Source organism: Bos indicus, chromosome 3 (assembly GCF_029378745.1).
Source record: "Bos indicus isolate NIAB-ARS_2022 breed Sahiwal x Tharparkar chromosome 3, NIAB-ARS_B.indTharparkar_mat_pri_1.0, whole genome shotgun sequence".
NCBI classification, from domain to species: Eukaryota; Metazoa; Chordata; class Mammalia; order Artiodactyla; family Bovidae; genus Bos; species Bos indicus.
The window spans coordinates 27259661-27330824 of record NC_091762.1 but is presented as its reverse complement, the minus strand read 5'-3'; the positions used below and the strand labels follow the sequence as shown (position 1 = coordinate 27330824).

The 71164-nt window shown below is 45.6% G+C and overlaps 1 protein-coding gene and 1 long non-coding RNA gene across 2 annotated transcripts; both read left to right on the top strand.

Annotated features, from left to right (window-relative positions):
- The first annotated feature begins 24730 nt into the window (after window positions 1-24730).
- Window positions 24731-57134, top strand: ATP1A1 (ATPase Na+/K+ transporting subunit alpha 1). Its single transcript, XM_070785856.1, has 23 exons — window positions 24731-25017; window positions 36215-36319; window positions 36940-36999; window positions 39079-39282; window positions 39954-40067; window positions 40448-40582; window positions 40692-40809; window positions 41261-41529; window positions 42061-42259; window positions 42511-42620; window positions 44549-44683; window positions 45344-45536; window positions 47751-47926; window positions 48918-49054; window positions 50303-50453; window positions 51049-51217; window positions 51332-51486; window positions 51858-51981; window positions 53127-53272; window positions 53398-53528; window positions 54018-54119; window positions 56193-56284; window positions 56771-57134. The coding sequence occupies exons 1-23, from the start codon at window positions 25006-25008 to the stop codon at window positions 56797-56799; spliced, it is 3066 nt and encodes a 1021-aa protein (XP_070641957.1). The 5' UTR covers window positions 24731-25005; the 3' UTR covers window positions 56800-57134.
- Window positions 25663-33027, top strand: LOC139182158 (uncharacterized). Its single transcript, XR_011565730.1, has 2 exons — window positions 25663-25797; window positions 32802-33027. It is a non-coding gene; the product is annotated as an uncharacterized lncRNA (long non-coding RNA).
- Window positions 57135-71164: the final 14030 nt, after the last annotated feature.

Sequence of the window (71164 nt, the reverse complement as noted above, 5' to 3'; positions counted from 1 at the left end):
CCCATGAATCGAAGCACTCCAGGCCTCCCTGTCCATCACTAACTCCCGGAGTTCACTCAGACTCACGTCCATGGAGTCGGTGATGCCATCCAGCCATCTCATCCTCTGTCCTCCCCTTCTCCTCCTGCCCCCAATCCCTCCCAGCATCAAAGTCTTTTCCGATGAGTCAACTCTTCTCAGGAGGTGGCCAAAGTACTGGAGTTTCAGCTTCAGCATCATTCTTTCCAAAGAAATCCCAGAGCTGATCTCCTTCAGAATGGACTGGTTGGATCTCCTTGCAGTCCAAGGGACACTCAAGAGTCTTCTCCAACACCACAGTTCAAAAGCATCAATTCTTTGGCACTCAGCCTTCTTCACAGTCCAACTCTCACATCCATATCTGACCACAGGAAAAACCATAGCCTTGACTAGACAGACCTTTGTTGGCAAAGTAATGTCTCTGCTTTTGAATATGCTATTTAGGTTGGTCATAACTTTCCTTCCAAGGAGTAAGCGTCTTTTAATTTCATGGCTGCAGTCACCATCTGCAGTGATTTCGGAGCCCCAAAAAATAAAGTCTGACACTGTTTCCACTGTTTCCCCATCTATTTCCCATGAAGTGATGGGACTGGATGCCATGATCTTCGTTTGCTGAATGTTGAGCTTTAAGCCAACTTTCTCACTCTCCACTTTGACTTTCATCAAGAGGCTTTTTAGTTCCTCTTCACTTTCTGCCATAAGGGTGGTGTCATCTGCATATCTGAGGTGATTGATATTTCTCCTGGCAATCTTGATTCCAGCTTGTGTTTCTTCCAGCCCAGCGTTTCTCATGATGTACTCTGCATAGAAGTTAAATAAGCAGGGTGACAGTATACAGCCTTGACATACTCCTTTTCCTATTTGGAACTAGTCTGTTGTTCCGTGTCCAGTTCTAACTGTTGCTTCCTGACCTGCATACAGATTTCTCAAGAGGCAGGTCAGGTGGTCTGGCATTCCCATCTCTTTCAGAATTTTCCACAGTTTATTGTGATCCACACAGTCAAACGCTTTGCCATAGTTAAGAAAGCAGAAATATATGTTTTTCTGGAACTCTTTTGCTTTTTCCATGATCCAGTGGATGTTGGCAATTTGATCTCTGGTTCCTCTGCCTTTTCTAAAACCAGCTTGAACATCAGGAAGTTCACGGTTCACGTATTGCTGAAGCCTGGCTTGGAGAATTTTGAGCATTACTTTACTAGTGTGTGAGGTGAGTGCAATTGTGCGGTAGTTTGAGCATTCTTTGGCATTGCCTTTCTTTGGGATTGGAATGAAAAGTGACCTTTTCCAGTCCTGTGGCCACTGCTGAGTTTTCCAAATTTGCTGTCATATTGACTGCAGCACTTTCACCACATCATCTTTCAGGATTTGAAATAGCTCATCAGTACTCCCTAATCCTTCCAGCCCACCCCTAGTCCTAAACAACCACTAATCTATTTTCAGTCTCTATCTTGTTGTTGTTCAGTGGCTAAATGTGTCTGACTCTTTGCAACCCATGGACTGCAGCATGCCAGGCTTCCCCGTCTTTCACTATCTCCCAGTGTTTACTCAAACTCATGTCCATTGAGTCAGTGATGCCATCCAACCATCTCATCTTCTGTTGCCCCCTTCTCCTCCTGCCCTCTACTTTTGCCATCATCAGAGTCTTTTCCAATGAGTCAGCTCTTTGCATCGGGTAGCCAAAATATTGGAGCTTCAGCTTCAGCATCAGTCCTTCCAGTGAATATTCAGGGTTTATTTCCTTTAGGATTGACTAGTTTGATCTCCTTGCTGTCCAAGGGACTCTCAAGAGTCTTCTCCAACACCACAGTTCAGTTTTTCAGTGCTCAGCATTCTTTATAGTCCAACTCTCACATCTGTACATGACTACTGGAAAAACTACAGATTTGCCTCTTCTAGACTTTTCACATAAATCATCTCATATAAAATGTGTTCTTTTCTGAATGGCTTCTTTCACTTAGCGTAATGTTCTCAAGCTTTATCCACGTTGTCAGCATGTATTCGTGCTGCATTTCTTTTTACTGCCAAATAATATTCCGTGATCACATGTCTAATTTATTCATTCATCAATCTATGAACATTTGGGCTGTTTCTACTTTTGGATATTCTGAATAAAGAAGTTTTGAACATCTGTGTACAAGTTTTTGTGTGGCTATGTTTTGATTTGGGGAGAGAATATATCTAGGAGTGAAATTTCTGGGGTAGTCACATGGTAACTCTGTGTTTATCTTTTCGAGAAACTGACCAGCTGTTTTCCAAAGTTATATTCCAATCAGCAGTGTGTGAGGATTCTGCTTTCTCCCCATTCTCACCAGGGATTATTTTTTTATGACCTTTTTATTACAGGAATCAATAGTGGGTATGAAATGATATCTTGTGGCTTTGATTTGCATTTCCCTAATGACTAGTGATGTTGAGAATCTTTCCATATACTTATTGACCATTTGTATATCTATTTGAAGAATTGTCTATCCAAATCCTTTGCACATGTTTAATTGGAACATATGTCTTTGTTATTGAATTTTAAGACTTCTTTATATATTCTAGATACAGATCCATTATCAAGTAAGTGACTTACAAGTATTTTTTTCCTCTATGAATTATCCCTTCACTTTGTTGATTGCACCCTTTGAAGCAACAAAGTGCTTAATTTTGGTGAAATTCAATTTATTTTTTTCATTTGTTGTTTATTATTTTGAAATTGTAAAGAGAGATGATTGTCTAATTCAAGGCTATAAAAATCTACATATACTTCTCACATTTAGATCTATAACCCATTTTGAGTTACTTTTTGTGTATGGTATAAGATAATGGCCTAACTTTATATATATATATATATATATATATATATATATATATAGCATATTGATAATCAGTTGTCCTAGTATCATTTCTCGGAGAAGGTGATGGCACCCCACTCCAGTACCCTTGCCTGGAAAATCCATGGACGGAGGAGCCTGGTAGGCTGCAGTCCATGGGGTCGCTAAAAGTCAGATACAACTGAGCAACCTCACTTTTACTTTTCACTTTCATGCATTGGAGAAGGAAATGGCAACCCACTCCAGTGTTCTTGCCTAGAGTATCCCAGGGATGGCGGAGCCTGGTGGGCTGCCGTCTATGGAGTCGCACAGAGTCGGACACGACTGAAGCGACTCAGCAGCAGTAGCAGCAGTATCATTTCTTAAAAAGACTAACGTTTCCCCCACTGAATTGTCCTGGCGCTCATGATGAAAATCAATGGACCAGAAATGTGGAGACTAGACTTTCAGTTCTATTCCACTGGTCTATTCATCTGTTCTTTTGCCAGTATCACGTTGTGTTAATTACTGTAGCTCTGTAAGAAGTTTGGAAATGGAGAAGTGTAAGTGCTACAACTCTGTTCTTTTTCAAGATCACCTTGGCCATTCTCATTGACTGGCCCTTGTATTTCCATATGAAGTTTAGAATTCATTTGTTCATATCTTTTAAAAAGTTTTATTGATTTAGTTATTTTTGGCTGTGCTGGGGCCTTGTTGCTGTGCAGGCTTTTCTCTAGTTGCAGTAAGTGAGGGTTACTCTCACTTACTGCAGTGAGTGAGGTTGGCGGGCTTCTCGTTGCAGTGGCTTCTCTTGCCGTGGAGCATGGGCTCTCGGGCTTGGGGCTTCCGTAGTTGTGGCACGTGGGCTCAGTAGCTGTGGCTCCCGAGCTCTGAAGCACAGTCTCGGTAGCTGTGGCCCACAGGCTTATTTGCTCCACCACATGTGGGATCTTCCAGACCAGGGATCGAATCTGTGTCTCCTGTATTGGCAGGTGGATTCTTTACTACTGAGCCACCAGGGAAGCTCTGTTCATATCTTCAAAAATGAAAATCAAAACAAAACAAAAAAACCACAAGGGCATCTGAGATCTTAGGATTGTGATGAATCTGTAGATCAATTTTGGGAGTATTGCCATCTTAAAAGTAAAAAATCTTCCAATCAATGAACCCAGGATGTCTTTCTATCTATTTAAATCTATACTCCTTTTGTTAAATTTATTCCTAAGTATTTTATCCTTCTTAATGCTATAATAAGTGGAATTATTTTCTTAATTTTATTTTTTACATTGATCATTGTTACTGTAGAGAAATACAATTCAATATAGACATACAATTTGTATATGTATATATATATTAGAGTTATACCTGCAATGTCATTTATTAGTTCTATAGTATTTTTGTGGGTTCCTTGGGTTTTCTATATACAATATTACAACATTGGTAAATAGAGTATTATTTCTTCCTTCCAATCTGAATACTTTTTATTTCCTTTTCTTGCCTAACTACCCTCGCTTAAAACTTCATGTTGAAGAGAAGTGATAAGAATAAACATCTTTGTCTTGCTCTTGATCTTAGAGAAAGTTTTCTCTTTTTTTTGCCATTAAGTATAATGTTAGCTCTGAGTGTTGCATAGATATCTTTTTCAGGTTGAAATACTAAATACTGCTTCTACCCTCGTATGTTGACCGTTTTTGCCATGGAATGTGTTGGATTTTGTCAAATGCTTTTTCAGCATCTATTGAGATGATCATGTAGCTTATGTCCTTTATCCTATTCATGTAGTCTATGAATTAATTTGTTTTCAAGTGTTAAATCAAGCTTACATTCCTGGGATAGATCACACTTGGGAATGATCCCTTTTAAGTTGTTGGATTTGGTTTGCTAATATTTTATTGATGACTTTTATAAGATATACTGATCTGCTATTTCCTCCCTTTTTTCTTTCTTTCTCGTATTGTCTTTGGTTTCCACATCAGTGAAATACTGACCCTCATAGAATGAGTTGAAAATGTTACTTTCTCCTCTACTTTTAGAAAGACTGTATAAATGATTCATGTTAAGTATTCTTTAAACCCTTGGTGTAATTTGCCGTTGAAGCTAATTTAGGCCAGGGTTTTCCTTTGTAAGTAATTATTGGGGTGTTTTAGTTGTGTTGTAGGGTTTTTTTGTTTTGTTTGTTTTTTAACTAATTCAATCTCTTGCTATAGGTCTATTCAGCTTTTCTAATTCTTTATGAGTTAGTTTTGGTAATTTGTGTCTTTCTGGAAATTTGTGCATCTCATTTAGACTATCTAACTATTTGACATACAATTGTTCATTGTACTTCTTTCTAATCCTTTATACTTCTGTAAGGTTGGTAATGATTTTCCCTCTTTCACTTTCATTTTAGTAATTTAAGTGTTCTCTCTTTTCCCTGCCTTGAACAGTCTAACTAAACTTTCCTAATTTTCTTGCTCTTTAAAAAAAAATTTTGTTTTATTTTATTTTCTGTAATCCTTTTCTATTTTATTATTGTCCACTCTGTCTTTCTATTTCTTTTCTCTATTTCCTTTTTTCCCCCCCTCCTTTTGTTTCCTTTGGGTTTAGTTTTCTCTTCTTTTTGAAGTTTCCAAAGTGAAAAGATAGAGCTTCCCTTGTGGCTCAGTGGTAAGAAAATTGCCTGCCAATGCAGGAAACATGGGTTTGATTCCTGGATCCAGAAGATCCCCTAGAGAGGGAAATAGCAACCCACTCCAGTATTCTTGCCTGGGAAATCCCATGGACAGAGGAGCCTGGAGGGCTACAGTCTGAGGTTGCAGAGAGTTGGACATGACTTAGCAACTGAACAGCAGCAGCAAATAGGGTATTGATTTGAGATCTTCATTTTTACATTTATTAATTTCCCTCTAAATACTACTGTAGTTGCATCCTTAGCTATTGGTATGTTGTATTTTTATTTTCATTCACCTCAAAGTATTTTTAAATTCCTTGGTAAGTTTTTTTTTTAAATTAGTTAATTTATTTTAAGTGGAGGAAAATTACTTTACAATATTGTGATGGTTTTTGCCATACATCAACATGAATCGGCCATGGATATACATGTGTCCCCCTCATCCTGAACCCCCATCCCACCTCCCTCCCCACCTTTGACCTAGTGTTTATTTAGGAGTTTGTTGTTTAATTTCCACGTGTTTAAGAATTTCCCAAATTGCTGTTTACTGCTTTCTAATTTCATTCGATTGTGGATAGAGCACATATTTTGTATAATGTCAGTCCTTCTAAATTTATTGTGGCTTGTCTTATGGCTTAGCATATGGTTATCATGGAAAATATTCCATGTGCACTTGGGAAGAATATGTATTCTGTGTTTTGCTGGATGGTGTGCTTTTTAGAAATCTGTTAAATTTGTTTCAAGCCATGCTTATCACCACTTGGTACTGTCAGACTTTAGAGTTTTTGCCAGTCTGATGATGTGAAGTAACATCTCAGTGATGCTTTAAATATCTGATTCTTCTCTGATTGATGGTCAGGTTGAACATTTCTCTCCTCATATTGTTATTAGTGTCTCAGGATTCCTCTCATAGGACACATGCATATCCATTGCCCTTTTTTTCTATCTTTTTATTTGTAACTTGCACTAATTCCATAAAATTCAAACAATATCCTACTTCAGTTCAGTTCAGTTCAGTCACTCAGTCGTGTCTGACTCTTTGAAACCCCATGAATCACAGCACTCCAGGCCTCCCTGTCCATCACCAACTCCTGGAGTTCAATCAAACTCGTGTCCATTGAGTTGGTGATGCCATCCAGCCATCTCATCCTCTGTCCTCCCCTTCTCCTCCTGCCCCTAATCTCTCCCAGCATCAGGGTCTTTTGCAATGAGTCAGCTCTTCCCATGAGGTGGCCAAAGTACTGGAGTTTCAGCTTCAGCATCAGTCCTTCCAATGAACACCCAGGACTGATCTCCTTTATGATGGACTGGTTGGATCTCCTTGCAGTCCAAGGGACTCTCAAGAGTCTTCTCCAACACCACAGTTCAAAAGCATCAATTCTTTGGTAATCAGCCTTCTTCACAGTCCAACTCTCACATCCATACATGACTACTGGAAAAACCATAGCCTTGACTATACGGACCTTTGTTGGCAAAGTAATGTCTCTGCTTTTGAATATGCTATCTAGGTTGGTCATAACTTTCCTTCCAAGGAGTAAGCGTCTTTTAATTTCATGGCTGCAGTCACCATCTGCAGTGATTTTGGAGCCCAGAAAAATAAAGTCTCACACTGTTTCCCCATCTATTTCCCATGAAGTGATGGGACCGGATGCCATGATCTTCGTTTTCTGAATGTTGAGCTTTAAGCCAACTTTTTCACTCTCCTCTTTCACTTTCATCAAGAGGCTTTTGAGTTCCTCTTCACTTTCTGCCATAAGGGTGGTGTCATCTACATATCTGAGGTGATTGATATTTCTCCCGGCAATCTTGATTCCAGCTTGTGCTTCTTCCAGCCCAGCGTTTCTCATGATGTACTCTGCATAGAAGTTAAATAAGCAGGGTGATAATATACAGCCTTGATGTACTCCTTTCCCTATTTGGAACCAGTCTGTTGTTCCATGTCCAGTTCTAACTGTTGCTTCCTGACCTGCATATAGGTTTCTCAAGAGGCAGGTCAGGTGGTCTGGTATTCCCAACTCTTTCAGAATTTTCCACAGTTTATTGTGATCCACACAGTCAAAAGCTTTGGCATAGTCAAGAAAGCAGAAATAGATGTTTTTCTGGAACTCTCTTGCTTTTTCCATGATCCAGCAGATGCTGGCAATTTGATCTCTGGTTCCTCTGTCTTTTCTAAAACCAGCTTGAACATCTGGAAGTTCACGGTTCACGTATTGCTGAAGCCTGGCTTGGATAATTTTGAGCATTACTTTACTAGCGTGTGAGATGAGTGCAAAATATCCTACTTAAATTTAGCCAAAAAAATTTTATGGTGCCATGTGCAAAATTATTTTTCTCCCATTGCCTAACACTCTCTTCCTCTAGTTGTCAATGTGCATTAGATATTTAGAATGATATTCCCCAAGTGTTGATCATGGTTATTCTAGATGATGGAATCTGGGAGATTTTTGTCTATGTTTTATTTGTTATTGTTTTTTATTTTATTATTTTAATGTTTTGTGTTCCTAGAGTTTGTATGTTTTTTGTCTTTTTCGGTGAACTTGCTGCTGCTGCTGCTGCTAAGTCGCTTCAGTCATGTCCAACTCCCTGCGACCCCATAGACGGCAGCCCACCAGGCTCTGCCATCCCTGGGATTCTCCAGGCAAGAACATGGAGTGGGTTGCCATTTCCTTCTCCAATGAATGAAAGGGAAAAGTGAAAGTGAAGTCGCTCAGTTGTGTCTGACTCTTAGGGACCCCACGGACTGCAGCCTACCAGGCTTCTCCATCCATGGGATTTTCCAAGCAAGAATACTGGAGTGGGGTGCCATTGCCTTCTCCCTAAAAACTTTACCAATGATTAAAAATTCCTACCACATTTATGCCAGACAAGGACATCAAAGACATGATTTATAATCATGTCTCCAGAAACCAAATGCTTTCATCAAAGGTTTTAAAATCTGTGGCCAAAAGGAGAAGCTCCCACCGCATGAAGACCACCACTGGCCTTGGGCTTTCAAAAGCAGTCCAGGAAACATTAACTCTGAACATCTGGTCTTCAGAGTCTAGGAGGAAGCTGCTGTGGGTGATGAGATACTCTTCTGCAAAGAGATAGTTTGAGCAGAATCCCAAATACCTGTAGTTGTGCTGTGTGTGCTGTGCTTAGTCACTCAGTCATGTCCAGTTCTTTGCGACCCCATGGACTGTAGCCCTCCAGGCTCCTCTGTCCATGGGGATTCTCCAAGTAAGAATATTGGAGTGGGTTGCCGTGCCCTCCTCCAGAGAATCTTCCCAACCCAGGGATCGAACCCAGGTCTTCCACATTTCAGGCAGATTCTTTACCATCTGAGCCACCAGAGAAGCCCATGAATACTGGGGTGGGTAGCCTATCCCTTCTCCAGGGGATCTTCCCAACCCAGGAATTGAACTGGGGTCTCTTGCATTGTAGGCAGATTCTTTACTGCCTGAGCTACCAGGGAGATGTTACATGTGTTTAAAGCATAGTTGAATAGGCATCCCTCTTTTGCTTTGCTATTGTTCATCTTTTCCATTAGGCTAGAAACTGCACAACAGCTGGGACTTGATCTATCTCGTTTGTGTGCATAGACCAGTGCTATGCGCAGAGTGGACTCTCAATGAACACTTTTTGAGTGAATGAAGGGAGCCCAGATCTATCAGAAAAGGAGTGACAGATCCTTTTGTTTCCTCACATCACACTTGGGCATCAGCTGACCTTTGTGGCGGAAGTGGACTTGCTAGATGGAACTTGCTATAATAAGCAACTACTCAGTTAAGTGCTATCTCAAAGAGCACTTTGAATTGATCTGCCTGGAATTCCAGTGTTAAGAAGGATGAACACAATTGTTGGGCCTGACCTGACTTAACCCCTTAGTTCCAGTGAATCCACACATTCCTGAGTTTATCTTTCAGATAAACTAAGTAATCTGAGACATAGAGCCCATGGCAATGATCTTGAATAAATGAATAATGCAACAAATTACAAAGTTCCTAAAAGAAAGTTTGAGGATATTTCCGTATTCTTTTGGGCTTTTCCAGCTTCTATTCATTGCATATGGTGGGTAACAGGGGAGGGAGGAGGGTTAATATAAAATAATAATCATTTGTTCTGTTTTTCCTTTGCTCCTACCCTTCTCACTTTATTTTTCAAGAGAAAGAATGAAGAGGATAGGACTGGAGAGGTGGCAGATTTCTAATTAAATCACAATTTTTTTTTTTCTAAAAGGAAATGGTAACACTGAAACCTTAAGTCAAACGAGTAGGGGGTATTAAAGATAAAATTACCACTCAGAAGTCAATGGAAATGTAGTTAGAGGCAATTATTGCATGTTCTCTTTGTTCTTTGTGAGCGAGGTGACCTTTAAAAATAAAATTGTTCTCGACTGTATTTTTTAAATCTTGTTTTCCATGATTCTGAGATTGCTTACAATTGTTATCTGTATATTTTTTATTTTTTAAAGTGAAAGTATTAGTTGCTTGGTCATGTCCTACTCTTTGCAACTCCATGGACTGTAGCCTGCCAGGCTCCTCTGTCCATGGGATTTCCCAGGCAAGAATATAAGAGTGAGTTGCCATTTCCTTCCCCATGTATATTTTTTACATCTTGAAATATACTGCTATAAATAATAATAACCAAAATTTCTTGGATTATTAACTTTTTCTTATATTTTAAAAATATTCATATTGTATATCTCACCATGAATAACAAATCATGAAATTGCCATAAAATGGAATACTATATAGCCATTAAATAGTATTTTTTAAGGAAACTTTAAGATAAAATGGTAATGTGCATTATGAAATCTATTAAAAAAAGGATAGAAAACTGCATACAGAGAATGTTCTTGATTTGTGTTTTGTTTAAAATGATTGTGAGGTTATAAGTGATATTATGGTTGAGTTTTATTTTCTTTATTATATAACTATCTCTCTGTAATTTCCATATTCAGTTCAATAAATGTCACTCTTATAATCAGAAAAAATATTAAAATGCTCAGATATCTTTTCAATGGAATTTAATTTGTCTTAAAGTATCTTTAGAGGTATATAGGGAATAGATATAATTTTTCTATTTTAAAATGGATAAAATGGACATGCGAAGTGTCATGAAGTGCCTGCTTCTAATCTCATAACTCATGACAGAGAATTGGAATTTAAAAGAGAAGCCAACCTCTTGGAGCTGTATAAACTCCAGGGCTGGTCTCTCCTTGGAGCCTTTTGGTGGCTGTACTCTCAGGGACCAGCTTCCTCACTGCACCTGGAGGAGACCCTGAGGCCAAGGCAAGGCTTCACCTCCCTGAGTCACAGCCCTCACCAGCCTTTTGCCAAGGGAAGGGAAAAACCCTTAAATGTATCTCTGGATTAAATGTATCCTTAAATGTATCTCTGGATTACCACAATTTCCAAATAACTGGATCTTCTCGTTGAGATCACCTTAGATACAAATGCTAGCATCAGCAAAGGCCCCATATTCCATGTTTTAAATTACTGGATGTCTAATTTTAGAATCATTGTGCTCTTTTTACCTTGAACACCTCTTAAGAACAGGTACTGTGTAAATTCTTTTCCAGAGGCTCCAAGGCAAATTCCTCATACAGAGATATAGTACTCATTAACTCATCAATCATCTGCCTTAGGACATTGTACCTTGAAGGCACTAGTTCATATTCAGACTTTGTGGACAGTAGATGCAGTATGCATTGTCTTATTACCATGTGAGATGACTCATTCATCCCTGTAGGATCTCTGAATTTCCACTTGGAGATGCAATAAATCTTATGATTTGCTTTTCAAGTGGTTCTTGGTTCTTTTAATTTTTTTTTTTTTAAGTCTCAAATGACAGCTATTTCTTTCTTTTTGTCATAGTTCTTGATTAAAAAATAGTAATGATAATTACCTGAGTTCACCTATGAAGACTTGGCTTTGGACTTACCTGGTAGTCCAATGGTTAAGAATCCACCTGCCAATGCAGGGGAAACAGGTTCTATCCCCGGTCAGGGAAGATTCCACATCCCAAGGGGCAACTAAGCCTATGAGCCACAACTACTGAGCCTGCGCTCTAGAGTCCTTGGGCCACAACTACTGAGCCCACTCACCGTAAGGAATGAAGCCCCACGTACTCTAGAGCCTGAGTGCTGCAACTACTGAAGCCCAAGCCCTAGAGCCCATGCTCTGCAACAAGCAAAGCCACTGCAATGAGAAGCCTGCATCCACAACTAGAGAAAGCCCAATAATGAAGACCCAGTACAGCCATGAATGCATTTATTTTTTAAAATGTAAAAATGCCATATATATATATATATATACACATATACATTTTAAAAAATAAATGCATTCATGGCTGTACTGGGTCTTCATTATTGGGCTTTCTCTAGTTGTGGATGCAGGCTTCTCATTGCAGTGGCTTTGCTTGTTGCAGAGCATGGGCTCTAGGTCAGGAAGCAACAGTTAGAACTGGACATGGAACAACAGACTGGTTCCAAAGAGGAAAAGGAGTTCGTCAAGGCTGTATATTGTCACCCTGTTTATTTAACTTCTATGCAGAGTACATCATGAGAAACACTGGACTGGAAGAAACACAAGCTGGAATCAAGATTGCCGGGAGAAATATCAATAACTTCAGATATGCAGATGACACCACCCTTATGGCAGAAAGTGAAGAGGAACTCAAAAGCCTCTTGATGAAAGTGAAAGTGGAGAGTGAAAAAGTTGGCTTAAAGCTCAACATTCAGAAAACGAAGATCATGGCATCCGGTCCCATCACTTCATGGGAAATAGCTGAGGAAACAGTCTCAGACTTTATTTTTCTGGGCTCCAAAATCACTACAGATGGTGACTGCAGCCATGAAATTAAAAGATGCTTACTCCTTGGAAGGAAAGTTATGACCAACCTAGATAGCATATTCAAACGCAGAGACATTACTTTGCCAACAAAGGTTCGTCTAGTCAAGGCTATGGTTTTTCCTGTGGTCATGTATGGATGTGAGAGTTGGACTGTGAAGAAAGCTGAGCGCCAAAGAATTGATGCTTTTGAACTGTGGTGTTGGAGAAGACTCTTGAGAGTCCCTTGGACTGCAAGGAGATCCAACCAGTCCATTCTGAAGGAGATCAGCCCTGGGATATCTTTGGAAGGAATGATGCTAAAGCTGAAACTCCAGTACTTTGGCCACCTCATGCGAAGAGTTGATTCATTGGAAAAGACCCTGATGCTGGGAGGGATTGGGGACAGGAGGAGAAGGGGAGGACAGAGGATGAGATGGCTGGATGGCATCACTGACTCGATGGAGGTGAGTCTGAGTGAACTCCGGGAGTTGGTGATGGACAGGGAGGCCTGGCGTGCTGCGATTCATGGGGTCGCAAACAGTCGGACACGACTGAGCGACTGATCTGATCTCATCTGATGGCTTTAACTGGTTACCAGTGAGACCCGGGCACTGATTTGCTTATTTTTCTTTAAATCTTGTTTGCTAATTCTAATGCTCAGCCAGGATTGACAGCAACTGATTTAACCTCTGAATCTTTGCTTCTATGACATATTTAGCATCTCTGATTTATCTGAGGTCAAGTCTTTGGTCAAGAATGTAACATGCGGGACTTCCTTGGTGGTCCAGTTGTTGAGACTCTGTTTCCATTTCAGGGGGGATGGGTTTGATCCCTGGTTGGAGAACTAAGATCCCTCAGGCACACTGTGTGGCTAATAAAAAAATAAAACTAAATAAAAATACTTTAAAAAAAGGCAACCTCCAATTAAAACACAGATCCCATGGGTAAAATTAGATTTAGGATTTTCCACATGGTTTCCAGAAACATACTGCAGCAACAATCAACTATTTTTGGATATTTTATAGTTGTCTAATGCCAATTAGGAGAGGCCTGTTTTCTTAAATCTATAGCTCAGTTTAGAGAGAATGACTTCTTTGCAATAGTGAGTCTTCCCAGTCCATGAACATTATTTATTCTTGCATTTATTTAGTTCTGGTATCAGTCAGGGTTCAATGGAGAGATAAAAACCAGACCAGACTTTGAATGGAAAAATTCTAATATAAAATTATTTTTACAACGAGTAAAAAGGTGACTATTCAGAATCTTGGATATGCCTCTAAGGGGTACAGAAGGAGCCACTGTAGAAAGGACCTATGACCTCTGGGGCAGAGGAATAGTAAATGTGAAGGTACTTGGAAACTTTTTATTTTTTATTTTATTTATGTGTTTATTTTTGGCTGGGCTGGGTCTTTGTTGCTGCGTGCAAGCTTTCTCTAGTCGCGGAGAGTGGTGGCTCACTCTCTAGCTGTGGTATGTGGGCTTCTCACTGCAGTGGCTTCTCTTGTTGAAGAGCATATGCTCCAGGGTGCATAGGCTTCAGTAATTGTGGCACATGGGCTCAGCAGTTGTGCACAGGTTTAGTTGCCCTGTGTCATCCTGGACCGGAGATTGAGCTTGAGTCTCCTGCATTGGCAGGCTGATTCTTAACCACTGGACCACAGAGGGAAGCCCAGATGCATGGAAACTTTAAAGAACCCACTGAAAGGGAATGGAGATTCAGACTTCTTTGGAGGTGTGGCTGCCATAGAAACATGCAGTCCACTAGTGATGGAGAAACAGGAGGGTGTGGACCACTGTTGAGTTGTAGGAAGGAGGAGGAAGCTGCTAGAGGCATGGGCTGAACAGCTGGTCTCGGGACTTCTGTTATGGTGTAGAAGTGGTGGTAATGGGTAACAATCACTCATTTCCAACTTTAGGGTGAAAATGATCAATATTTCACCAGATTTGTTTTCTTCATGTTTTTGGAGGCTGCAAGCAACACCCAGGGAAAATCACAATGTAGTTCTCCCCCAAAAAGGCAACATTTTATTACCAGTGGGGTATGATTTATGGTAAGAGGGGCAGCCTTAAAAAGGAAAACGAGGTTACCAAAGAAATCTCTGATCCCTGTGTTGAAAAAGGTAGGAATTTTGCCACTAACCCAGAAGCTCTTACCTCGAGGGCACTGGGGTTAATCGGTCCCCCCACCCCGACCCCCCAGCAAAAGGATCTAGAATCAGTACTACACCGCCCACCACCACTATTCCAAAGTGTGGGGATCTGATTTTCTGTACATTAAACATGATCCAGACTTGGCCAGATGGAGTTTTTCTGATTAGAATTTTCAGAGGAGCCAGGAGAGGCTGCTCTGTGTTAAAGCATGGCTGTGGATAGATGGATGTTGTGGCAGCAGAGGGAGAAACAAGAGTGGGCGAAGGAACAAGGAGATTTGAGACACTGTCCATTTGGCAAGAAAGAGGAGAGTAATGAGACAGTAATGCTTCAGAGGCTATAATATATTACTGATTGTAGATCAATATTGAAAGAGCCCTATCAGACAGAAACTTGTTTTGAAGAGGAAATTGGAACTTAACTGCTTCAGGACAGGATATGGTGGATAAAATAATTTTATGGCACCTTTTCAAATTTAGGCAAGTGCCTCTTTATTGGATTAAGAAACGAGATCTGAGCCAGGCTGAGGGAGCAGAAGAGAGCCTGCTGGGAGTTGGACCAGGCAACTGGAGGCTACTCCAAACTGCCTCAGACTCCCCACCCCCACCTCCCCCCACCACCCCTCCACCCCTGTTATCTGCCCAAGCCTCACTCCAGCTCTGCTTCCAGTCCCCGGCCCCCACGCTACTGCCCTCTGTGTTCTTTTTCGAATGCTCCTCCATCGGCTGGCAGAAGGAAGAGAAATTTGAGGATGTTGGAGCCAAGATGCCCATGGAATGGAGCTGGGCATTGTCACCTAGCAGCTTGAGGAAACCCCACACAGGTGTGATGCCAGGTCCAGGAGACTGTCACTGAACAGACAGCAGGCTTCCCAGGAAAGAAGTGAAGGAGCCTTGTCCAAAGCCTGGGACCCCTGCAAGAGATTTTAATTGAATTTTACACTGACACCATCCAAGGCTTCCTTGAAGTGAAGTGAAGTGAAGTCACTCTGTCATGTCCAACTCTTGCGACCCCATGGACTGTAGCCTATCAAGGTCCTCTGTCCATGGGATACTTCAGGCAAGAATACTGGAGTGGGTTGCCATTTCCTTCTCCAGGGGATCTTCCCAACCCAGGGATTGAACCCAGGTCTCCCGCATTGCAGGCGGACGCTTTACTATCTGAGCCACCAGGGAAGCCCAAGACTTCCTTGAATTCTCTCAAATTCAAAATAATAGTTTTGTTTATGTGTGTGTATCTTTGTGTGTGTGTGCAGATATAGCTCCCTTGATGTGAAAAGAGGTCAAGATTTTTAAGATGAACCTGTATGAGTACCCAGTGCATCATGGAAAATTCTATTTTCAAAAAGCTGGCTCTTTAAATTGAATGTTTTGGATAACCCTCAGTTTTTGGTTTGGAAGCAAAACAGCTCTGTCCTTGAGTAGATGTTTTCAAGTGGTCCTAAAGCAAAGGAAACAGCATAGCGTGCTGGAAAGATAAGTGACTGGGGTCTCATTTTGACATTAAGCAGGTGGTCGGTGATACTAGGAAAAGCATATGCAGACTTGATTCCTCTGTAAAGGAGGAGAGCAGACCAGGTTATCTGTGGTGTAGAAGTCTCATTCCATAAGCTCAGTGTCCCTTGTAAAACTTAACTGCCTGTGAGTAAGATTTCTGTCCAGTGCAGAGCTCTACTCCCAACTCTAGTATCCCATGTTGCCTGAACACGGCTCCTGATTGTACTCAGTTCTGTTATAGACATTTCAGATACAGGGAAACAGACTTGAAGAAAAGTGTAAGGACTTGCTCAAGACCACCCAAGTTCCCAGCATTCTGTTTCTTTTTTTTTTTTTTTTTCGATTAGCCTATATTTCTTTTTTTTTATATATATTTATTTAATTGGAGGCTAATTACTTTACAATATTGTATTGGTTTTGCCATACATCAACATGAATCCACCACGGGTATATCTCTGTCCTCACCAACCCTCCTGCTTGACACCAGCTCTGCTGTGCATGTAAACAGGAGGTGGGGTTACGAGTTGCATAAATGGTACCCATTTTTCCTGGTGTGTGGGCGTCTCAGGTCAGGAAACAGGACTGCAACCCCATTCAAGCTGCTTGATGGTGCCTCCCTTTGAGGCACAGGGGCGGCAACTGAGAAGGCTGCTAAGAAAGGCAGAGCATGGCATCCAGCCCATAGACACCTGATATTCCTCCTAGGCTGCCCACCCCTCTTTCCACCATCCAAGGAACTGGAAACACTCAGCCTCCAGAAACCTCTAAGAAAGCAAGGTGATTTCACTCACACATATTTCTATGACATGGATGTCCAAACAGGAAGCCAAAGAAAACCAGCTTTTCAGTTTTTGTTTTTTTTTTAAAGGCAGCATGTGACCAGGAATGGATGAGACCAACACAACTGCTTTAATTCTAAATGTCTGCAGTCTGAGAAATCTACCATGCCTTGAGGTAACCTGATAGAACACCGCTTTCGCTCCTCAGAAATTAAGGTTTCTGTACTGTGCGTGGAATGCCAGCCTGCATTTAGAAGTCAATGCAAGACCTCGACTGACACTTCCATACCTGCCAGGAGCTGCTGATGGAAACCAGGTGGCCTGCTTTAAGCAGAATTCAATTACCCAGATGGCAGCTGTTTCTTTATTCAAAACTTTAACATCGCCTTTTTTCCCCCCATTATGAAAAAAACCAAAGGGGGAAGAGAATACATTGAGTTTGAGCACTTCTGGTTGATAAGTTTAAAGGCATGACAGGGAAGTGGATTCTTGCCCCCGCCACCCCCCACACCCCCTCTCCCTATCCCCTCACTCCCCAGCCCCAAGCTCCCTGCAGCTCTAGCCTGCAGCACCTTGTCTGGCAGACTTTTACCAGGAATGGGAGTGATGGTCCTGAAACCCAGCATTCTCTTGGGTCATTCTTAGGAAGAGAAAGAACTCTGGCTTGCCAATTAGAAACTACCTTAGCAGGTATTATCTTCCTTCCTCTCTTTCTCTTCCTCTCTCTCTTTCTCTCTTTCTGTGTGTGAAGGGGGAGGGAGGATGTAAAAAGGGAAAAAAAAAAAAAAAAAAAAAACCTATAATGGTTTTAAGTTACACTTGGACACAATGCTTTCTCTCTCTCCCCTTCCCGGTCCCCTGCCCACACCCCACACCCTCAACCAGAGAGGTTACCCTGTATCAGCCCCTGCAGTCCAGAACATGGATAGTCAAGCTTCTTATTCCGAAGATGACAATTTCTCAGTGAGGCCAGTGCTGTTGTGTTTCAGCGCAGGGTTTATTTCCCTAGTCCTCACCTGCAGTTTGGTGATAACTAGACCAGTTCAGACAGGTGGAGCGTTACCCAACCCTTTCTCACCAAGCTCCTGCATTCTGTACTGTGGTTTCTGCTACAAGCTGGCTGCATATCCCTAGACAGGCCCGCTGTTGGATACGGGAGGTTGCTGGGGCAAGAGGAAAACCAGCACAAAGCCGGTTCTGTTCTCACTCCCTTGTCCTCTAGACAAATTTTTGTGGATGTCCATCCTTCTTTGAACCTTGTTTCTTGCAGGCTGAGTAGGAATTTGAAATCAACAAGATCATTCCTTACACTGTTTGAACAGTTACAATGTGACAGGCAATGTTTCCTTAAGAGTATCATGTCAACTGATTCTCACAGCAGCAGCCCTGGTAATATGGTTACAGATAAAATAGGCTCCAAAGTTACATTTGAGGAAGGAAGACTCAAATTGAGCCACCTTTTAAGGTCAGGGATTTGTATCCTAACAGATTGCTAAAATTATGTCCAAATCCCAATTTTCCACCATATCTAGCAACTTGAAAGCCTCTGTTTGGGGGAAGGAGTAGATAATCGGGATCATGATGAGGATCAAGACATGCATGTAAATGCACAAAAAAGGAAGAAAAAAAGTAACATGCCATCTCAGAGCTAAACATGGATGTCCTGAGATTCTGAAGCCAATAATACGATCAGAAGAGCTTTGGTAAATGCACTGATTCTGAAAGCTTATCCCAGAGCTCTGGTTGTTGTTGTTGTTCAGTTGCTAAGTTGTGTCTGACTCTTTATGACCCCATGAACTGCAGCATGCAAGGCTTCCCTGTCCTTCACTATCTCCTGAAGCTTGCTCAAACTCATGTCTAATGAGTTGGTGATGCCATCTTACCATCTCATCCTCTGTCATCCCCTTCTCCTCCTGCCTTCAATCTTTCCCAGGATCAGGGTCTTTTCCAGTGAGTCAGCCAAGGTATTGGAGCTTCAGCTTCAACATCAGTCCTTCCAATGAATATTCAGGTATGATTTCCTTTAGGATTGACTGGTTTGATCTCCTTGCTGTCCAAAGGACTCTCAAGAATCTTCTCTAGGACCACAATTTAAAAGCATCTGTTCTTCAGCACTCAGCCTTCTTTGTGGTCCAACTCTCACATCCGTACATGACTCCTGGAAAAACCATAGCTTTGACTACTGTTTTTTTAATGGACATTTGTCAGCAAAATGATGTCTATGTTTTTTAATATACTGTCTAGCTTTCTCGTAGCTTTTCCAAGAAGCAAGCAAATACTACCACGGAAATCTTTCCAAAGCACAAATCTGATCATGACACCTCCCTGCTTAAAACCCTGCAGTGTCTCCCTATGGCCTACAGGATAAAGTCCAAGCCCTTAGAATAGTACCGAAGTCCTCCACAATCGACCCTGCTCACCTCTCCAGGCTTATTTCCTGCTGTGTTCTTTCTCTCTCACACACACACACAACCTATGCTCTTGTGATTTTAAACTCCTGGCCAGTCGTCCCCAATAGATTAAGTTTATTTAGGTGCCAAGGGTCTTACTCATGCAGCTGCTTTTGCTTACAACCACCCCACAGTACACAAGCACACACACGAGTACGCACGCGTGCGCACACACACACACACACACACATGCACTCACGTGCACTCACAAGAGGCTCCACTTCATGAACTCCCATCTGTCTTTCAAGATCCAGCCAGGGAAGCCCTTTCAGCTCCACAGGCAGAACTGACTACTTCTTCCTTCATGTCCCCATGATATGCTACATAGATACAACACCTCTCACTGTGTTACTAATATCTCTTTACATGCCTTACTTTATGCCAGATGGTGAACTATTTGAGGGTAGAAAATATGTCTTAGTTGTCGTTATATGCCAGCATCAAGCATGATGTTAGGCTCAGAGTAGATCCCCAGTAATGGCTACTTTGGGTTTTGGGGTTTGTTTGGAGGTTTTAAATTTAATTTTTGTTTGTTTGTTTGTTTTGGCATGAGTTAGCTCTTACTTCTGTTAAACAATGGAGAGTGCCAGAGGTAGGGGTGGGAGAAGGGATGAAAGAGAGGGAACTTCTCTAGCGGGCTTATCAGTAAGAGTCCACATGTAGAGGTTACCCATCAACCAAATGGCAGTCTCCAGAGTAAAACCTAAGCTGTTAAAAATGAATTGAGCTGGTTACTATTTTTGTACCTGACCTACTTTGGGGTTACTTTCTTCAAAAACTCCCAGACTTTTGTAAATGGACCAAACCACTTTTTGATGATTCTGTATTCTCTCCTATTATGGTGATTTCTCACTTCAGTGAAGGGAAAATCTGCAAAGTCCCTGAAACCCCATTTTAGTGCAAAGGGATCTAAGGAAGAGTGCTGTTCTCAGTGGAACCAGCCTTCACAGAACTTTCTCAATTGTTTTTCCATGGAAGGTTTTAAGGCCAAGAATAGCAGATCTATCCACCCCAATGGCAGCCCTCATTTCCTCAGTGCTCATGGCTGTTTTCCCCTGAGAACAGGGAGGGTTCCACGACAGTTTGCTCCTGCTGCCTCTCCTCGTGCCTCCAGCTTGCCCGTGCTGGCTTGTAAGCCTGCCTGAAGCCATGTCTATGCTGCCTGGACGCAGATAGGACTCTGGCAGTAGAATACTTTTAGTTACAGACCCTCTGTTTGTTGCCATTTAATTTTTGTTTGCAATGCCCCATGGTGGTTGATTTGTAGAGAACAAAATATGCATTTTTACATGCCAGGATATTGTAACATTTAATACTGTTTTGATACTATTATCACAATAATAATCCCCGGGGTGAAGGGAGTAGCAGTGTTGGAAAGTGCTAGAAAAGAAGACCGAGCTGACTCTGAATTGAGGACACGGTGTAAAACACTTGGGGGGGACAACTAAAGAGTCCTTTATAATTGTTTTCTTTACAAAGACAGCTATTAACAAGAGCAAATTGTTTAAGTGGCAGTTGTAATAAAGGAGGGCTTCCTAGGTGGCTCAGATGGTAAAGAATCTACCTGCAACGCAGGAGACTGGGGTTTGATACCTAGGTCGGGAAGATCCCCTGGGGAAGGGACTGGCAACCCACTCCAGTATTCTTGCCTGGAGAATCCCAGGGATGGGGCAGCCTGGTTCCTAGTTCCCTAACCAGGGATCAAACCCAGGCCCTCTACATTAGGAGCATGGAGACTTAGCCACTGGACCACCAGGGAAGTCCCCAGAACTGTGCTTTTAAAGCAATGGGTATTACATCTGCTGCTAGATGGGGACAAGCAGATTTGCAGTGGTAGGATAGATATTGGCTAGGAGAAACTTTGAAATTGTGAGAAGAACTGGCTTTAATGCAGTAAATATTGTAACTTTTATTGCAGTAACAGTGGCAGCTAAGTGGCTTCCTGGAGTACCAAGGAAATGGTTAAAAATAAAGATGCATGCCTAAGATTGTTTCCATGATAACTCTAGTGCAAGCTGGACCAAAGACTTCTATCTTTCCAGTTTCCGAGCTCATTGATCTCCCAAGTGTTTGCTTCCAATGGAAAATGCTAACTTTGTTGTAGGTTCCAACTCTTTTTCTAAAGCCCTTAATTGCAATGGCATGTTTATTCATTTCAGCAAGTACTTACTCAAAGTGCTAGCACTCTTGGCTCAAAATACTGACTTGCATCATGTTTTTCAGACGTCTCCTGACTACTCACAATGACTGGGCCAACACTCTGTGGTTGTGTCAAATCCTCCTCGAAGCCATCCACATTTGGCAGCCTTGGGGGCTGTAAATGCTGAGTCTCTGGTTCCATCAGTTTAATTGTTTCCCAAGCTAGAAGCTTAATTAGAACTGATAGTATAAGAGGTAGATAGAATAGAGAGACAGAATTTGTCCCCACATTCTCTTCTGGAAGTTTCTTTATCCTCAGCACTGCTCTGGGAGTTTGAAAAGATGCCCAATAGTTCTGCCAATGTTCAGGGACTGTCCAGTTCCAATCACTCCCTGATCCTCAGTTTCTTCACATAAAATGAGAGGAATGTTTATTTTCCAAGGTTCCATTCAGAAAGCTCTCCCAAGAGGGGAAAGAGGCCTGTCCCCCAAAATGGTATTTCCCTCTTTGGTCACCCACATCCCAAGGCATCTGTGACTTCTGCACCTCAGTTTTGTCCACAATGTCTCTTTGTCTTAATTTTATAGGCATGCTCAGGGCTCCATTGTACAATCCAGCAGGGATTCTTTTCATCACTCTTTCCCATAAAAAGTTTTCAGCTCCAGCTTCCTTACCATATTTTTTTCCCTTCACCTCTTAAGATTTGTCCTCAACACCTGACGATAAACTTTATCCCTAAAAACACTCCTGAGAATTGCCCAAAAGTGCCTGGACCGTAACACTTGGCTGAGCACTTATAGAAACATCAACATTAGAGGAACAGTAGCAACAACATAACTTGTCTGATATTCTGAAATGTTTTTGTCAAATTATGTGTCTTTCAACAGGACTGGAATTAAAAAATGGATTATCAAATGACTTGAAAATGGAATGGGATACACCTTGAGAAGTGGGATTAGGTGGGTGAAAACAGGGGTGAGGGAGTGTTTGTTGATCTATAGCAAACATTTTTATAAAATGTTCTCAGACTCAGTGATTCACACAGTAGACTGATGAAGAGTAGAAATAGGCAAAAGAGGCTTTCGCTGGGGTCTTCTTGGTTATAAAAGAGGAGAAGCACATGGAACCCCTCTGTTCTTGTGAGGACAGCCCTGTTGAAAGCAATTAGTATCCTTCCACCAAAAATTTCCTGGTCCCATGCTCAGAGACCAAATTTTACAAGTAGGAAGACGGTTCCCATCTTGCAATTTTGAGACCAGGCTCCTCCATCACTTGCTGAGTGGCCTTGTTTTGAGAAAATCCTCAAACCTCCTGTTTCCCACTCTGTAAAATGCAGCTAAAGCCCTTGCCTTCCAGACTTGTGAGAATCCCAGGGAGGATTTTATATGTAAAAGTGCTATAAAGTGGAGCAAAAGTAAATTTCAGATTTTAATACTTCTTCCTTTTATGCCTTTTCCCCAGTCTAGAATATAGCTAGAACTTTGAGGTCCTCTTGAAAGGACCTTCAGCAATCTTCAGCTGCCAAATAAACTGCTGAAAAGGCCAAGGGATTTTTAAATAAATGTCTGATCTTTCAGGGTTATGTTGTTGAATGAAAATTTAAAAAGTGATAATTTTAGTTAGTTAGGGTGGAAAAGGTGATCCACCAGCAGGAGAAACCTACATTGTTTAGAATTTTGCTTTCTACATTTTGTTGTTCCTGCTGTGCTTTTTCCGCTCCGAGCAGGGCCCAAGGGATAATTAATCTCAAACAAGCTGAGAGATCTTTAGTAAGCAAAATCCTCCTACAGGTTAGCAGTAATGGGGGATATAGTGCATGAAAATAAAGCATTTTCTAGACCTTTAGAGGCAGAGCCCTGATAACACTTGATAAATTCCTTCTGTTGAATTAGCAGCATTGGGAACTCTGTTCTGGATTTGGGGGTTCTTTCCCCAGCAGGCATGAATTTGAATTTACAGTTCCTCTGCTCTTCATGGCCTGCGCTGATTTAACCAAGCCTGAAGGTCGCTGGAGAAGGCACCAGTCCTGAACAATGCATTCTTGGGCAAGAGGAAAGAAACAGTTTCTTCTAAGAAGGAACAAGACTTACTCTAATGGCCTAACAACTAACACAGATGCTAGTTTTTTCCCCCTTCGATTTTCTTCCTTCCCTCCCTTCTTCCCAGTTTCTTTCAAGGCTTCACCTCTTTATTTTTTCATGTTAAATTAATAGTTGAAATTAACAGGGCCAGTTTTAGCTTGCTTAGGAAGTTAATGTTTTCCCTGTCTGTTGTCAGAATTCCCAGAGACATGGAGTGACTCTCTCCTGCAAACCTTGTGCTTTCCCAGAGCATGCTTGACTTCCTGAAAACATTGTTAATAAAACCTTGCTTTTTAACTCCAGGAAACCTTCATCCATTGCAGCCTCTGCAGAAGCTGTAATGGGAGGAATGCCACACAGCGCAGCCAGGCCAGGGCCCTCTGGGGGGTTTCTGGGCTCCTCACCACACTCTGGGCCCAGATCCCTCAGAGAAGCAAAGGCTGAGGTGAGAGAGGCCCTGCTGTGCCCGGTGGAAGGCCAGGAGACAGACCCTCAAACATCTTCCCCTCCGCGGAGTCCCTTTTGCTAAAGATATGCATTCCCTTAGGTTTCAGGTGTTCCTCCCCCGTTAAAGTGAATCCCCAAACAGGACAAACAGTTTATATTCACACAGCAACATGAATGAATTAATCGCAGGCCCTCTGGATTATTATTTGGGGGTGTTGAAGCAAAGGAGGGGGAGGGCGCTTGGGACCTCTGGCAACGCCAGCCCAGGCCCTGTGGGATATAGACAACGGAGATCCCAAGACCATAGGAGGCATTCGTGAGAGCACCGAGAGGCTGGCCCTAGAGCCTGGTCGGGGAAGCCATCCGCAGGTAGGCGCAGGGCCTGGGGTCTGCAGGGACGCGCAGTACCTCCTTCAAGCGCTGGCTACAGCCTCTCCGGACTCCCCACCTCAACCTGGTGTTTCCTTTAGCCCCAGAGGAGCTCCCTGATTCCCAGAAAAGCCCCTCCGCGCGACGATTCTGTCCCGGGTCCTCGGAGATTCGGGGGCCCAATTCCAGGAACATCCCCGCACCCACTGCGGACCTTGCGCGCGCTCCAAAGCGGGTCGGTCACGAGGGACGCGGGAGCTGCATGGCCGCCGAATCCCCGCTGCCCAGCCAGCCGGGGCGCCCCGCAGAGGCACGGTCTCGGCCGCCCGGGACGTGGGCACGCGCGCCCCACGCCCCGGCGCCCTCCTGCCTGGAGCCCTGGCCGGTCGCAGCCGGCACGGCCCCGGCCTGGGGGTGGGGTTGGGGCGGGGGGCGGAGCCAGGCCCGTAGTCGGTGTCAGGTTGCTCCGGTAACGGTGACGTGCCTGGCGTGGGCGGGGCTAGCACGCAGGTTGCATATTTTAGGAAGTGAGGAGGAGGCGCGGGCTTGAGCTGCGGCGGGGTCTGGGGCTCAGAGCAGCGGCGGGAGGAGGCGGACACGTGGCAGCAGCAGCAGTAGCAGCCCCGGCGGCGGCGGCGGCAGAAGGCATCGGCCCGAGCCGCCTGCCGTCTTCCCTCCTTCCCGCCTTGCGGCAGCCCTAGCTCCTTCCTCTTCGCTCCCCCGGCCGCGCTTGCTTGGCCGGGAGCCGCTCTCTTCTTTTCTCTCTCATTCTCTGAACAGAAGGACCCGGCTCGGGGCGCACACCACCGCAGCTATGGGGAAGGGGGTGAGTGTCGGGCGAGCCAGGGGAGGGGCGCGGGGAGCCCTGGTCGGGAGGCGGAGGAATGGGAGGAAGTCTGGAGGGCGACCGCAGCCGGCGGGAGGCGGAGGAGGAGGAAGCGGCGCAGCGCGGAACGGGTTGGCAGAGCGGCGAGGCTTAAAAGGCGACGCACTTTGGAAATGGAGGGAGTGCGGTAATGAGGGGCGGACGGGGAAAGAGAGCGCCGAGGGGCCGGAGCGCGGCAGCCCCGGGCAGAGCGCAGACCCTGAGGGTCTGCGGGCCCCCGAGGCCGAGCGCGCCCGGGGTCTGAGGCTCCTGGAGGCGGCGCTTGGGAGCCGCCGGCTCTGGAGGAGAAGGAGGGAGCACGGCAGCCGGGCGGCCCTCGCTGGGAGCGGGCCGCCGGCGGCATCCCCAGCCCGCTCCTTCCCTCCCTCCTTCCGCCCGCCCTCACCTCGCGTCTCTCGCCTTCCTTTCTCCCTCCGCCCTTCTCGCCGGGAGGAAAGGCGTGCTCCTCCCCTTCCCCTGTGGGCGCTCTGCCCGGCCGGTTCCCGGGCTGCGGTTCCCGCCGCGGCTCCGGCCCGGGCCCTAGGGGGCTTGCTATGCGGGGCCGGCCTTGGGGTCCTAGACTCCTCCTGGAGGCGCCAGGGTTTATCCAGTTGTCCGCAGAGGCGGCCGCCCTCCCCCAAAGGGTAAAAAAAAACAAAAACTGCCTTCCCCTTAGTGTGGAGCCGGTCGGGCGGGCTGGTGCCAGAAAGGGTGTGCCTTCGCTCTAGGATGGCCTTGAAGGTATACTTTTGAGAGCTTTGATGGGCCACTTTCCATAAACACGGGCTGCACTCGGGGCAGCTTGAGCAACAGGAGTGGTCATCTTGATGGTGGGGAGGGTGAATGTAGATTTTTTTGGAATAGCCTGGAAGGAGCACGGGCTGATCCACCAGTGTCTCCGGATACTATAAATACGAAAAAAGGAAGGGAAGCGAGGACAGTACAGGTTAGGAGTGTCTACGCACGGAAGAGAGATTCTAGAAGGAACGAATCTCCTCCCCGGGCAGGAGAGAGTAGCACTGTGGGATTACCAGAACGACGGCTGGTTCCTGCATTTTTGTAACTCAGTTAACTTATAGGCCCGAGGCCAAAGTCCAGTCGAGAAAAGTTTATACAAAATGACGATCAGAAGTATCAATTGATGGGATAAAATGACCAGGTCGTGAGAATACCGGTAGGAGAGTATCCCCTCCATTGTGTCCAGGGCTTGCACGTTGTCCGGCGCTTAGTAGGACTTTGAAGGGTCTGAGGGCTCCTCCGTGTGGAGTGAGTGATGGGGGAAGAGGGAGGGTTCATTCTTTGGGGACTCTAAATGGATTTTGAAGGAGGTCATTGAAAGGTTTGGACCTGGTGGAGAAGGGAAGGAGAAGTGGGAATGCACAGCTTGAATCTTTAAAAAGCGTAAGATGTGGAGGGCTGCTGGCTCAGGTCAAGTAGCTGAAGAGAACTGAGCGCCAGCCTCTGTCCTCGGGGGTGCAGACTGGGTTAGTGGCCTGTGCTGGTACACACTGTCAAACCCTAGGTCATTCCAGTAAACAGGCTCTTAAAAGCTCATTTCTATGTCTCTTCTTCAGAAAAAGAGTTGATTTCTGGAGCCACACGTTACTGATTGCAGGACTGTGGAGCCTTCTAGATACGTACCCGAGCTTGGCGTAGGAAGGTGAAGGGATTTGCTCAAGGTCAAATGGTTGGTTCGTGACACACCAGATGTCCCTGATTTGTGAACAGCCTGTAGTGTCCAAGCCTAATGCTCCTTAACAATGACTTATATGCAGAACTCTAAAGTTATTTTTCAGATGAAACTGGGGTGTTTGTTATGTTGGATTAGTGAAAGATGTTTCAGTAAATTATGTCCATAGACCTGTATGTCCCTTGGGTAACCACACACTTGCACAGTAGTGGTAAAGATAACAGCGTACCTGGGCTGTGGAGGTTCAACCTTTATGTCTTATGGATTCTAATAACATGTCTAGGGGCTAGCAAACCCAAAGTTGGAATTGTAACTGGTTAACACAGGCTGATATTGCTGCTTATCTGCTGGGTTGTCATTAGTATTTTGAGTACTCTGATGAATTGAACATTAGGGAGGGGGTGTGTGTTTGTGTTGTGGTGGTGGTGGGGTGTGTGTGTGTGTGTGTGTGTGTGTGTGTGTGTGTGTGTGTGTCTGGTGGTGGTGGTGGTGGTGGTGGTGGTGGTGGTAATTCTCCTGGGATAAAATAACTGCTTTTGTCCCTAGTGACTTATTCTGATAGTCCAAATGTTCAGAAGGATATTTTATGCTGAAATGTTGGGATTTTTCCACATGGGGATTAAAATGTGGGTGGAGTGGTGACTAAAGCCCTGCTGATAATTGGTTAACCAGGAAGCCTGTGCTGGCAGCTAATTTTTAAGGTCATTGTTCATTTCTTCCCCTCCTCTTCCCACTACTGTTGGGGGCCCAGGTTTTGACTGTATTTCAGGTGATTTTAGTTCTCCTTAAAAAATCGATCTCCTTTGGGTAATGAAATGAAAGAACCAGCTCCTGCTGAATCATTCTTGGATGAAATAGGATTTTGTCCCTTTTTTTTTTTCATACTGGCTGCTTTTGCCAGTGACTTGGCTTAAATCCGCAGCTCGGCCTACCACCCACAATTCTTTAGCCAACCAAAGATACACAAGAAACTTTCTTTTTCTCAAGTTTACAGAAGACCAGGGTGGGGAGGAGGGATGTCACCAGGCCTTTCACCGCAGTTCTCCATTGTTAGAGCATTAACTTAGTTACCTGGAAAAGAAACCATAGTTTATAGCTTATGGGTAGAGATGTAAAGAGGAGCTGGGGAGAAGGTGCAGGTGGAGGTTACACAAGGTATACACGTGTCAGCAGAAACCCTGGTTGCAGGGTCACACTGTCAGCTGCCCTTTTGGAGCTCAACTTGAAAGTGACTGAATCTCCTATGGCTGCTGTAAAGCCAGTACTTTGGACTGAAAACATCATAAGGCAGAGTTCTCAGGATGGAAAGTTGCCTGGGCCCAGCCAGAGAAGAAGGTTGGGGTTGCATCAGACCCTTTGCCTGTCAAGTGTTCAGTGTATATGAGTGTGATTTTTTTTTTCCCCTGCCACCTCCCCCCCCCCCCCGCCCCGCCCCCGCTTTCTGTACCCTGCTGCTGCTCTGAGGGTGTATTCTCTTTGGGAAACTTACTGTTAGTTAATTTGTAGTTTTCTCTGCCAGTAAGTTTGTAACACTCTGGTGACTCACCTTTGGGTGGGAGGGTAGGAAAGGGGAGGTCTGCATCATAAATCTGAGAAGATTGAGAGTAGGCTTGGCCTGACAACGCCCCCCCCCAAAAGGAGGGGGAGGAATTTTTAAAAACCTAGTAAAATGTTTAGGCAGGTGAAGAGTAAAACTTAAAATATCCAGCCCACACCCTCTGCCCAAGTGTTAATCTTAAGTTGCATTTTAAAAAGAAAAAAGTGGATTCAACCTTACATAGCCCATCCATTCTGCACCCCAGAACCCTTTTAGAGCATTGATTCCTGGTTATTTTAGCAACAAATGAATAGATTAGTGACTCTCTGTTCAGTCAGGCTGTGTTCTTTAACAGAATATATCCAAATTTAAGAATGACGGTGGGTTTAAAGATAATTTTCTTGAAAGGAGATTGTGTGGAAAAGTAAAACTAGTTTCTTTATTTAAAACAAAAAAGGTTTTTAAAGCCCCGAAGCGTCAGTTTCTCATCTGACCCTTAGCTAGAGTACTCACCCAAGTGACATCAGCTCTGTTCGGTTTAGAGTGCAGGGCAAGTGAGAGTGGCACCTGTTATTGTTGGGCTTTGGGCATTGAGAGATCAAACATGTATCAAGTATGGGTTTGTGCTGTTCACCAGTTAGTCTTAAGCCTTTTCAAAACTAGAAAACAGTTTTTCTTTCACCTGAAAAAAAGAAAAATACTGAGGGTTGGAAAGAATGGAAAGTATTATGAATTACCCTCTCCGGGGAGGCCAGGTGAAAGTGTCAGTGGACTCTGCTGGGGTGATGGCTTTTTAAGTTCTCGTCTACTTTCACTTTTCAGGTAAAAGGCTTTACACTTTCAGAGTCTTGGTCAAGGTCGTATGAAATGAAATGGGCTTTGCAGCCCTCTGTGAGGGGTGGGAGGACGAACATTTGTGCCATGGTGCCTCCTCCTAGCTGCCCAGGGCCCTCTGCCAGCCAGCAAGCCAGAAGAAGAAACACGAGCGTCAGATCAGATGGCCTCACAGTAATCAGAGTGGCTGCTTTTGGCCAGCACAGCGCTGGGCAGAATGTTTCCCCGGCCCTGCCAGAGCTGTCCAGTTCTGGATTCCGCTGAAATTATAGGTCCAGTAAGTGATAATGTGAAGGACAGAGACTTTCAAAATCCACTAACTGTTTTCTTAAACTCATCTTCATTTATGTATTTTTGGAAAAGGAGATGTAACCAAATCAGGCTTGAACTTTCTCACGTTGCTATGAATCGAGTGTGTGTGTGAGAGGAAGTGTATTCTTTGGCTGGAGTCGGAGGGAGACTATTCCTCTGCATATGAGTCACCTCCTTAGTTGTGCTTAAATCTGTCATCAGGAATCCACAAGAAGTTCTTCATTTATTTGACTGATGTTTGAGATAGCAGATTCTGTCAGAGAGAATAGAAGCACCCCACTCTACCCCCCAACCCACCCTGCAGTTTTTCTCTCTGGTTTCATATGGATCCTGAGCCAAGGGAATTTTGGCCAGTAGACCCCATTCCTTAGTTCCATTGTGACTTGACAGTGAATTATATCTGAACGTTAATTAGTTCTGTATCTGGTTTTGTTCAAACCCTGTTTAGTAACAGCTAGTAGATTTTTTTCTGTTGGTGATCTGAAAAGTGGATCCTGGATGCTTGTGCTTTGGTCTTTGGGACCTGCCTTGTTTTCAGCGTTCAGGTTTCATGGATCAGGGGGACTTGGTTCTTAGTTTGTCTTTCCCGTTTGTCCGTATGGTGAGGGCAGAGCCTCATGCACTTTGGAGTGTTATCATCTTGCATTTTTCTTTTATCCTCCATATGATGCTTCTATGGTGCCATATTGGTTTTGTTTCAACTCAGGGGGCATTTCTCCAGGTTATCACTGCCTTTGTTCTTTTCAGCCTTACAGCTATATTACTTCCCACCCTAGGCTTCGGGGTACCAATTGAGGGGAGTGATCAGGACTTTGGAAATTAATTCAGTCTGCTTTTAATGCTTGTGCCAGTTGTTAGTCCATGGTCTCTCAAACCAACAACTTCGTTTGAGTAGCACTAGCCAGAGTGGTCTGACAAAATGAGAAAAGAGATGAGGGCAGCAAATGGGGGGAATAGGCAGAATATTTTAACTCTTCACAACCCAGGTACCTAGTGTAGAGGTAGAAAGTATCACCCCATTTTTAAAACAACTGAAAAAGCACATTTTTAAAGAGGTAGTAAATCTAAAGTATATTGATTATTTAGATGCTTTAGATTTTTTTTTTGAATGATCATGAATGTATACTAACTATTGCAGGTAGGTTGGGCTGTCAGGCTCCTTAAATTTCACATGCAGGTAGACTGGGGAGGGAGGTTAAGCCTTGTTCATTTTGGGCTGAGGGAACCCGCCAGCTAGAGCTGGAGCTGTTTTCTTTGCACTCTGCTGGCTGATGGACTGCAGCCCAAGTTTGGAGGGACTGAGCTGAGTTCACAAAGAGACCCCCTGCTATGGCCTGGCTGCTTGGTATTCCCCAGCTCCACCTTGGTTTAGGTGAGGGAGACAAGGAATGTGAAGGTAGGGTTGTCCCTTGGGTCACCTCCTCTTCCTCACCGCCTTAATTGCTGCTCTGGGCTGCAGCGTGGCTGTAGAATCACAGCAGTGCCTGCCCTCTCCCATCTCCAGCCTCAGATCCCTGGCAAGAGAAAATTCTTTGTACATAAACTACTTAGTCATTTGGGAGTGATCAGAGCTGTAATGAACGTGGTGTGGTAATATTTTCTGTTTTCCTTGTTTTAGTTGATGATAAAATTAAAAAATGCCCAAAATGAGGTTTCTTTTTTTAAGGTTATGACTTTGCATAGTCAATGAGGAACGGCAGTGATATAAGTTAGTTAAAACCAAGTTATAATAACTTTTATGTAGTGCTTTGCAGAGTATCTTCACATACACTATTAGGTTTGATAATGATGTAATAATACATCAGGAAGATCCGCGCCCTCCCCCCCACCCCCTGCCCCTTTATATATAAAAGAAAGATGTAGTCCACTCTAGGCAGTACTCCTAGGCAACCAGCAGGATCAGAGAGAGATCATCCCTTCGACTCCCCTGCCTGACTGGAATCAGAGGTACCCTTTCTATAGCCCTCTGGGCAAGCTTTTAAATGGGCTGCATTTGGGGCAGTTACTGTTACCCTTCTTCTGGCCCCTCTTGATAGTCCAAAGCTTGCTTTGTCAGTTTTAGAAACAGTGCTGGTTTTAAGTGTTTTGTTTTTGGATTTGACGGTGGCCCCTTGATTCATCCGACTATTGGAATGCCATCTAGAGTCTTCAGTCGTTATCCCCAAGTGTTATTTCCATTTTAGGCCAGGAGGAAACAGGCTGACTGTTCAGGATTGTCTTGCTGGCATATGGCAGAGCTAGAATGACCTGGGGCTGACTTAAAAGCACCATCCGTAGTCTTATCCCAAGGGTATAGATGTCTCTGCTCCCAAGTACCCTCCAGACTTCGTCAATAGCAACTTCTGAAGTTTGAAAGGCCTCTGACTTCCCTATTGGCCACAGGGGATTGTGCTGATAGGGTGGGAACTGTGGTCAGATGTCCACTCTGCTCAATTGAGGACGTTTCCAAGGCCTGCCCTCCTGAGGGCTTGTAGAGATGGATCTGAGGGCCTCAGGGCAACTTTAGCTTATTCAGACCTCCAGTGACTCAACCTCTGGGATAGAAGCTTCTCTCCTAAACTCATTGTACCTTCTTTGCCTTTTTAAAAAATTTAGGGATAATTCTTGGCTTCCCTTGTGGCTCAGCTGATAAGGAATCCGCCTGCAATGCAGGAGACTCTGGTTCAATCCCTGGGTCAGGAAGATCCCCTGGAGAAGGAAATGGCAACCCACTCCAGCCTGGAGAATTCTATGGACTGTATAGTACATGGGGTCACAGCGTCGGACATGACTGAATGACTTTCACTTTCATATGGATAATTCTCTGTACCTGTCATATCTGCTTCCCACTCCTCCCCCTTTAAATTGTCAGTTACTGAAGAGGAGGAAGGTGTCTCACCAGCCCCAACAGGTCATGCTCATTGTAAGGATTCAGTCTGTGCTTTTAAAGAAGTGAAGGCTGGGGCCTCGGCCTGGGGGCTGGAGTGCTGAGGGTGGGCACCTCGCCTGTGCTGCATACCAGCCCCGTTCTGCTCTGTGCGTAAATTCACAAACATGAATAGATGACAACAGAAAATGCTGTTAGAGCAGTGAAGTGAAGTCGCTCAGTCGTGTCTGACTCTCTGCAACCCCATGGACTCTAGCCTACCAGGCTCCTTTGTCCATGGGATTTTCCAGGCAAGGATACTGGAGTGGGTTGCCATTTCCTTCTCCAGAGGATCTTCCCAACCCAGGGATCAAGCCAGTGGGAATCAGCAGCTTTGCACAGGAAGCTTTGGAAGATGTTGTTTACTGTTGTCTGCCTGCAGTTGGGACAGAATTGAACAAACAAAAGGAGTTTGGTGCTTGGGGCTGTGGGGAAAGCTGCAAGTGAACTCTGTTCTCTTCTATCAGGAGAAGTCACTGAAGCTCTTGCCAAAAATCCAGGGCTTGTCGTCGCATTTTGTTGTGAAGATGGTTGGCTAATCAAGATGACACTCAGTAACCATTCAGAACTAGATGAGCTAATTCAGATGAAGAAGCAACTGGAAAATACATAATCTATTGAGAAGTGAAAATGAAACCCCTAAATAAACTAATTTGAAACAATTTAAAATAAATACTAAATAAATGAACCTTGCTCCAAGTTTCAGCCTTGGCTCCTTTGATTAGGAATTTTCTCTCCCCACATCCTGAGCACCCTTTCCCTCTACCCAGATCAAGTGGTGGCAGAACTCAGTGAACCTTTGAGAAAATGAAATCCCCTGGAAGCACGGGGTGAAGTAATGACACTTTTGATTTGAGGCTGTGTCACACTGGGCAAGCCCCTGCCCTTGTTGTGACCTCCCACTTCCTAAATTAGAATGACGGGGGGGCGGGGCTGGGGGAAGGTTCACAAATGGCCCTTTTGGACAGGGTGTAACAGTAACCTTGAGCCTCCATTGTACTTATCCTAGGGAGACAGCACAGTGGTGCCCCAAGGGTCCTGCGCACAGAGCGTGGTACCTGCCTGGCCTCCGCGCACTTCCTAATTGAAAAATTGACTTGTATACCTGGAGGAGTGGGAAGGTTATAGGAGTAGATTGGGGAGGCCATGTTATCATTCCCCTTTCCATGACCTTTGTTTTTCCCAAATGCTTTTCAAAGAAATAATAAAATGTTATCTACCCAATTTTAAGTTGTTCCCTCTTCCACCCTGCATTCCACCCTTCCACACACACAGATTTTTTTTCCCCCTGCTTTGAAACTAGTAATTGAGATTGGTAGGGACTGGAGTAATGTTTGGTTCCCATCAAGATGAGCTAGTATTATTGTTTTACTTGTAGGAAAGAAAGCGAAAAAGCAAAGTAACTCAGTCGTGTCTGACTCTTTGCGACCCCATGGTCTGTAGCCTACCAGGCTTCTCCGTCCATGGGATTCTCCAGGCAAGAATACAGGAGTGGGTTACCATTGCCTTCTCCAGGGGATCTTCCCGACCCAGGGATCAAACCTGGGTCTCCAGCATTGGAGGCAGATGCTTTAACCTCTGGGCCATCGAGGAAGCTTCCTAGGAAAGAACTGAATTGCGTAAGCAGCCTGGTCTTCTGGACAAACAGTGCCTGATGAAGCAATTAAAATCTTGAAGGAAAAGAAATACCTCTTGTTAGTACTTCCCCTGTCTCTTTCACAAATCTCCTGTTTTAAACTTACCCCCTCTTAGTGTGCCATGAATTGATGGAGAAAGGGGAGGGTTATTAGGGAGCCTCTATTTCCAGCTACCTTAAGCATTGAGAACTGTGAAGCTTCAGGCAAGGGGTCTGTTTTTGTAAATGGGGATAGAACTTTGGAACATATCCAAGTTTTAGCTGCTCTAATAACTCTCTCCCCCTCTTTCAGAATGTAAAATGTTGAAAGCCAGAAAATAAAGCCTACAGATGGTGAGGCAGAGGGATTTTAACTCTGATTTTCATATATTTAAATTAAATATCTTTTAATGATACTCAACTTTGCTTAGAGAATTTGTGGACTGGATTTTAAAAATCAATACAAACTGGCCACGTGAGTCTTTGAGAGCTCCCTAGTCAATGTGTTTAATATAAAGTTTCAGGGTTGTGCTTCCTCATTAAATATATGAAGGAAATGCAGTGGTCTGTGGTGAGGAGGGCAGTGGGGGCGGCCATTTTTTTTTTTTGGTTTGTGTTGTCTATTTGCTTCCAGTGTGTGTGATGATTTTCCATTTTAACTCTGGCACCAGGGCTCTACCAGAGAGGCTGTCACCAGTGTGGTTGCTCCATAGTGGAGGGAATGTTGAGAATGTTGACTATCTTTAGCTCTGCTTCATTCTTAACAGATAAGATACAGAAGCTAAAGGACACTCTGAAAAAATTAATCTGCAGGGAACACTGTACATGTAACCACACAAGTTGAGCAGTGTGAATACTGTACATGTCCTTATGTCTTGGCAGCACGAACTTGAAGTTACAATCTCTTTAGAGTCTTAGGGCATTTTTTCAAATTCAAGTGATTATTGTATTTATTTACAACCATACCTGCTATATCGATATGTTTTGATTTTTTTATTTTCAACACAGTATAATTTTAATCTAGACAGTGTTTTTCTACTTACTGCTTTAGTAGCTGGTATACTCCTGAAAATTAGAAATGAATAAGGGAGAGCCGTGAATGAACAGAAATTGCACCACAGAGCACCCATTGTAAGAAAATTGTTAAGATCCCCTTTCTTTGCCCTTCTTAGGAGATGGTGGTGGTTGCAAGCAGATTGTGGGCTGGGGGCCTCTGGAGTGAGGGGTCTCTTCTGTTCTGGGGACCGCCCTTAGGAGCACTAAGTTCCGGCTTTGTGTAGCTGAGCGCAAGCATTTTCAACAGGAGGTGGGGGAGTGGAACAATCTAAATTTAAACTATGGAATCAAAGTTTTCTGTAAAAATTGTTCCAGTTTTCAAGAGGCGTAGGTGGATCCTGTGAATTGTGTGATAATGCACATGCTTCTCCTATATCCTGCCTCTGTCAAAACATTTCCAGGGACTTTTCATTTGGGGGCTTTATTCTCAGGCTGCAGATTGGGGTGGGGACTGCCTTTTTTGTTTTTCACTTAAAGAATTTGAAGGACTCTTGGGCTGACTTCTTTTTTTAAATAAGGTAAAAAAGTTTGTACTCTTAGGCAAGCCCTAAAGGGTATTATATTTAAAGTTGGTATGTAATGACTTCTTTGCAAAGATAAGAATTAAACATGATAATAAAGTCATTAGCATTTAGGTGTATATCATTTAGTCCTCTCAAACATCTAAGGGAATGGGCACCATTATCTCCATGCTGGGGAAGAGAATAGTGCAATTTCAGAATCCTTGATTTGCCCAAGGACACACAGCTGTTAAGTGGTGGAGCCCAGGATTTGATGTCTGATTCAGAGTACAAGTGCATAAGTATAGTGTATTATACTCTAAGTTAGTGATGTGAAGATAGTTTCATCTTTCAGTGGGGAAGATGAAGGGCCATGGTATGGAAATGTTGACAGTACAACCCTCTCCCCCGCCCCCCACCCCAGATGGAAGCAGCTGGTAGGGCCATTCTGAGTCCTGACAAGGCCTTCCCAGTGGTCTTAGTGCCCTAGGGTGCAGATGGCCTGTCTTGAGCTAGAGATGGCAGTATTCTGGATAATACTGGACTGTTGTCGAGTATGCATCATCAGCACATATATTTCCATGGATATTAGCCCAATAACTCTTCAAGATGCTCACCTAAAACTGCTGAAAATCCCTTTCTCTACCACCTTGAATTTTGAGGTGCTGTTCCTAATTCACAGTCACACCTTTCCCTCGTTCCTCTATAGGTTGGACGTGATAAATATGAACCGGCAGCTGTTTCAGAGCATGGGGACAAGAAAAAAGCCAAGAAAGAGAGGGATATGGACGAGCTGAAGAAAGAAGTTTCTATGGTAAGTACCAGCAGGAAGGGTGCTTTCTGTTCTTAAATAGGAATTGTATCTTACATCCTTGAGTGTGTGGTGCCCCTCCCCCAGCCATTCTTCAATCAGATTTGCTTCATTTTCAAAGTTAAGAGATTATAGCAGTCCTACAAATGTTACTGAATCGTAGAGGTTGGTATGGAAAATTTTCATTGTAAAAGCTGTCAGTGGATTGGACAAGTTATTTAATACTCTGTATTCAATACTCTGTATTTAATATTCAATACTCAGTATCCAACCAAAGGTCCACAGAGGAGCGGTTGATATCATGGGCCTTTGCTTCTGTGTTTCTGAATCATACTGCATGTAGGGAACTTCCAACCTCTTCAGGCGGTGGAGGCCTCCATGGATGCAACCTGTCTAGAATCTGCCTGGTCAGGCTGTGAAGGCCCCCATTATACAGCTTGAGCCATTCGCTAGTGAAGACCACTCAGAAGGAGCTGTGTGGTCACCAAGCCATTGGCAATGGTGAGAGTACATATACTAACTTGTATTCTGAGCCTAATGATAGTGAGGGATGACACTGATGGTTTTTTAATTCTTTTTTTAGTGATAAAATGTTTAATTCTTTTCCTTTTGTTTTCCCTTAGGATGATCATAAACTTAGCCTTGATGAACTTCATCGCAAATATGGAACAGACTTGAGCCGAGTATGTTCTAATTTTCATTTGTTGCATAGAATTCTGATCTTTCCCCTCACATTTTCCCCTGGTATCACAGGCCTAACCTTGGCGACTCCAGAATATTGATAGCCACCATCCATATCATGTCTGCTATGTGACATGCACAGAACTTGGGCTCTTATATGCTGTTTTACTATTTTGTTTCCCCTGAAACTTTCTGAAAATAGTTATTATTTTCCCCATCTTGTAGCAAGTGACAGGCAACAAGTAGGAGCTCCAGGATTTGAAACCGAACAGATCCAAGGTCATGCTCACCACCTGACCTTGTGAACACAGATGTTCCATTTATTCTTTGACATTGTTAAATTGAGTTGAAAATTTCAACTAGTTGAATCTTGAACAATTCAGATTTCTGTATTTTTATCAGCTAGCTCATGGTATAGTAGGTCAGAACCTTAGTTTATTCTATCATTTATTAGGAACTTTTTTTACACAGTTCAAAGAAACTTCAGTAAAATATGTACTGTATATCCTTGTTATCTAGTGGATTTTGATGTGTTAATTGTTTGCCGCAAACAATATAAAGTAAAATCGGGGCGGGGGGAGTTTGTTCTTTTCTGGACAGTCACTAATAAGTCCAAGGAATGACTTGAGTGCCAGCTACGATGGAGCTGTTTTTTCAGTAAATTACCAACAAGCTCAGAGAAGTTTGGGGCCGTAGGCTCTGAGAGGAGGCCTGGCACTAAGACCCAGCAGGCAGTTGTTCTCTGAGCACCTCACGTGGGTTATCTCACTGAAGTTTACTCTAGGTTCCTATGACGTGTGTTCTCGGCAACCTAGGTCACTTACTCAAATGCTGTGGGGCTGTTGTCTTGTAAAATGGGATTAATGAAAGGGTAGGGTAAAGGTTGTGGTGAGAATTAAAGTTAACTGGAAGTACTGGATTCAGTGCCTGATACTGGAAGTACTGGATTCAGTGCCCGATACTGGAAGTACTGGATTCAATGCAGCTCAGTGTCTCTGAGCTGCAGAGACAGCTCAGATGGCTGGTGTCGGTGGTGGTCATTCTGTCTAGGGATTGTGTCATGAACTTGAGGCAGAGGAAGGTCCTGAAATAAGTCCATGTGGACCCCGTAGGTATTCTTGTCCCTTTCCCCATATTCTCGGGTTAATTCCAATATTAAAGATAACTTGAGAACAAAATATATATATACATGCTTCAGGCAAACATGTCTTTTATGTCTTTTGTGAAAGTAGCCACATTTTCCCCTCATGGTGGGAGCTGTGTGTCTCTTATCTGCTGTCAGTGCATCTCAGATTTAAGGCCCATTAGGAAACAGCAGGGCCTCAGTCCAGTGGGCTTTTCTTCCAGTGAATACTTTTTTTTAAGATTTTATTTGTTAATTTTTTGGCCACCCCAAGTGGCTCATAGGGTCTTAGTTCCCTAACCAGGGATCAGACCTAGGCCCTTGGCAGTGAAAGCCCACATCTTAAATCACTGGACCACCAGAGAACGCCCCCATTGAGTACTTCTTAACTGATGGGTGTCCTGGGGTTATTAGCTCAGATATTACACAAGTGTGACCCCTTCCCCACCAGACAGGTGTTTTAATTGCCATCCAAGGAATGAAGTTCTATACTGAAACTTGGCAGTTAACCCAGTAACAGGGTGGATTCTGACAGATTTTTTTTCCTCCTTTGATATGAATAGTGTTTTTTTCTTTTTCCACTTCCTTGACAGATTCAATACACAGGAAACTCTTAAGCTCTTAATTTGCAAAACTGAATCAACTAGTTAAGGTGGGATGTCTTTTTGGTAAATGCAGTTTGGCGTGAATTCCTTCTGTAAAACTCAGAAGAGACCATACCAGATTCCAGTCTGTCCATGGATCAATTTTAAAAGAATTTCAGTCTGAGTGTTGTAGGTTCTTCAGGACACTTGGGCTCTTGTTGGCCTGAACCATAGGGTGGTCATCAGCATTTTCTAGCTTCTGCGTTGGCCTGGGACATTTAGTTTCTCTCTGCTTCCTTCTCAGCTGTCAGGTAGCTGTGTTAGCTTGTGAGCCCTGGAGCAGTTGGTCTTCCTTATATCCCTCTGTTTTTCAGGGCTTAACAACTGCTCGAGCTGCCGAGATCCTAGCCAGAGATGGACCCAACGCCCTCACGCCCCCTCCCACGACCCCTGAATGGGTCAAGTTCTGTCGACAGCTGTTTGGGGGGTTCTCAATGTTACTGTGGATTGGAGCAGTTCTTTGCTTCCTGGCCTATGGTATCCAAGCTGCTACAGAAGAGGAACCTCAAAATGATAATGTGAGTACCATAGTTCTAGTGTGGATTGTTAGGTATGTGTAAGTGCTTAACAGTCCACCCTCTGCCAGCTATTTATTTTCAGTCACTACGGGTTACTTGATGGTTTTATTTTATTTTATTTTTTTTTTTTACTTGATGGTTTTAAACTCTGGGAAAAGTAACATCAGCATCAATTGCCTTCAGGGCCCGTACGTCTTCCTTCTTCACTTCGGGTTCTCTCTCTGTCCCCTCCCTGTGTTTAGATGTTCTTCCAAGCTGGGCATCTGCCCTGCACGCTGCTGCCATGAACGGGCAGCTCTGCTCAGGCCCTATGCAGGTCCTTTGCCACTGAGTGGAGGGCATAGTTTTGAAACATTACACACATCCAGAAATGTTTGGTAGCCATTCTTCAAGTCATAAGTTGTCTTGAAATACGTTTAACAAAGCAGGAGAAACTGATTCATCTGGAACACTTCCCCAAGCTAGTGACCAAGTATCAGTGTGACTCCGTTTCTGACTTGCTTGGACACTGTCTCTAGGAAGAAGCATGAAGGCATGAGTTTTGTATTTCTGAAGCCTTAATCTCTCGCTGTCTTTTTTTTTAAGTGTTTTTTATTCAGTCAAAAATTAACTGAATGTCCCCAGTCCTTTACTGAGAGCTGTGCCGCCCTAACTTGTCTGTTCTGTCACAGCTGTACCTTGGTGTGGTGCTGTCTGCTGTCGTCATCATAACCGGGTGTTTCTCCTACTATCAAGAAGCTAAAAGCTCAAAGATCATGGAGTCCTTCAAAAACATGGTTCCTCAGGTACCTGCTGCTTTTTGTCCTTCCCCATCTGGTAACTTGAAGTGCCAAGAGTGTGAACCAATGTGAGGTTAAGGCCTTCCAAGTATTCAGTGGCTCCACCAGAGAGAGAGGGACACCTCCCCCACCTAAGACCACATCTGTTTTTCTTACACCCCGGAAAGGGAGCGTCTTCCCTCTGAGCGTACCACACGATGGCAGTGTGAAGACTGCCTCTTAGGTAGCCTGAGCAAGCTTTCGTTAACTCGTGTAAATAAAAAGCTAAGTCTTGGTTGTAATGCACATAGTTAAGATCACAGATGGTTTTGTGATTTGGACACTGCCTTCCCGGTGGTATCCATTTTTACCTGACGGAATGGTGTAAACGTGTCCCCTTCCAAAAGCAAGCCCTCGTGATTCGAAATGGTGAGAAAATGAGCATAAATGCGGAAGAGGTTGTCGTCGGAGATCTGGTGGAAGTGAAAGGAGGGGATCGAATTCCTGCCGATCTCAGGATCATTTCTGCGAATGGCTGCAAGGTAGGTTTAAACAGCCTCCACGCTTGGGGCAGAGGGAGTGGAGTGGTCCCGCAGCCCCAGATGAGGCTCGTGTCGCTCATGTGACATGTTTGACTTTATTCACGGGCAGGTGGATAACTCCTCACTCACGGGAGAATCAGAGCCACAGACCAGGTCTCCGGATTTCACCAATGAAAATCCCCTGGAGACACGGAACATTGCCTTTTTTTCAACTAACTGTGTTGAAGGTAGGACCGTTTTGAAGTACTCTTCAGCACAGCGTGGCATTTATCTTGGGCTTTAATGACAACCACCAAAAAAAATAACCCCACGGCCACAATTTCTCTTTGTTTTGTGGGTCCCATTTCTGACCACCTCAGTCAAACACGGCAGAAGCAGTTGACATGCTGGCAGGAAGACACAGTAAACCTCGTGGCTGTTTTTTCCCTGTTCCCTCTGCCTCACATGTCCCTCTTGTGTTGGCAACACTAAGCTCAAGTAAGGTTTGGAGCTGCGGTCCTGCTAATGGAGTGAAATCCCAGAGTCCATATAGTTTAAAACAAACAGCATATACCACCAAAGATGTGACCCTTAAAATTATGGGTGTTTCTTCTCTTTTTTCAACCGTGCTGTGTAGTTGTGCAAATTCTGCAGCTTCACTGATAAAATCGGGTACAATTTCCCGTACTCTTTTTTAAGGCACTGCACGTGGCATTGTCGTGTATACTGGGGATCGAACCGTGATGGGCAGAATTGCCACGCTGGCTTCTGGGCTGGAGGGGGGCCAGACTCCCATCGCTGCGGAAATTGAACATTTTATCCACATCATCACGGGTGTGGCTGTGTTCCTGGGCGTGTCGTTCTTCATCCTTTCTCTGATCCTTGAGTACACCTGGCTGGAGGCTGTCATCTTCCTCATCGGCATCATTGTAGCCAACGTGCCAGAGGGTTTGCTGGCCACCGTCACGGTAAGAGGCGGGGAAGGTGATGCTTGCCCATTCTGAAGGCCTGCCTCAGGGTGAGGTTCATCCACTGTCCTCTCCTCGGGGTCTGCCGACTTGGTTTTTTGTGGTTTTTTTCTTGCATGTGTTTATATGTGGGTTTTCTTCGGAGCCAGCTGGGGAGGGTTAAGACAGTGAGAAGACCTCAGCACATTTTTATGTGGAAGATAGTAAACCAGAAGCATACGTTTTTTTCCCGCCCTTGAATTATCACATGATCCAGAACAGTGTAGTCCAGAAAGGAGAAGAACTTAGGGCTGAGTGGGAAAAACAGAATATGGTAAATCCTGACTATTTTCACTTTGCTTGATAGCCTTTTTGGAGGGGGTGGAAGGAGCCCCATATACACGTGGCCATTATTATTTCTTCCGACTTCAGAGGAAGGTTAGAGAGATTTAGTTTTAAGAAAGACGTCTATGGGGGCAGGGGTAGCCAGAGTTCCTATAGAACGGCTGCCTGGCCATTTGAAGTATTAATAATCTGTTCCCAATGCTTCAGGTGTGCCTGACGCTGACTGCAAAGCGCATGGCCAGGAAAAACTGCTTAGTGAAGAACCTGGAGGCTGTGGAGACCTTGGGATCCACGTCCACCATCTGCTCAGACAAAACTGGAACTCTGACCCAGAACCGAATGACAGTGGCCCACATGTGGTTCGACAACCAAATCCACGAGGCGGACACGACAGAGAATCAGAGCGGTAAGGCCGGCCCGCCCCCACAGCTCAGCCTCCCCTGCTTGAAGTTGGGTAGAGCGTCATGGGTTTTCAATGTTTCTGGTTTGGGGGTTTTGTTTTGTTTTTTGTTTTTTTGCATGTCAATTCAAGCATGGTTGGGAAAATGCCTAAACCCTGACTAGTTTATGGGGAAAGGAGATGTGTCATTTCACATCTTTCTGGGACTTCAGTACACAGCTAAGCACTTTGTTCTTGTCTCTTTTTGCCTCCACCAGGTGTTTCATTTGACAAGACTTCGGCCACGTGGCTCGCTCTGTCCAGAATTGCAGGTCTTTGTAACAGGGCCGTGTTTCAGGCTAACCAGGATAACCTGCCTATCCTGAAGGTACGCTCAGCAGTTCTGTTACGATTGCCTCCAGGTTGTGCTCATGCCACACAGGAACTACCACCTGAGGGTTCGCTTTAAAAAGCACGTGACCTTTGGGTGTTGTAAAGTCGTTGTCTATTGTAAGACACTTGGAATGGTGTGTAACTCTTTGCTGTGTGTAACCTGAGTTGTATTGCCTGTAGATCCCCAAGTATTTACAATACCCTGTGGTCAATAAAGATCAGTAAAGGGGGAATGTATGGGAAAAAAACTGACTTAAGTAGGAGGGGGCAGGCAGTCCACCTAACTTGTAAAATCCGGCTTGACTCCTCTTGACTTTATATCCTAATCACCTCACCTAGTGGACAGTGAGGGCTACTTTTGTGACTCGATAATCATATTTGCATATTATGATACAGCAGATTCCAGTCAATCCCTTAAGCCATTTATTTTCTTAAAATAGCTCAGCTATTTCTCTTATCTTATTTGTTCTTAGCTTGCTTACTAATGATGCAAAAATAAGCTAATTAAGCTCAGCCTCCTGGAATTCGCATGAAATTTGCAATGACTAAGATATTACCGTGTGACCCAGTAAAGACTTGGTCCCAGAAAGATCATGAGCTATACAAGGTCCTTGAGGCCGAGAGTAGCTGTGTGGATCCCTTGGGGCGGCTCACTCTCCCCAAAGCTGCCTGTGGTGGATCTGGGTAGAAACTGTGTTGTCCAAGAGAATGTGGCTCAGATGGAACTGAGATGACCTCTGTTGTGAGGATGGGGGTCCTTTATTCTTGAAAGGAGTTTCTTGGCATTGAAATGATGTTGATTTGGGGATGATGTTCATCTTGGGATAAAGCTTGAGATGTCTGCTTCATCGTTTTCCTTACCTCAAAGTGGAAATTTTCTAGGCTTTGAACACAGGGACTCATAAGTATCCAACCTTTTCTCATTTCAAAGCTCCAGAAAGGTAGCATGAGCTGTTATTTCTAAGTTATTTCAGGGGTCTGGGGCCATGTTATGTTAATGACATTATCAAAAAAAAAAAAAAAAAGAGGGGCCTACAGCCCTATTCTGCTTTGATAATTGTCTTTTATTAAAGTGATCCTACTTATTTCCCACTTACTTCCTGCTTCTTACGAAACCTGGCCACATTTCTTATTAAAAAGAACTCCTGTATTTATAAGGGAGCATTCATTTGCCCATCTGCACGTGTGGTCTGGTGTGCCAAAGTTGTAAAATACTCTTCTGTGTGAAAGTTGAGTATAGCCGAAAGTGCTTTTTAGTGTGTCAAAATGTATCACAGTATATAGCACACAAAATGTGTGTTACCTGAAGTGTGGGCTTTAAAATGGTAGCTGATGACATCAGTGTTGGAACTAAAAATAACTTCAAGTTCACATCATTCAGGCCCAGATAATCCTGCACAATTAAATTATGTTTAGAATGTAAAGTCCTGCTTAGTCCTTGACACAGACCATTTGCCCTCCATCCTGAGAACCCAGGGCATTTTCTTCTTAAATTGCAGGGCAGTGAAGGGGACTGTAACTATTTACAGTCTCACTCTGTATTTTCTGATTCATAACTAGAAATAGGTGGTTGGGAATAATACTGTCTTTGAGACTTCTCAGCAGGCCCAGGGAAGGTTAAAAAAAATAAAAGGCTGGAGTGGGTTGGAAGAGTGTATCATGCCTCTCCCAAGGGTCAGTGACACCTTGCACCAGTTTGGGTAGGGTGAGGAGGGCAGGCGGCCAGGAAGAGTTTGGAATTTGAGATAAAGGACTGTGATGGGCGGTCACACCCCAGAACGGTGTTCTTCCTCGCCCACCTTCCCTCTCCTCCTGACAGATGGGAAGACAGTCCAGGCTTTCTCCTGGGTTTCAGTGGTGTGGTGCTGAAGTGCTACAGGGTGAAGCGCTTTCAGGGTGACTAATGGAGACATCTGTTCACAGCGGGCTGTAGCGGGTGATGCCTCAGAGTCTGCGCTCCTGAAGTGCATTGAGGTGTGCTGCGGTTCTGTGAAGGAGATGAGAGAGAGATACACCAAGATCGTCGAGATCCCATTCAACTCCACCAACAAGTACCAGGTCTGAGGATCTGGGGTCTCGTTGCCAGGGGGCACAGAAAGGAAGGACATAGGCTGGAAAAAGATCCATCCACCCTTTTGGAATTTTCCAGGTTTAAATGCTTTCTAAAAACGAATTAGTCACACTCTTTGTGAGTGCTTGAATTTGACATCTGACTCTGTGTCCGTGTAGAAAATTCTCATTTATTTGAACATTAGTAGGATAAATGGAGCCTCTTCTTTCTAACGTGTTGTCCAGGCCCTTTTGAGTTCTCCTTTGTGGGTTGGAGTGGGTGTGGGGATGGGGGAGAGGGCTGGGCAGGGCTGTGGGTCCCTGTTCTGAATTTTCTTTGGGAAAATTGTGTACATGAACATGTGTCAGGGATGCGTGAGTACCTTGCCACGCTCGTTTCCTCTGTAGCATTCAAAGTGTGCTACAGGGTGTAAGACAACTAAATTTAGGAATAAGGGCTCTTGTATCTTTCAGAACAGATACTAGGGACTTACCTAGTGCTCCACTGGTTAGGATGTCTTTTTCACTGCCACGGGCCTGGGTTCAATCCCCTAGTCAGGGAACTAAGATCCCACAAGCCACATGTCGCAGCCAAAAAAAAAAAAAAAATCTCCCTCCCTGGGCTGTCAGGCCCAGCTGTCTAATGTTTGCATCCTTTCCATTCTTCAGTTATCCATCCACAAGAACGCCAATGCAGGTGAGCCCCGGCACCTACTGGTGATGAAAGGTGCCCCAGAAAGGATCTTGGACCGCTGCAGCTCCATCCTCATCCATGGCAAGGAGCAGCCCCTGGACGAGGAGCTGAAGGACGCTTTTCAGAATGCCTACCTGGAGCTGGGTGGCCTCGGAGAGCGTGTGCTGGGTACGCTGATAGTCCGGGAAACAATTGCAAGTTACCACCTTAACCTCTGCTTCTCGTTAACTTCCCTTTATTTGCCCCCTTTGTTTTGAAAACAATAAGCGCTGAAGACACAGGGCAACAAAATCCTGCCGGTTTGCCTCTGATTCTGACTTAGACCTTTAATCTCATGCTGGTCAGTTCTGTTTGCTCAGAAAAGGAGAGGGAAAGAGTAGTTGTCTGGCTTTTGTTGCTATGTCCATGATCTGTAAGCTTCGTGAAATGAAAATTCATTCATTCCTAGGGCATCTAGAATAAAGCCGCTTCCCAGCTGCCACAGAATGGCTCTGAATTTACCTGGGCACTTTGTCACCAGCTCACAGATTAGGTGAATGGTGAATTTGGAGCCTCGGATGCCTTCTGTTCTGTGTCAGCCACTGCAGACAAGAAGCACGTTCACCCACTGTGTCATAGGGAAAGTGGCATCTGTCATCTTTTGTACGGATAAAAACTGAATTACATCATTAATGTAATTCCTCTGTTCTCCTTAGCTGGGTAACTTAGAACTGATTACCTGGTCCCCATACTCTTGTTCTTACCTGCTCTTCAGTCTAACTTGAGGTGTCTTAGGTCTCTATTCAACTGAAAGGTCATTCTTAAGTGTTTGTTTTTGTTTTTTTTTTTTCTGTTTCTGCACCTCCACCACCCCACAGTAGAAGCAGTCTCTCCTATGAATCCACAAAACACCTGATACCACTTTAAAGGACATTGTAACCTCCATACAACATCGAAAGAAATGTCTTAAGTATCATGATTCTTATATTAACAACAATAGTACTAGATGAGGAACCCCTTGGGCAGAGTGTGTCTGATCTGCATTTACCCTCAAAGAAGCTTGGCTTCCTTCTTCTGCACAGCTGCTCAGCAGTAGATGTTGTGGTTAGATGAACAGTGAGCAGAGCCATGGCCTTGGTTGTTTTCTCCAGAGAGGAGAGTAGAGACAAGTAATCACATGATGTGCCAAAGTCCAAGTAACTGAGGAGACGGGGTCTCAGTTCACTTGCATTCAATCGCTCAGTCATTTCTGACTCTGTGACCCCATGGACTGCAGCACTCCAGGCTTCCCTGCCCATCACCAACTCCGGGAGCTTGCTCTAACTCCTGTCCGTCGAGTCGGTCATGCCATCCAACCATCTCATCCTCTGTCATCCCCTTCTCCTCCCGCCTTCAGTCTTTCTCAGGATCAGGCTCTTTTCCAGTGAGTCAGTTCTTCACATCACGTAGCCAGAGGATTGGAGCTTCAGCTTCAGCATCAGTTCTTCCAATGAATATTTATGACTGATCTCCTTTAGGATGGACTGGTTGGATCTCCTTGCTGTCCAGGGGACTCTCAAGCATCTTCTCCAGCACCACAGTTCAAAAGCATCAATTCTTTGGCACTCAGCCTTCTTTATAGTCCAACTCTCACATCTGTGCATGATGGAAAAATCATAGCTTTGACTATATGGACCTTTGTCAGTAAAGTAATGTCTCTGCTTTTTAATATGCTGTCTAGGTTTGTCTTAGCTTTTCTTCCAAGGAGCAAGGGTCTTTTAATTTCATGGCTGCAGTCACCATCTGCAGTGATTTTGGAGCCCCCCAAAATAAAGTCTGTCACTGTTTCCATTGTTTCCCCATCTATTTGTCATGAAGTAATGGGACCAGATGCCATGATCTTAGTTTTTGAATGTTGAGTTTTAAGCCAGCTTTTTCACTTTCCTCTTTCACACTCATCAAGAGGCTCTTTAGTTCCTCTTCGCTTTCTGCCATAAGGGTGGTGTCATCTGTGTATCTGAGGTTATTGATATTTCTCCCGGCAATCTTAATTCCAGTTTGTGCTTCATCCAGCCCGGCGTTTCTGATGATGTACTCTGCATATAAGTTAAATAAGCAGGGTGACAATATACAGCCTTGACGTACTCCTTTTCCTATTTGAGACTGAAACCATGGTGCTCAGACTCCCATTTCTTCACATTAAACAGAGCCTCATCCTCAGAGGCTTGGTGATGGATTCTTGTCTGTTGCGTGGTTTCCAAGGACTCTGTATCATTCATAAATGTTCAGTGAAACTCATTTGGTTATAAAAGTAGAATTTTTTTAAAAAAGCTTTCCAAACTAACAAACTGCTACACAACAAGCTGGGCTCCTGCAACTTCCTCTGTCACTGGAAGTCCTCACAGACTCCCTGCCCTCCTGCAGGTTTTTGCCACTTGCTGCTGCCAGATGAGCAGTTTCCTGAAGGCTTCCAGTTTGACACCGACGATGTGAACTTCCCTGTTGATAATCTCTGCTTCGTGGGACTCATCTCCATGATTGACCCACCACGGGCTGCTGTCCCAGATGCTGTGGGCAAATGCCGAAGTGCTGGAATCAAGGTACTGCCCCCACCCCGCCGTGGCATCACCTCTTAGCAGTTCTGGGCGCCCTGCTTAGTGCCCCTCAGGGTCCACGTGATCGCTGGTGTTTCTCACCTGGAGTATTGATTTCTCATCTCCAAAGCTTTTTAGTTACCCCCGGAGAAAGCCAAATGGTATTAAAATGTTGGTGTAAGCTGCAGATGAGGGATCGAAAAGTTAAAAATAAAAAAAAACCCGCAAGAGAAATGTAACTGAGCAAATTAAAAAGTGCTGAAGACTTGGTAAGGTTTTAAATTTTGAAATACTGCCTTATTCTAAATTAATACTCCTCATGCAATGAATGGCCTGTCTTGTGTTTTCAGATAGTTGGTTGTGAAGGGAATGTTCGGTGCACCACTCTGTGTCTGTCTTAAGTTGCAGAGTGTTCAGGTGCGCCGATTCATTGTGCTTTATACAGTCTGCCGTGTTACTGGTTGTTTGGCTTATTTCCAGCTTCTCAGTCTCAGGAGTAATACTGCTCTGAAAAGCTTTGTAAAAAATTCTTCTCCTACCACTTTGATTGTATTCTTAATGTAATCATAGGGTCAAAAAGAACAGTAATTGATTTGAATTCTTGTTACTTACTGCTTTCCCTCCAAATTGGGCCAGTTTCAGGATGCTGACCAGCAGTGTGTGGGCCCTATTACGCACCAGCATGAGATTTTCACCCTTTGTTGTTGTTGTTGGGTTTAGTAAATTTGAGTATCTTTGTTTGATGGTGTAAAAAGATAACTGTTTATCCTGTGTGATTGTGTGCCAAGATAAAATCTGGGTTTTGCTTGTTGTCTTCTGTGAACTCGTATTTGTGTTTTGGGCTAGTTCGTGTTTATCAGTGTTCTGTTTGCATTTCTTTCCCTTTGATATTGCAAGCTGAGTCATCCTTGATATTTATTCTTGCCCACTTGTAAGACTTCTCAAGGTCATTTGCTTGGCAGCTGCATTCAGCAGATTGTCCTCTTTTCTGCCACAGGTCATCATGGTCACCGGAGACCATCCCATCACTGCCAAAGCCATTGCCAAAGGTGTGGGGATCATCTCAGAAGGTAATGAGACTGTAGAAGACATTGCTGCCCGCCTCAACATCCCAGTGAGCCAGGTGAACCCCAGGTAAGGCGGGAAGGTCAGAGCACTGCTGCCTGGAATGTGCAGATGCTGGTAGTCGGGCATCTTCAGCTTGGTTCTATGTGGTTTCCTTCTAGGGTTACTCTGGGTAGGGAGGCCCCTTCAGTGGCAGAAAGCAGCCTTGTTCCCAGGGAGGGTTTTCTTTTTTTTTTCTTTTTTTAAAATTTATTTTAATTGGAGGCTGATGATTTGACAATATTGTGGTGGTTTTTGCCATACATTCACATGAATCAGCCATGGGTGTACATGTGTTCCCCATCCTGACCCTCCTTCCTGCCTCCCTGCCCATCCCATCCCTCAGGGTCATCCCAGTGCACCAGCCCTGAACACCCCAGGGAAGGTTTTCAATAAGAGCAATCATTGTAAGCAACACTTAGATGGTGCTTACTGTTCTAAGCATTTGCCATGGAAACCTACAGAGGTCGGTAGCGCTCCCAGCTTGCAGAGCAGGGAAGCTGAGGCCGAGTCACGCGGTACACTCAGCAGTCCGGCTTCTGAGTTCATGCTGTTCCCCTTCTCCTTACTGCCCAGCACCTAGCACCTTGTCATTTTCAGGTCCACACTAACAAAGTGGGCAAGGCCTATGACTCAGGCCAGCAAGAATTTTGGCGATACAGTGAAATAGATAACTTGAGACAAATTAGTTTTGCTTTTTTAATGTTTTGTTAAGGCTTAGGGGCCACCCCCAGCAAACCCTACTTTGGGTTTGGTCTTTCATCAGCTCTGCCACTGTCTAAAACTTAGTTATGTTGTTTCGATGCATCCTGTAAACATGGGGTAAGGAAGGTGAGAGACAGGCCTGCCTCTTGGTGGTCGTGAATCTTGAATGAGATAATATACATGAGTATGCTTTGTAACCTGTAAGACACTGCACAGGTAAGACCTTTTACTTAATGGGACAGTTCCCCGTGGCTTTATGGTGTTACGCTTCCCTGGTGGCTCAGACGGTAAAAAATCCACCTGCAATGCCAGAGACCTGGGTTTGATCCCTGGGTTGGGAAGATCCCCTGGAGGAGGAAATAGCAACCCGCTCCAGTATTCTTGCCTGGAGAATCCCATGGACAGAGGAGCCTGGTGGGCTACAGCCTATGGGGTCGCAGAGAGTTGGACATGACTGAGCAACCAACGCAACACTGCATGGTGAGAGAACTTCTGTTCTCAGTGAAAAGGGACAGACAGGTGACCTTTATTTGTGGGGGTTTTTTTTTTTTTTTTTTTTGGTCCTGATCGAAGGGATGCCCGGGCCTGCGTGGTACATGGAAGTGATCTGAAGGACATGACTCCCGAGCAGCTGGATGACATCTTGAAGTACCACACAGAGATTGTGTTCGCCAGGACCTCTCCGCAGCAGAAGCTCATCATTGTGGAAGGCTGCCAGAGACAGGTTGGCACACAGCCGGGGCGGGCTCTTTCAGGCGCTGCTGACCTCAGTGATTGCAGTTCCAGGAAAAACAAAAAAACAAGGCAACAGTGCTGGAAACCTGAGCCAGCTAGCTCCTCTCTGTCTCAGAATACATGGGCCAGTAAGAAGCTCCAGGCGTACAGAGGATGGTGACTGGATCATGGTTTAGCCAAGACACATACTCTACTCTACTGGTCTTCGCTGTGGCCCAGAGTCAGAGCTTCAGCACTCAGCACCAGAAGAGCAGTGCAGGGTCCTGATGTCCACACCGGAGATGTGAATGCCCAGGAGGTTCATCCCATAGTTGGGAGGGACCTGGGGGTGATGGTGCATAAAGGAGCGGGGCTTTCCTGAGTGACACTCACCCGAGTCACGACTTCACGTAGACCTTGTGAACGAGGTGCAGGTGTCTCCTGGATCCTGGTGCTTGATACTAGCTGTGTGCATTCTTGGCTGAGATAGTTCTAAGTCTAGACGGAGGCTCAATGGGAAAGGAGCAGTGTCTGTAATGAGAAGCAAATAAGAGGCTGCACCTCACTTACGCCCAACCACGCAATTCCACTCCTTTTCCTGGCAGGGTGCCATCGTGGCTGTAACTGGAGACGGTGTCAATGACTCCCCGGCTTTGAAGAAGGCAGACATTGGGGTTGCCATGGGGATTGCAGGCTCAGACGTGTCTAAGCAAGCTGCTGACATGATTCTCCTAGATGACAACTTTGCCTCAATTGTGACTGGAGTAGAGGAAGGTGAGAGTGCTGCGTGAAACCTGGTCCAGATGCTGCTGAGCAGTATCCATTTCTGCACGTCATTTCCGGTCCTTTTCATTAAGCTCTACATTAAAAACAATCTTGCTTTCCCAGGTCGTCTGATCTTTGATAACTTGAAGAAATCCATTGCTTATACCCTCACCAGTAACATTCCTGAGATTACCCCCTTCCTGATATTTATTATTGCAAACATTCCACTCCCTCTGGGGACCGTCACCATCCTCTGCATCGACTTGGGAACGGACATGGTAAGTGACTGGCACACATTCCACACATCACAGTGCTAAGGTGTGGCATTAGCACTCACTACTGTGTTCTCTGGGTCCCCGTGGCCAGCATTTGGAAATATCACTACCGAGAATTTCTTGGCCTGTGTGTGGCAGCCTCAGCATCAAAGATTCAGTGTTAATCATTCTTTAAGACAGGTGTCAATACCTATTTATCCGATAGAAATCTTCCCTTTTGTATCATTTTGCCCTTTTTTTAAAAAAAGATGGGGGACTTGTAATATCTCATTATGGAAAACAGTTTTTTTAAGGGAGAGCAAGAATTTGAGAACAAACAAAAGGGTCACAACATGAGCTTGCCAGTTTCTGATGACTTCTCGCCCCTCCTTCAGGTCCCTGCTATCTCCTTGGCTTATGAGCAGGCTGAGAGCGACATCATGAAGAGGCAGCCCAGAAACCCCCAGACGGACAAACTCGTGAACGAGCGGCTGATAAGCATGGCCTATGGACAGATTGGTGAGCCAGCAGATTTCAAGTATCTGTAGGGGTGCTGTCTGCCTCAGACAGGGTTTCTGAGGCTTCAGAAGTTGGGTAACTTCCAAATCTAAGATGAGCCAGGATCTAGGGTAAGGCTGGGGATTTTTTTTAGATTCCCTTCCAAGTGAGAAGATATCTTTTGCCATCTTCTCAGAAACCTTAGTTCTTTAGATTGGGCAGTTGCAACTGAGCTCATCTGCTTTAGAACAAAGAAAGGCCCCTGCTCATGGAGCCTTTTGAATGCCAGGCACTGCTCCTAAGAGCTGCAGTATTAACTCAAAGGCAGCTTTTCTGGGGAAATAAAGTCCTACCACTGATTGGACTCAGCAAACTCTGAACTCTGCACCCAGTGGAGTTTGGAGGTTTGGCTGACTGGTCACCATCACATGGCAACTCTGCACCCTCACTCTCCCCACCCCCAGTGCTTGATTTTGGTTCCACTCATGGAGCAGAACCAGCTAACAGGTAGTCTAGATGGTGGACAGTGAAAATGCCCTTTGATCCTAAACACTGCCTTTAGCAGAACTTCATAAAGCCACCAGCAGCAACTTGTTCTTCTAGACTAATTGCATCACTGTGAACACTTGGGTAAAAATGCAACAAATCAAGTATGTTTTGGAAACATGGCAAAGATGGATTTAACCATTTCTGACAACAAAGCAATTGGCTGATGGCTAGAAAGGCCTAATTTTGAAGTAGGAAAATGGTCCAGAGTATAGGATGAAATCCCACCCCAAAGAGTTGAAGGCAGTATAGTTGGATTGGATCCCAGAGAGAAGGATCCTGGAAGTGGGGGAAGTGGAGGATCAGGTCAGAAAGTGCCACATTCGTGATTTCCACAGTGGCTGGCAAAAAGGCCATGTGTAAAAAATTTTGAGATGGAACAGGAGTCGTAATTTTTTTTCAGGAATTAAAAAATGGGTATGTGGATTTTTACCCCTAAGGGTCATGTCCTGATAGAAGCAGATGACCAAGGAATAGAGGTGGGTGTTTTTAAGAACAAGGGCCAGGTCCCTCTTTTAAGCTCTAAAAAGTGACTCGAAGTGGAACAGGTGTGGGTGAAGAGTGTGCCCGCAGATGATTTGTACCAGGCCCTGGCATTCAAGTTCTTTTCAACTTCTCAGGTATGATCCAGGCCCTGGGGGGCTTCTTCACTTACTTTGTTATCATGGCTGAGAACGGCTTCCTCCCAAATCACCTGCTGGGCATCCGAGTGACCTGGGATGACCGTTGGATCAACGATGTGGAGGACAGCTATGGGCAGCAGTGGGTGAGTGAGGGCTGCCCGCCCGCCAGTGCCAGACAGAGCTCCTCTAGCACCAAAGGACAGGGCCTCACGGCCTCTGGACACAAGGGCCAAGAGCCAGGCTCATCCGTCTGCCTTGTGCGTTTCAGACCTATGAACAGAGGAAGATTGTGGAGTTCACCTGCCACACGGCTTTCTTTGTCAGTATCGTGGTGGTGCAGTGGGCTGACCTGGTCATCTGCAAGACCAGGAGGAATTCTGTCTTCCAGCAGGGGATGAAGTGAGTAGGCCACAGTCGGGGGTCTCAGCTCAAAGACGGGTCTGGTGATGGGTGTCTAACCCCTGCGCTAAATAAAAAGCCCAGCACCTGACACATTGGACGGAAGTTCCGGAACCTTGTCTGGGGAGCTAATTCATGCAGCAAAATGTCATTTTCTAGGTTTTTTCATCTGAACTCAGGTTCCTAAGTACAAATACATAAAGACCTATGAAGACATCAACCTGCCATGTGAAACATAGTAGGGATTCCCCTGGCACTCCAGTGGTTAAGATTTCACCTTCCAATTCAGGGGACATGGGTTCGAACCCTGGTCAGGGAGCTACATGCCTCATGGGCAAAAAAGACCAAAACATGAAGCAGAAGCAATGTTGTAACAAATTCAATAAAGGCTTTAAAAATCGTCCACGTTAAAAAAAATAATAAAAAACAATGTTAGAAGATATACTTTTATTTGCAGTTTTTTAACCTCTCTCCCCTTCTTGTTTTTAGGAACAAGATCTTAATATTTGGCCTCTTTGAAGAGACAGCCCTTGCTGCTTTTCTTTCCTACTGCCCTGGAATGGGTGTTGCCCTGAGGATGTATCCCCTCAAGTAAGTCCTTCTTCTTTTAGGTCCAAAAAGTTGGAAATAACCAGCATGGCTTGTTCCTCCCATGGCACATGTTAGTAGCTGTTTTTTTCAGAGCTGTTGGGTGATAGGTACAAGAATTCCTCTGAACTGGGAAACAAAGGCTGACTCAGTGATGCAGACCAGGAATCAGCATTGCTAGGGCCACCCAGGCTCTGACCCTTGGGCTTGCTCACCAGCCAGCTGAGCTGAGCACCAAAGCCCAGTTGTCTTGAGGCCAGCTGGGGGCATCCTCAGCTGTGAAGTTGGGGTCACAAGTCCAAATCTTGATTTGCTCACCCAGTGAGTGAAGTGCATCCTATCGCAAGCCCCTCATCTCTGGGGCCTCTGACTCCTCTGCTTTCAGAGGAGGATGGTGGAGCCGCAAATCTGAGGTCTTTATAGTCGAGCACTGGTAGTGTCAGGAGATCATGCATAGGTAGGAAGCCAGCCACTTGTCTTCAGTCAGAACCCAACTGGCCTTGAACATGGTGAAAGACAACACCTTTGATAGATTGAATTTTCACATGCAGAATTTGCCACAAACTCCCAAGAGTGTTTTGAAGGATTGAGTGTGTTTGTGGTATCTGCCAACTGGTTCAGGTTAGGCAGCTGCATCCTCGTTAGAATATGCTAAGCCACAGAAACTGCGACTTGTGATCTGAACATCAGTCTCCCCGTCCTTGTTCAAACCCATCTGGACTCTCTCTCTCAAGTAGCCTGTTGCCCTCAGCACTTCTCCCTGTTCTCATCCCAGAAGTAACCAGACCTCGTGGGGTCCCTGTCTTCCTGTTGGCGGTGTAAGGGTAGACTGGCATCCAGGGTCTCGTTACTGTGCCAGACGTCTTCCTAGCCTTGTACCCATCCAGGCTTACTTGAGGTGGATTGAGCACTCCTCCTCTGCGTTCATGTTAGGGAGGCCGTTCCTCCCCACTCCGTCAGCCCTGATAGTTTCCAGGTTGCTTCCCTTGGGGCTTCCCTTGCTCTTGGCTTCCTGGGCCCGCGCAGCTGCACCCCTCCTTTGCCATTGTTGTCGCTTGTGCACTCCATAGATGATAATCTTCAAAGCAAGGGCCACAGTATCATTTTTTGGCTTTATATTCCCAGCGCCCCACAGAGTCTGCACACAACAAGGGCAAGCCTTGCCCAAGCTGAATTCTATCATCTTGGGCCATTGTTTTAAGAGAAGGCCAGGAGAATCAGAGCTCTCTAAAAAGGCCAAAATGAAAAGTCTCACAACAAACTGATGCCTCTGAGCATCTTTTGCTGTGACTTGAGAGAGAACTTGTTCCCAGTGGGTTCTACCCAGTGTGGAAGGTGGCTTAGTTACAAAGGTCCCCAAGTCAAGCGAAGTCGTCTTTTAGCAGCTGTGGAGGACACACCAGACAGGAAGAGGGGGAGATGCCAGAGCTCTGCCCTGGGACGGCCTTCCTCCTGTGGTTGCCCTGGGAAGTTGGGAATCAAAGTGTCAGCCTCCTCTAGAGGCTGCCCAGGGTGCCTGTCTCCAGCCTGGGGACTGTGGCAGCAGCCCCTGGGTCCCCAAAGGCCTCGGATCTCTGCTAGGACTCAGCTGCTTACTCCCCGGGTCTGGAGTCAACACACTCCTGACTCTTCTAAACTCTACTGTCAGAGACCAGATTCAGGGGATGATTAAACCAGTCATGACCCACACTCGCAGTTCTTTTATCTTCAAATGCCAGGACATGAGCCAAATGTACTTGAGTTTCTTAAATATTTTAGAAAAGGAAAAAAGGAAATATCCTGTTGGCTCTGGAATTGTCAACAAAAAAAATCAAAGCTGACCTACAGTACCAACCGGTTCTCATGGAAACCCAGCTGAAGGTGGCAGTCTGCTTTCTTCTGCGCCTCTAGGCTCTGAGCGTGCAGAAGTGGGGTGTTTTCATCATGAGTTCTGTGTGAGTGCTCAGCAGTTAGCCAGGACTGTGCCTGGCTTCTCCTTTGGGGCTGATGTGTTCTGCTGTCCATTTGCTGACGTGCAGTCTCTGCCTGCCTCTGAGTGGTGTCCACATGTAAATTGCCACCTGGTTCTGCTTCCAGACCTACCTGGTGGTTCTGTGCCTTCCCCTACTCTCTTCTCATCTTCGTGTATGACGAAGTCCGGAAGCTCATCATCAGGCGACGTCCTGGCGGTGAGTACAGGCATTTTCAGTTAGGACTGGGGCTGGGGAGGGCTGCCTAGTTCTGGCGCTTGCTCTGTTTCTTTCGAAGTGTCTGGGCTCCTCCACAATCAGCCTGATTAGCTAAGTCCACGGGACGCTAACTACAGTCACAGCCCATCCACAGCCCATGGAGATCTCAACTGAGGTTTTAGAACTGATCAAATACAACCTGAATAGGATGTGGTAGAAACTTGGTCAGAAGTCTAAACTGTCTTTCCAATTAAAACATTACTCTTAAAAACACATACAGTTGCTGCTAAGTCACTTCAGTCCTGTCCGACTCTTAGCGACCCCATGGACTGCAGCCTACCAGGCTCCTCCGTCCATGGGATTTTCCAGGCAAGAGTGCTGGAGTGGGGTCCATTGCCTTCTCCGACATACAGTTGAGGGCCCCGTAGACTTAGTTCCCCAAAGCTCACAGTCGCTGACCTCTGTCTCTCTGTCTGCTACCCGCAGGTTGGGTGGAGAAGGAGACCTACTACTAGACCCCCTCCTGCACGCCGTGGAGCATCATGCCACAAACTCTGCACCCACCACCCACCCCCTCTTTGTGTACTTCAGTCTTGGAATTCAGAATTCCACCCTGGTAGGAAAGCACCGAAGCATGTGGGGAAGGGAGACGTCCCGGAATGAAGCATGTAGCTCTATGGGGGGGGTGGGGGTGGGGGGAGGGGTGCCCGAGAAACATCCGTCTGTGGAAACGACTGTGGGGAAGGTTTTTATGTGCCTTTTTGTTTTTGTAAAATGGAAAACTCGGAAAGACTGAAAGAATACATTTTATATTCGGATTTTTACAAATAAAGATGGCTATTATAATGGAGTCCGCCTCACAGCCTTCATCAGTTCTGTGGTCCAGATGTCCACGCAAGATTCATCTGGAGCGGTGCTTCCCAGCGCACGCGTCCCCGGCTGGCAGCCTCATCAGCATCACCTGGGGACTGGTTAGCACAGCGAAGCCACAGCCATGGAACAAGACGCTAGCCAGCAATCTGTTCAATAAGTCTCCAGGTGATGCTGATTCACATTCAAGTTTCAGAACCACAGGCTGAGGGAAACTTCCTGCCTATGCTTTTGTAGTCTGAGGAGACAAGCTCACCCGAACAGGGTTCCCCATGGGCTCTACTGCAGGGGCTATGGCTGAAACTCCCCACTGCTGCCTCCACATCTGTTTCTTGATGAACATACCTGTCAGGAGAAAGATTTTCAGACCCTCAGAGAAGGCCCACCCCCACCCCTTTCCCATCCTGGGTGCAGCCGCAGCCGTGGTCTCCAATCACCAGGACCACTCCGGCCTCAAGTGTCTGTGTCCCAAGATCTGAGAAGTAGGAAGCTACCTATACACAGCTGGTTGGAACACATGTGCACATCACCAGGTGCTTCCCTTCCATATAACTCGTTCCTCATTTAGCATCGAACAGCTCCATTTCAGAGAGTGGCTATGTGCCAAGAAGGTACTTAAGAAAAAATGTGGAAAGATTTGTTTGCTGCAGGGTCAAGATCAAGCATTCCTTCTGCTTTCATCAAGTTAGTGTAAAAGACCCCTTCAAGTCCCATCATTCAGTAATCCGTCCTGAGTGCTGTTTACTAGCTGTGCTTGAAGGCTGTCCTTGCTTCAAGTAGACGCAACAAGCGGGGAGCCCTTATCTCTGGCACTAGTGCTCATTATCTGCCAGATGATGATAGTTTGGGTTCGTTTGTGGTTTTTCTCTGAAAAGCTTGATTCATTGCTCCTGCCTCTTGTTCTACTCACTTCCAAGCTACACAGATGGGAGGGGAATAAGTGACTCGCACGTACCAACCGGGCATCGTCCCCAGCCTCTCCCACTGGGGAACTGGGAGGGCAGGGTAACCTGTGCCTCCCTCATCCAACACATCAGTTCTTCCCTTCTTTCTCCAGGATCATGTCTATGCCTGTGGGCAAGTCATTGTTAAAGAGCCACTCGTTCAGCCCAACATAAGGAAACTTAGGATAAAGCTAAGAACTAACAGATCTCAGGCTCAGGGCTGGCAGACAAGTGATCACTGTGTCCCCCCTGAGAATATACAGCTCTGAGGGCAGGAATGAGGCTGCCCATGTGCTTATACCGGCAGGGACTTCCAGAGGCTTGCTGTCTCTAATCCCCATACATCTGTTTTGTGGCACCCCTGGACAGCTGACCAGTGAACATAACCCTGATGAAGGTCATGGTTATTCCCTGACTTAGAGGCATTTGAAGCAGCCTGAGACTGTAGACTTGTAGGTGACCACAGATAGCTTTCTGCTGGGGCTCTTCGCGCTCTATGCAGGCCTGGACTTCCAGGAGCATGGGGAGGCAGGGGCAGAGCAACACAAGGGCTGGCCGGAACCTCCTGCCCTCTTTCCACCAGAATCTTTCTGCCCTTGTTCTGTTTGACAGTCCCTTGCATAAAAAGTTTTATAGCCAAACATTTGATCTAGAGACCTCAGATACGGGGGTAGGCAAAGCTGGCATCAAAGCCAGGCCTCCTAAAGGGCCAGATCTTCCCAAGTCTCCTATAGGCAGCCCAGGCCTCGTCCTACCCAACACTCACCCATTAACTTTAGCCCTGTCAGTAAGAGCTACGATTTGCCCCAGAACAACAGAAACGGCTCCTGAACACTGACATCAGCTACTGTCTACCCCTACAAATCTGCAACTGAGCCCTCCTGACCCCCAGCCACGTTTCCCCGCAATGCCTCCTAAACATCCCTGGGGTAATGCCCTCTTGACACTTCTGACCACGTGCCCCTTTGGCCACATCAGTATCTGAGCTCTTGCCAGTCATTTTTTGGTGTCATTACTGGTTCCTTATCTCTTTAGGTCTCACCCTCCTTCCTTTCATGGACAGGCTTCTAAGGAGAGTACCCATCATGTCTTCCCTCTATTGGCTTATCAGCCATCATCCCACCTGCCTCCTTCCACTGCCTCCCATTAACTCTGGCCCACCAGAATTGTTCCAGCTGAGGCTGCCACTGACCTCTTGAGTGTCAAATCCACTGGGTACTTCCTCGGCCTCTGCAGTATCTATGACGCCATCACACGTCTCCTGAAACCAGCTGCCTTGTCTTTCTGACATCACCTCTGCCCTCTCCTTACCTTTCTGCCCTCATCTCCACCTGCCCCTCTGTTGCTAGTTCCCTCGGGGAGGTTCCCACTCCCTTTCCCACCTATATTCTTCCTCTGTGTGTTAGTCGCTCAGTCGTGTCGGATCCCGTGGACTAGCCTGCCAGGCTCCTCTGTCCCTGGAATGCTCCAGGCAAGAATACTGGAGTGGGTTGCCATTTCCTTCTCCAGGGGATCTTCCCGACCCAGGGATTGTACTCAGGTATCCCGCATCACAGGCAGATTCTTCACCGTCTGAGCCACCAGGGAAGCCTGAGCCCCAGACCCATAAATCCATTTTTCTCAGCGTCTATTCAGAAAGAGCACAGCACACTGTGGAGCCTTAACCCCAGTGACAAAACTGAATCTGACTGAGGTCCCTCACAATGAACGTGCTCTGGGCAAAGTCATCTGTCACCCTGTGGCCACTTCAGAACCCTAGAAGTCACCTGAGGCTTCTCTCCCTGATCTTGCTGTGGCCCCGCCACCCCACCAGTCACCACCCACTGCTGGTTCCCGTGTGGTGGCTGAGAGCAAGGGCTTTGTATCTCTACAGCCTGGACACAGTGGTCCTGTCACTAACTGACCACGGGCATGGAATTTAGTCTCTTTGCGCTTCATTTACTCTAGAATAAGGGTGGCTTTCTGAGTTGTTAAAAGGATTATGTGAGATTACACATAAAGAGATTAGCACAGTGGCTGGTAAAGCCTTTTCTCTGTTGTCACCGCCCTTCACATCTGGATGTCCTGGCTGGTCTCCACTTTCTGCCTTCCTCTAGTTCAGTGGCTCTCAAAAAGAGTCATCTCTAGACCAGTATCACCTAGGAGCTTGTTAGAAAAGTGCATTCTAATTCAAACTATTGAATCAGAAACTGGTTGAGAGAGAGAGGGACGAGAACCGCAGTCTCTTTTATAAGCCTTACAGGTGATTCTGATGCGTGTCAAAATCTGAGAACTATTGCTCTACACCATCCTCCAAGCTCTATTTGGCTGCCTCTCACCAGGCCTGTCTTCACCCTGAACTCAGCACATAAACCCATCTCTGCTCAGCCATCCAAATTCCTGGGTGGTCCTAATGGGCTCTCCCCTTGGCATCCTCCTTCCAATCATCCACCTTGGATCAACCTGCTAACCTAGCCAGTCCTCCTGGCTAATCGACTGACCTTTCCAGGTGCCTTTCAGGCCTTTGCTCCCTGGGAAAGGTTCAGTGGCCCCTCCCTCATGCACACCTTGCTGTACCCCCCAGACCTTTGTTTATTGGTTTATTCCCTCACCAGGGAACTAGAGTTCCCTAGAGCAGTGAACCAGGCCACACCCTCCTTAACATCAGACAGGATCAGTGCTTGTTGAATGAATGAATACGTGCTTGTTACCAGACGTTTTTCCTGCTACCCAAAACAGCCATATTTTTAACATTTCACCTTCATCTTGGGTCTGTTTTTGGATCAGAACTGACAGTCCCCAAAGGAAATCCATGCCCAGGCTTGCCAGAAATCTATGAGTTAGGGCCTCTCCCCATTTCTCAAGACTCTGAAACTGGAAATTAGGGATTATTAAAAATGAGTCATGGATGGAACTAGGATGGCAAGAAATGGACTGGCAGACCATGGCAAGTGACACAAGAAGATAGAGAAGAGGAGATGTACACAGAGACACCAAGACAGGCCTGCCTCAGTTCCAGAGCTTTCAAATCCCTGGGCCTCAAATAATCTCACGAGAAACCCTTCCCACTCCCTGATTAGGTTAGAATCTCCTTTTAGGTAGTTGATCAGTACTCTGCTTCTTCATAGAACTCTCTGTTCTCACTATGTATTACTCAATTATGTAATAATGAATCTAACATCTATTTTTGCTTGGGAACCTATAAGCCCCATGAGGTCTGGGAGCTGGTCTGTTCTTTTCTGTTTTATCCCTGGTGCTCAGTTCAGCGCCTTAAAAAGAGACTTTGGCACTTAGCAGAGTGGCCAACACTCTATTTAAAGAGAAGGGCGGGTTCCGGCACAAGATGACAATGTAGGAAGATCCTGAGTTCACCTCCTCCCACGGACGTGCCGAACCCACAGCTACACATGGAACATTTTCCTCTGAAAACGAAAACCTCTGAAAAACTAGCTGAGCGACTCCTCCACATCAGGCAAAGCCCTTGGAAGACTTTACCCACTGTGCGATGACCCACAGTCAGGGGGGAGTCTAAAACCAGAGTTTCTTCCTGGGGACAAAGGCACCCCTACTTTAAGACCTGCACTTAAGAGACATGCTGCCACCACCCCCACCCTACCTCCCCCTCCCCGCCCCCTGCAGACTTCTAGCGTTGAAAACCAATGGGCCTCACAGCCACAAGGCTCACAGGCTGTAGTGAATGGAGGAACAGCTCTTAAAGGGCTCCCGTGTTTGGGTTCATCCCAGAGACCAACACAAAGGGAGCCAATTGAAAGGTGCCCAGACCTTACATGAAATAGGCTTCCTTGCATGTCTTATAGCATCAGTCCAGGGGCAGACACCTAATTCAACACACATCTAGGGCCTGCAGGGTTCTTTCCAGGGATGAAGCCTACTGTCAGACACCATCAAGCACCCCAACTCCGCCTTGCCCCCAGCTTGTTAGGACCTCCCAGGAAGGAGCTTGATCCCCCTTCTGACACCCTGATTTTTGTGGCTGCCACTCAAGGGACACCTTGAGATCACCCAGCTCTGGTGCCCAGTGAGGCTTTTATGCTCAAGCATCCCACAAAACTGTAACCAAAGGAGAAAGAGGTTTTAAACAGCCAACCCCCACCCCTGCAAGGCATACATCATGAGGCAATGGTTTCCAAGGAGACCAGTCTTTCTATGAAAGAGGCCTATAAGCTATCTTCATAGGTGAGACCTGAGGGTTCCAATCAGACACACATCTAAGGTTCTACAGAAACCTTTCCAGAGACCTCGGAATGCGGGCTCTATCTTTGTACTCTCCCTCTTCACTCGAGAGCATCAGCATTTCCTGGAGAGGAGTTTTTGCACATGCCTGGTGCCCTAGGTTTTTGGTCTGGCACCCAGGAGACACTGATTGCCTGGCTTTTGTGGGCAGGGGGGCTTGCATCCCTGAGTCCCACAGGCCTGTGACAGATAGACCATCCCACCCCAGGGCAAAGCACAAACAGCAGATTGAAATACACCCCTAGTCTTCCTGAGCAAGAGGCCTACTTTCTTGTCCTGAAGTTCTAGGCTGAGGGGTAGCCTTCTGGTCTGGTACACATCTAGGCCCCTACTGAGGTGCACTTGAGGGATTACAGAAGCCATCTCTGTGCGCTCCTTCTGCCTCATTCCAGGTAACTGCAACCAGAACTTGAAGTTTCCAAAAAGGAACTTTCATCATCTAGCAACCCCATTTTTTTTACAACAGCTACCCAGAGGACATATTCACATTCAGTTCAGTTCAGTTCAGTCGCTCAGTCATGTCCAACTCTTTGCGACCCCATGAATCACAGCACACCAGACCTCCCTGTCCAACACCAACTCCTGGGGTCTACTCAAACTCATGTCCATGGAGTCGGTGATGCCATCCAGCCATCTCATCCTCTGTCGTCCCCTTCTCCTCCTGCCCTCAATCTTTCCTAGCATCAGGGTCTTTTCAAATGAGTCAGCCCTTCGCATCAGGTGGCCAAAGTATTGGAGCTTCAGCTTCAACATCAGTCCTTCCAATGAATACCCACGACTGATTTCCTTTAGGAGGGACTGGTTGGATCTCCTTGTACTCCAAGGGACTCTCAAGAGTCTTCTCCAACACCACAGTTCAAAAGCATCAATTCTTCAGTGCTCAGCTTTCTTCACAGTCCAACTCTCACATCCATACATGAGCACTGGAAAAACCATAGCCTTGACTAGACAGACCCTTGTTGGCAAAGTAATGTCTCCGCTTTTGAATATGCTATCTAGGTTGGTCATAACTTTCCTTCCAAGGAGTAAGTGTCTTTTAATTTCATGGCTGCAATCACCATCTGCAGTGATTTGGGAGCCCAAAAAAATAGTCTGCCACTGTTTCCACTGTTTCCCCATCTATTTCCCATGAAGTGATGGGACCGGATGCCATGATCTGGCTCTAATGGCCTGTAGGACTTATGTTTGCAGTCCCACTGGACTGTATACTATTTGCATACTTTAAAATCTATTGCCTGAGGGTCTGGGTCCTAGTCAGTCTGAATCTAGGTGCTGAGGTCTTTTCTTCTGAGACACTGAACAGTCTTGGCACACCCTTAACTATGGGGTGGTGGTGGTGGTTGTTCAGTTGCTCAGTTGTGTCTGATTCTTTGCCATCCCGTGGACTGCAGCATGCCAGGCTTCCCTGTCCTTCACCATCTCCCAGAGTTTACTCAAATTCACATCCATTGAGTCGGTGATGCCATCCTATGTCATCCCTTTTCTTCTACCTTTGGTCTTACCCAGCATCAGGATTTTTTCAAATGAGTCGGCTCTTTGCATCAAGTGGCCAAAGGATTGGAGCTTCAGCTTCAGCATCAGTCCTTTCAATGAATATTCAGGGTTAATTTCCTTTAAGATTGACTGGTTTGATCTCCTTGCGTTCAAGGGACTCAAGGGTCTCCTCTGGCACCACAGTTCAAAAACAAGTCTTCAGCACGCAGCCATCTTTATGGTCCAACTCTTACATCTGTACATGACTACTGGAAAAACCATTGCTTTAACTATATGGACTTATGTCAACAAAGTGATGTCTCTGCTTTTTAATACACTGTCTACGTTTGTCATAGCTTTTCTTCCAAGGAGCAAGTGTCTTTTAATTTCATGGCTACAGTCACCATCTTTAGTGATCTTGGAGCGCAAGAAAATAAAGCCTGTCACTGTTTCCACTTTTTACCCATCTATTTGCCATGAAATGATGGGACAAGATGCCATGATCTTTGTTGAATGCTGAGTTTTAACCAGATTTTTCACTCTCTTCTTTCACCCTTATCAAGTAGCTCTTTAGTTCGTCTTAACTTTCTGCCATTAGAATGGTATCGTCTGCATATCTGAGGTTATTGATATTGCTCCTATTGATATTTATTCCAGCATGTGATTCATCCAGGCCAGCATTTTGGATGATGTACTCTGCATATAAGTTAAATAAGCAGGGTGACAATATACAGCTTCAGTGTACTCCTTTCCCAATTTGGAACCAGTCTGTTGTTCCATGTCCAGTTCTAACGGTTACTTCTTGACCTGCATACAGGTTTTCTCAGGAGACAGGTAAGGTGGTCTGGTATTCCCATCTCTTTAAGAACTTTCCACGGTTTGTTGTGATCCACACACTAAAAGGCTTTGGTGTAGTCAATGAAGCAGAAGGAGATGTTTTTCTGGAATTCCCTTGCTTTCTCTATGATCCAACAGATGTTGGTATTTGATTTCTGGTTCCCCTGCCTTTTCTAACTCCAGCTTGTACATCTGGAAGTTCTTGGTTCATGTACTGCTGAAACCTAGCTTGAAGGATTTTGAGCATGACTTTGCTAGCATGTGAAATGAGCACAACCATACAGTAATTTGAACGTTCTTTGGCATTGCCCTAACCACTAAAAATAGGCTGCTAAGACAATCACAAAGGTTTGAGAGGCAACCAAGAGCTAGGGCAAGGTGAACAATAAAGTTCATCTCTTACATAATGTCCCCGTTTCATGACTTGGAGAGGCGGCTGTTTCATCTAATGCATACAAATCAAAAGAGAGTTGAGGGAAATGAAATAGGGGATTATGTTCCAAATGAAAGAACACGACAAAATCCCAGAAAAGGCCCTTAAGGAAATAAAGATAAATGATTTATCTGAAGAACTAAAAATAACGATCGTAACACCCTAATTGGGAGAAAAATGGATGAGCACACTGAGAACGTCAATAAGAAGATATAAGAGATATATGAAAGCACCAAATAGAAGTCACAGAGCTGAAGAATACGGTAACTGAACTAACAGCAACAGCAAAGCACTAGCAGAGCTCAACAGTAGACTAGATGGAGGAAAAAAAGGATCTATGAACGCAAAGACCGGACAGGGGACCCTACCCAATCAGACCAGAAACAAAAAACACATCTTCTTGAGGCTAGAAGCCCGGAGAGTTTCAAACAAGATGGAACCAAAGTGACTCATACCAAGACACATTATAATTAAAAGAGGCAGAGACTTGTCCATAGCATCCTGAAGCTGAAAGCAAAGGCAAGGCCTAGCTGGTGGGTCTCCTGCTCTCTGTCCTCCTGGAGGCAGACCCAGGCATGCAGAGCTCCGGAGAGCCTCCTGGCTGGGCTCAGATGGTTTCAGGTGCTGGGTTTCTTTTTTGTTCCTTGTCCCTCTCAGCCTGTGTGCCTAGAGAGAAGCGGTCTCGGCAGTGGTGCGGGAGGTCTGTTTCCTCAGTTTGTGAAGTGGGAGATCTGGACGAAGACCTGGACTTTCTCTAAATCTCCTTCTGGGCTTCCCTGGTGGCTTAGCAGTAAAGAATCCGCCGGCCAATGCAGGAGACACACATTCAACCCCCAGGACCGGAAGATCCCACGTGCCACGGAGCAACTAAGCCCGTGTGCCACAGCTACTGAGCTTGTGCTCTAGAACCCAGGAAGTGCAACTACCGAGCCCGTGGGCCACAACTACTAAAGCTTGAGCGCCCTAGAGCCTGTGCTCTGCGACAGGAGAGGCGACTGCAATGAGAAGCCTGGGCACCGCAACGAGAGTAGTCCCACCTCACCATAACTAGAGAAGAGCCCCCGTAGCAACGACGGCTCAGCACAGCCCAAAACAATAAATAAATAATTAAAAACAAATAAATAACCCTCTTTCTGTCTGCAAAACGGAGGCAACTGAAGACTACATGAGGAGTACCTGAGTCTTCATCAGGGTTCATTAAAGGGAAACTCACTTCCCACACTCGCCCACCAGCACATCTGCACAGTAACTGGGCTTCAAGTACCCCCTGAAGACAAACCTAGGGGAGCAGACGTGGTGTTCCCAGAAGAGAAATAGCTACTTGGGCCAGGCAATGGCCTATACTACAACTATTTTATAAATGAGGAAACAGGCTCAGAGAAGTGGAGTAACTTGCCTGAAGTCACACAGCTAAGGAGTGACAGAGATGGGCGAGTCTGTCTTGAAGCCCAGACTCCTAAGACTTTGTACCTGGCCCATATTTAGCAAGCACTAAGAACATGTCTGCAGTCCATGGGGTCGTGAAGAGTCGGACACGACTGAGCGACTTCACTTTCACTTTTCACTTTCATGCGTTGGAGAAGGAAATGGCAACCCACTCCAGTGTTCTTGCCTGGAGAATCCCAGGGACGGAGGAGCCTGGTGGGCTGCCGTCTACGGGGTCACACAGAGTCGGACACGACTGAAGCGACTTAGCAGCAGCAGCAGCAAGAACATGTCGACATTGTGGCAGAAAGCTAGTGCTGGGGCCAAGAACTGCAGAAGGGCAGTTTTTATGAAAAACAAAGGTTAGAGTTGGTGTTAAAACATAAGATCATGGAAAGTTTCTTGGAAGTTAAGCACATGGTGTTCCACAGTTACTCAAATGGATTTGCCCTCAGGAGCTGCTGGGTGACTAAACCTGCAGTTTGCGTAACTGGGCAGTGAGCATGAAGGTGGGTGGTTGTAACCTCAGGCCAGCTCTGTGCTGCCTCTCCTATTAGGCTGGTGGTGGATCTGCTTCCCACAATGTTGCAGAACTGTGGGTGGCAGGTTAGAAGTTCCCTTACATTCTCAGGTTCTGTGTTAATGATTGCTTCTCAGTGGTCAGGAGCTCACATTGCCCTTCCCAGCTCTGCCTCCTGTAGAAAGCAGTGATCCCTTCCCTTCTAGCATTCCAGGCTGCCCCGGTGTAGTTAATTTGTGCACAGGAAAGCAAAGTTGCTTAAAGAGGTTGTTCATTAACTCAAAGAATATTTTGTAGTATAAATAACTGCTCCCTTTAAAACTAGTTGCAAGGGGCTTCCCTGATGGCTCAGATGGTAAAGAATCTGCCTGCAACTTGGGAGACCCGGGTTCGATCCTTGGGTCGGGAAGATCCCCTGGAGAAGGGAATGGCAATCCACTCTAGTACTCCTGCCTGGAGAATTCCATGGACAGAGGAGCCTGGTGGGCTACAGTCCATGGGGTTGAAAAGAGCTGGACATGGCTGGGTGCCTAACACACACAAACCTGGTTGCAAGCTTTTAATTTCTTCCCAAAATGACAGACACACAAGGACATCTTGCCAAAGAAATTATCCCAGAAATCGAGTTTCAGCCTTGAGTTCTGTGGGGTATTTTCTCCCAAAGAATAGACAGCAAATCACTCCCAGCCAGAGTTTCATCGCATATGCATGAGCTAGGGGTAGAAGCCCAGAGTCTTGGCAGGTCACCTGTTTCAGTTCCTTTATCTCTGGTGCCTGGAGAATCCCAGGACAGAGGACCTGGGTGGGCTACAGTCCATGGGGTCGCAAAGAGTTGGACACGACTGAGCAACTAAGGAAGGGTCTCTGGTGCCAGTTGGGCAGCGTTTTCTAAAGGAAAGGGAACTAACATTCCCTGAACATGTACCACGTGCCTTCAGCACTCTTTGGGCTTTAGGTTTATTTCACTTAATCCTCCGAAGCAGACAGAGATAGGTAGATATTGTTCCCACTTTACAGAGGAGGGAAACTGAGGTTTGGAGAGATTAGGGGCTTCCCAGGTGGCTCAGTGGTAAAGAATCTGCCTGGCAGTGCTTGCTAGTTACAGGAATCACAGGTTTGATCCCTGGGTTGAGAAGTTTCCCTGGAGAAGGAAAGGGCAACCCACTCTAGTATTCTTGCCTGGGAAATCCCATGGAAAGAGGAGCCTGGTGGGCTACCTATGAAGCAAATAGGTAGATATTGTTCCCACTTTACAGAGAAGGAAAACTGAGGGCTGGAGAGATTAGTAGCTCATAAAAGGTAGTTGAGGAAGGAGCACAGGTCTATAAGCCTTGAATCTTTCAACTATATCAAGATGCCTTCCTCCAGGGACATAAAAGCACCCCAGCTTACCACTGGTAGCTTTTACCCGGACTTACTCACCCTAAAGCCTTGAACTCCTGCACCCTCACACTGGCTCACAGAGACTCCTGAATCCACACTTGTGGGCATCTATTTCTCCAGGTATGCTTGTTCCAAAGCAGCATGGAGTTATGGCAGCAACTCACTAGTTTTTCAGCAAACGATGCTCCCTTTCCACCTGAGCTCCCAGTGAGACCACACTTCCCAGTCTACCCTGTAAGCTGCAGCTACACTCCTACAGGTCACCTCCAGGCCTGGCCCATACACCCTTCAATGGAGAGAGTCCTCACCCTCTTTCCACATCCACCTGTGGAATGCAGGAAGAGACTGATGTTGTAGCCTTCCAGGCTCCTCTGTCCATGGGATTTCCCAGGCAAGAATACTGGAGTGAGTTGGTCATGGATCTTGCTGACCAAGGATCAAATTCGCATCTCCTACACTGGCAGGCAGATTCTTTACTGCTAGGCCACCTGGGAAGCCACAGGAAAAGATGTGTGCATGCTCATTTGCAGTCATGTTCAACTCTTTGTGAACCCCCAGACTGGAGCCCACCAGGCTTCATGAGTTTCTCCAGGCCAGAATACTGGAGTGGATTGCCATTTCCTCCTCCAGGGGATCTTCCCAACCCAGAGATCTAACCTGTGTCTCTTGTATTGGCAGGCAGATTTCTTTACCACTGAGCCACCTGGGAATCCATAGGAAGAGATAGTAAGGCCCTAAAGCAGTGGTTCTCATCCTTTGTCGCAAAACGAAATCAGCTGGAGAGCTTTAATGATCTCCACGGCCAGGCTGCTTCCTAGGCCAGTTAAATCAGGAGCGCAGGAAGTGGAACCCAGCCAGTGGGAGTTGTCAATGTTCTCCTGCTGATTCCTCCTTGCAGCCAAGGTGAAGAACTGTTGCCCTAGAGTGGTGGTTCTCAGTGTGTGCATGTCCAACAGCATCAGCATCACCTGGAAATGTGTAAGGAAATGCACATCCTCCAGCCTCACCCTAGACCTGCTGAGTCAGAACTCTGGGGAATCATGTTTTCAGCTCTGCATCTGGTTCTGCTGAACACTGAAGTTTGAGAGCCACTGTCCTCGAGGAAGGAAGCCACGAGACAGCAGGAACCTGGGTCCCAAGCTGCTGTATCAGGAATATCCATGTTGGAGCATGAGTGAGAAATAAACTTTTATTTTGTTAAGCCACTGGTCCGGTAGGTCAATGTTTGCAGAGCTTAAAAGACAACAGGGAAGAGCTGAAGGTGGGACTAAGCAGTGGTGTGTGAGAGCTGGCTCCTATCAGCTCACTTCATTGATCCATTTTTGGAAATTTTTCAAGCCAGGCGACTTCACATCAGTAGCTTGACACTGGAGGAGACTAGAATATTTACACCTTGGAAAATGTCAAATGCTGCAAACCATGGCCTGTTTTCCCAGAGAGCCAGCTGTTAAACACTAACCAGCACATTGTTAGGACCAGATACCAGGGTAAGACAGCAGCATGGTGCACCCTTCCTGAGCAGTAATGAAGCATCAAAAGAAACGCCACCAATGTGTGAGGCTCCCTAGACCCAGCCAGCCCTCAGACTTCTCTGGACAAACTCTGTCTTGGCCAAGTCCTTGTATTTAGAGCTTCTGGAGGCTTGAGAGATAGGGGGCTGTAGGAAGCAGAGGGGATGAATGGTCAAAACCTTCTTACAGATTGAGTGATTGATAGATTCAGAGCAGAGTTTCCCGACCTTGGCACTGTTGACATTTGAGGTCAGCACATTCTTGTTTGGGGGGCTATCCTGTGCACTCTAGCTTCTTTGGCAATATCCCTGGCCTCTGCCCACTAGATGCCATTAGTCAGGTACTGCCAAGTGTCTCCTGGAGGGCAAAGCCACCCCTAGTTCAGAAGCACTGATTAAGAACTACCTAGAAGAGAAGAGACCTAGAAGGGAAGAGACATGCCAAGGAGTGCTGTGCTCAGCATACCATCTCAGCCCCAGAGCAATTTTGAGAAGATGCTGTTGGAGTCAGTTGCAATCACATGCTGGCCTCCTGCCACTGTCCTCAACAAGCTCTCTCCCTTGGTTTCCCATCTCCTTGATCAGGCCCTTTCTTTCTCAATGATACCTGTACTCCTGGAGTCTTACTACCACCTTTAGCTCTCCGTTTAGGAGTGTCTCTGCAGGTTCCATCCCTTGGTTGGGAAGATGCCCTGGAGACGGAAATGGCAACCCACTCCAGTATTCTTGCCTGGGAAATCACATGGATAGAAGAGCCTGGCAGGTTATAGTCCATGGGATCGAGCAAGACTCGGACATGGTGAGCAGCTAAACAACAGCAAGCTGGTGCTCTCCAAGTGCTGCAGGCATGTTCAGTTCTCCTCGTAACACCAGTGGCCTTGCCCTCTCCCTCAAGACAATATGATACAGTGATTGAGGATATTGGTTCCAATGGCAGACGGTCCAACTGGACCCTGCCCTGCTGAGCTTTAGCTGTGTGACTTTTGACACATTTCTTAACCTCGCTGAGCCTGCATTTCCTTGACCAAATGCTGCTGCTGCTGCTGCTAAGTTGCTTCAGTCATGTCCGACTCTGTGCAACCCCATAGACAGCAGCAAATGGGGAAAGTACTATTTCCTACTTCATAGGGTTCTTTGTGAGAATAAAATGAGACAATACTCAGCAAGCCTTGGCTATTGTTTAATAAACAGAGCTTACAGACTGCACCTGGTGTGGTAGACTCTATACCACATGCTGGGGATGCACTGTTGT

Coding starts and splice junctions, on each gene's coding strand:
- ATP1A1 (XM_070785856.1), top strand. Junction 39,283..39,953: donor AGGAACCTCAAAATGATAAT/GTGAGTACCATA, acceptor GTTCTGTCACAG/CTGTACCTTGGTGTGGTGCT. Junction 53,529..54,017: donor GTCTTCCAGCAGGGGATGAA/GTGAGTAGGCCA, acceptor TCTTGTTTTTAG/GAACAAGATCTTAATATTTG.